At 42.9% G+C, this 59,163-nt stretch overlaps 2 protein-coding genes across 3 annotated transcripts; both read left to right on the forward strand.

Annotated features, from left to right (window-relative positions):
- Nucleotides 1–2,139: 2,139 nt before the first annotated feature.
- On the forward strand, nt 2,140–29,106 carry parp14rs1 (poly(ADP-ribose) polymerase family member 14-related sequence 1). 2 transcript variants are annotated; one of them, XM_042336433.1, is made up of 18 exons: nt 2,140–2,352; nt 6,846–6,967; nt 7,090–7,126; nt 9,430–9,633; nt 11,765–12,022; nt 13,114–13,347; nt 13,450–15,740; nt 16,561–16,797; nt 17,288–17,497; nt 18,225–18,318; nt 18,562–18,705; nt 19,540–19,602; nt 20,034–20,210; nt 22,246–22,452; nt 23,398–24,018; nt 24,746–24,879; nt 27,458–27,635; nt 28,267–29,106. In XM_042336433.1, exons 1-18 carry the CDS (start codon nt 2,160–2,162, stop codon nt 28,551–28,553), a joined length of 5,691 nt encoding a protein of 1,896 aa, XP_042192367.1. In that variant the 5' UTR covers nt 2,140–2,159; the 3' UTR covers nt 28,554–29,106. The 2 variants fall into 2 exon arrangements, with proteins under 2 accessions (XP_042192367.1, XP_007901242.1); XM_007903051.2 differs by having other exon boundaries at nt 9,451–9,633.
- Nucleotides 29,107–40,115: 11,009 nt separating this feature from the next.
- LOC103188935 (protein mono-ADP-ribosyltransferase PARP14) lies at nt 40,116–56,338 on the forward strand. Its single transcript, XM_007909129.2, has 14 exons — nt 40,116–40,412; nt 43,119–43,261; nt 43,354–43,396; nt 44,050–44,256; nt 46,339–46,566; nt 46,681–48,932; nt 49,553–49,786; nt 50,241–50,462; nt 50,962–51,037; nt 51,257–51,406; nt 54,798–54,968; nt 55,048–55,254; nt 55,341–55,964; nt 56,103–56,338. Exons 1-14 carry the CDS (start codon nt 40,223–40,225, stop codon nt 56,336–56,338), a joined length of 4,983 nt encoding a protein of 1,660 aa, XP_007907320.1. The 5' UTR covers nt 40,116–40,222.
- Nucleotides 56,339–59,163: the final 2,825 nt, after the last annotated feature.

Genomic DNA, 59,163 nt, shown 5'->3' on the forward strand with positions numbered 1-59,163 from the left:
AGTTGAACGTCAACAAGACCGAGTCTCTCCTGATTGGCTCCCGTCAGCACCTCCTCACCTCAGGTGCTGACAGTATCATTATCCAAGGATGCACACTCCACCTTGCTAAGCCAGTCCAGAACCTTGGCGTAATGTTTGACACTCAACTGTTTTTCTACCCCACATCCCTGCCATGACCCTCTCTGCCTTCCCCCACTTTCGCAACATCGCCCGGCTCCGCCACCGCCTCACTCCTCCGGCCTCCGAAATCCTCATCCACGCATTCATCACATCTAGGCTCGACTATACTAATTCCCTGCTTGTTGGCCTTCCCAACTCTTCCCTCCACAAGCTGCAGATCAGACCCCCTCCTGATCCCAATCACCAGCTCAGGTGTAGATCCATGATTGTCCAGTGCCTTGGGACATCCTACTGACGTGAAAGGCGCAATACAAATGTAATTTTGTTGTTGTTGCTCAGTCACTCGAGCTGTTGCCAAATTACATGGTCGCCTTCAAACAACCACTGTGTCATATCGCCTGTGTGCAGCCTTCCTAATTGTAGACAGCCAGCAATCACCAGTGCCTGTCCCTGTGGCTGCAGGACTTTGAAGGAAAACAATGCTGAGAAACACCTGTGTGTGATATTTCTGTAATGGGGAGGCAGGTGCTCAAACCACAATCCCAGTTCCTGACAAATCAAGCTTTTGGCCCAGTGGCAAGCAAAATCCCAGGCGACTGTAGAAGTCAGTCAGCTGCAGTGTCAGCCCCACTTTTACTATATGTTCACCGTGCAGTGGTATGCCATTGGAGCCTTTGGGACCTTATTAGCATCCTCACCCCCTTACCCACCAGATACCATCTCGGTATTTCCTGAAAAGATCAAGCAAGTCGGCCATAACCTGTACTTACTAACTGAATAACTAAAATTTGAAAAATATAGGCAGACAAGCAGCTCACCAATTCTGATGTCAGCACCAGGAGATATGAAAGTTGCGATACTTTTCAAAGATTTTTTTCTGAAAAATAAACTGTTTTCAGGTTTCAGGAGTGTGGCCAGTGAATGTATTGAGGGTTGAATTGTAGTCACTTGTTTAGTTTAAAAGTTTTCATTTTGAGTCTCAATTGGGGAAATTCAAATTGGGTCCAGCTGTTAAGCAGCAGCATTGATGGTATCAATCGTTAGTCAATCACACAATCACTCAACTTAAATGTATTACAGTGCAGCTGCAGATGTGTGTGAAAGACAGGACAGGCAAACTGTCCACTGAATGTGGAAGAGTACTTTCTGACTGTCTTGTTCAGCTCAGGCTGCGGTATGGACGATGTTATCACTGCAAGAGTTCTTGTCTAATTCAGAAACTGTTGTAATTACGGGAAATGGCTCAGTCGATGTTTGTTTTACTGAATTTTATTGAACAGAGCCCACAGATCTCACAGAGATAACAGATATTACAGTGCTTCTTTGACACAAGTGCTGATTTGAGAAAGAGGGTGACTGTTGCAATTGGAGATGTTACTTCCGTTTATAGTTTACAGCTACAGTTTGAAAGGTCTCGAGGCTCTCCCAGTTTCCAGAGTTGACTACATAAGCAGTCCTTTCCTCTCTCCACCCTCGCTCCCCTGTTTACAGATCTCTCCTCTCTCACTCCTTCCCGACATTAACCCGAAGTGTGAAGGACACCTCTGACGTAACACTGAGAATAGGTATCGATTGCTGACGTGTAGCCTGGAACCCGGTGCCGGACCCCCACACCCTGTGCTGACACACCTCATGGGTCATCAGCTCAGCGGGAAATACTCAATAACCCGGGGTTTGGTTCCTATTTATCAATGTATATTTCTTACACTCACTCACTCACTCACCAGCATCATGAGGCAGGAACAACAAGACGACACTGGTCCTGTTTACCCATTAAAAGAGGTGACTTGCAAATCGAAAAAGGGCTAATGTTATCAAATCTATGATCCTTCAAAACGATCCTTTAAAAGTCGTGCACTTTCATAAAAGTTAGCTTTGAGATGTGGAAAATAATAATAAAGCACAATAAAGAAATTAATTTAGACCAATAATTCCGCACAAACAGCTCCCGGTGCAGTTTTGATTTGTATGAATCGAAAATGAAACCACCAGCGAAGTGTATATAGTGAGTGCGGCTTTCGCTCCGCAGAGGGAGGAAGATGGCGGAGGAGCGGGTCTATGCCTATCCTCTGTGTGTTGAGGGGGATTGGGATGCAGGTGATGCAAAACTTTTAAAAAACAAATTGCAGCTTTATTTCCAAAGCCCCAAGAGATCCAATGGCGGGGACTGCATCGTGGAATACGAAAACCCGAGTAAAACCGAAGCGGTGGTGCGGTTTGTGAACGATGACGGTATGTGTGAATATCTCTCCATTTTATCAAAACCTGATTTTTTTTGCTTATAAATTGAAATAGTTACTAAAAGTAACATATTTATACACCCCTTCATATGAGAGAGTTCACTGGGTAGAACTCCTAAGGGCCACATGGGATTGTGATGGGAAATGATGATATAAACCAATTCAATATGAATTTGAATGTGGACCCGATGGGGAAAGGCGCCGCGGACGGGACCTGCAGGTCAGGTGGTGGATTAGTGGATTTGATCAGTAATTAGACGCTTCGACTGCGAATATAATCTTTTGAGTTCATTCCCAGTCGATCTAACACTCTGCTCTCGCATATTTTTTTCTTTTGCTTTTGGTCTGAAATGCTGTTCTCTGTTCAGCCCTTTGGGTCGTCCTCTCGACGTGAAAGGCGCTGTACAAATGTAATCTTGTGGTTGTTGTTTTGCGCCTAAACAATCCGTCCGAGAGTTTCCTTTCCCCAATGCCCAGTTTTGCCATCTTCCAGAGTCCAAACATCAGGATGGGGAAATTCAGCACTTCCTGGTTTACAATCGCTTCCTTTTTTTTAACAATCAATTTTGAATAAAATGCTGAAACCCTAAGATAAAAAGAAAGGGTTGTTTTTCTATTGGAGTTGATAATAGCGCCCCAGACCTCACCAGTCAATCTGCATAGAACCACGGGGAGTTCCAAAGGTCTTGCCTCTCTTTCAAAATATTCTTTTGCCACTATGTCACACCTATATATATATATATATATATATAAGAGTCAGAAACTCTTTGGAAAACCCCATAACCACATTAAATGAACCCAATCTGATTGTGGATATGAAAACGGTACCCATATGAGTTAATGTGTAAAATATGATGTGCAGTAGGAGCCATCCTTCTAAGTAAAATTTCCTGACAATGAAATCATTCGAACCCAGACTTTGGTTGTACAGAATAGCTGGGGACAGGTTCCGTGAATCTAAGGGAGAGATCGGGGAGAGTGAGGAGGTCAGAACCACAGGAGAGAAGACGTTGATGAGAGCCAAAGTGTATGACTCAGACACTCAGGCGGAAGCTTTTTCCATGGGTGGAAAACGATGGTGGTGAGTTTGGAGGAGGGGGATATGGGAGGAGAGGGAGATGAAGACGTGGTTTGAGATGGCCTTGTCTGTGATGGAAGACCAGAGATGTCTAAGCCATGGGTGATGACGAGGGCAAGGTGGTGGCCATGAAGTCAGGGGAGATGGAGGAGGAGCTGATTAGGGATTTGGGGTCATAGGGGGACAGCTAGGTTTCTGTGAGTCCTAGGATGTCAATATGCTCGTCAGGATGAGGTCATGGATGGTGAGGGCTTTGTTTGAAAGCAAGCGGATATTTTGATGCCGATGTGGGTGGTGGTGGGGGGAGCTGAGGGGTGAGGGGATTGGGGGATTGCAGGTTGTGGGGGATAGTTGAGAATTATGTGGATGAGGGAAGGGGTTTTGCCTTCTGGAGGCAGGTGAGGGTCTTGCAGAGAAAGTGGGCAATGGGGCAGTCTGGGACAACCATCGACATGTGCCGTGATAAGCATGGCTGAGGATGCCCAAGCTGGAGCAGAGGAAGGCAGTAGTAATTTGAGGTTGATACAAAGATTACCTGTGGAACTTGGGATCGGGAGTGCCTGTCTGAAAGGAGAAGGCCCATAATGCGCCAAAGTCAGGAGTAGGCAGAGGACTATGCATGTTCATAGAATCTTACAGCACAGAAGTAGGCCATTCGGCCCATTTTGCTTGCTCTTTGAAAGAGCTATCCAGATAGTCCCATTCTCCTGCTGTTACCCATTAGCCCTGCAAATTTTTCCTTTTCAATTACTGTATTATGTCATTCATAGGGATTCCGGAAGTATGTATCGGGTATTCTCGTGTTCGCTAACTTATTGTCGAGCGAATGGGTTGATGTCTGTGGTATGTTGCTCACAATCCCAAATTGTTGCTCTAAAAACATTGTGCAGTAATTATTTGTTGAAATTTTAAAATGTCTGTTATATTCCCATGAAGCAGAAACCTCTAGGCTTCACTTCATAATATTTGTGTCATTATGTTGTTGGTCCTGGAGGCCTTGTACTTTTTGCCAGTCCAGGATAAGAAGCCAACAAAATTCCCCTCCACTTTAACTTGTCATTCAAACATTTTAAAAGCATCCTGTTAAAAAAAACAGTTTGTAACATTTTAAAAATAAGTTGTTTTTATTTTCATTTTAAGAACACAAAAGTAGGTTGGGCTATGGAGGGATTTAAGTGTGAGGATGAGGATCTTGAATTTGATCCACTTGGGAGTGGGTGGAGCTGAGCAAGGCTGGGGTGATGGGCCAGGTGGCTGAGAGTACACTGGTCATAGAATTCTGGATGGTCTGCATGTGGTGTTAGGAGGAACAAGGGAGTCTGGCGAGCAAACCCTTGGAATACAACAATAACAAGATTACAACAACAAGATTCCATTTATAGAACGCCTTTCACGTCGGGAGGATGTCCCAAAGCACTGGATAGTTGGGTCAGGACCCGAGCAGGGGGGAAATGGTCACGGGGAGGGAAGGGAGGGAGCGAGGAGGGGGTAGAGAGTCGAGGTGGGAGCTGAAGGCACGGTCAAAGAGAAAGGTGTTGAGACCAGCCTTGAAGGAAGAAAGGGAGGAAGCAAGGCAAAGGCACTGGGGGATGGAGTTCCAGAGCCTAGGGGCTGAGAGGCTGAAGGCCCGGCCACCGATGGTAGGGCGGTTGGGGCAGGGGATGTGGAGCAGACCGGAGCCAGAGGAATGGAGGGTACGAGCAGGTAAGTAGGGGGATAGTAGGTCGGAGTGGTAGGAGGGAGCAAGGCCGTGAATGGCCTTGTAGGTGAGGATGAGGATCTTGAATTCGATTTGTACAACGCCTTTCACATCGGGAGGACGTCCCAAGGTGCTGGACAGTGTACAGTATTTCAGACCCGAGCTGGGGGGGGAGAGGGGAAGGGGCGTGGCCTATGGCATGCTTGAAGAGGAGGGTCTTGAGGCAGAACTTGAAGGAGGCTAAGGAGGGGGTGAGGCGGAGTGACTGGGGATGGAATTCCAGAGGTTGGGGGCAGAGAGGCTGAAGGCTCTCAAACCAATGTTGGGTTGGATGGGTCGGGCGACGTGGAGCAGGCCAGAGCTGGCTGAACGGAGGGAACGGGAGGGTTGATAGGGGGTTAGGAGGTCACAGAGGTAGGGTGGGGCGAAGCCATGGAGGGCTTTGTATGTGAGGACCAGGATCTTGAACTGGATCCTCAGAAGGATAGGGAGCCAATGGAGTCGGGCGAGAGTGGGGGAGATGGGGTCACGGAGTTCAGTGTGGGAGAGGACACGGGCTGCAGAGTTCTGGATTATCTGCACCCTGCGGAGGGAGGAGTTGGGAAGACTGACAAGCAGAGCCTGGAGCTGATGAAGGCATGAACAAGAGTTTCAGTGGCCTGAGGGGTGAGGTGGTGGCGGAGTCAGGCGATGTTACGGAGGTGAGGGAAGGCAGAGCGGGTCATGGCTTGAATGTGGGAGAGAAAAGACAGTTGAGGGTCGAACAAGACACCCAGGTTCCTGACTGGCGGTGAGTTATAGTGTGCAACCATGGAGGTTGATGCTGCCAGAGCCTGAGGTGCTGAGGCGCTGGCGTGAGCCAATCAGGAGGGCCTCAGCCTTGTTCACATTCAACTGTAGGAAATTTGCCCTCATCCAGGACTTGATGTCTGACAGGCAGTCTGTCAGGACAGCAGTGGTCCTGGAGTTGAGGGTGGAGGCAGAAAGATAGAGTTGGGTGTCATCCGCATACACGTGGAAGTTGACCCCATGTATGCAGATGATGTCATCAAAGGGGAGCATGTAGATATTAAAGAGGAGAGGGCCAAGGACAGAGCCCTGGGGGATGTCAGATGTGACATGTGGGGGCTGGAGGAGAAACCGTTAGAGGCACCAAAGTTGAGACGGTGAGAGAGATAGGAATCGAACCAGGCAACCAGTAAAGCGGAGAGGCGGTGTATGAGGACGGAGTGGTCAATAGTGTTGAAGAGGTCAAGAAGGACAAGGAGGCAGAGGGATCCCTGATCACAGATGTTCAAAATGTCATTAGAATAATCAGACCTGGAGGTGGCAAGGTGGGGATGAGGAAGTGAGAGGGAGGCTTGGGGAGTAAGAGGCTGTCATAGTCCTTTACCTCTCATCAGGTGAATACAGGCCCAGTCAGTCATCTGTGGTTGAAGAGAGTGGGCGTCCTACGTTTTCACCTCTGTGACTTTGCTGTTAAGTGTCCAAGCATTGCATATAGGGACGCATCCAAACTGCAGTTTCTCTTTGAGAATATGGAAGAATATCCGAATCGGAAATCAAGACCATAAATGTGTTCCACGGGAACCCCTGAGGAAATAACAATGCTGATCACAACTTTTCCAATCAATATAGAACTCGTTTTTTAGCTGTAATTTTAAAGGTAAACCAGCACTTACGACTTTTCGTTCTGACTTTTTTTTAGTAAGAAGCCATGTTTTGGAGAAAAAGGTTCATAAACTCGACTTACAAAAGAAAGGCACAATTCAGCTCACTGTCAAACTTCCACAAGATGTGGTACCTCAGGAATATACTGGAGGGGAACAGGTAAGAAGGAGCAAGACAACTGAGTCCAAACAAATCTGCAAGTTTAATGTTGATTTATTAAATCAGAATGTTTTGCTTTGTTTAATATCTTTATTGAAAATTATATTTATGTGCTTTAACAGGATATGGAATCTGTAAGGAAAAGATTCAAAATAAAAGGTACTTTCACTTTTCAGAAATAATAGCACCTCTTCTAGTGTAAACATTTAATTATTAAGCTTCTATCTAAAGCATTCCTACTTCCATTTGCACAATGTTAGGGTTCACAGAAACAAATCTTCCTCTAAGCAGAATATTCGTATATGATTTAAAATCTCTGTAATATCCTAGCCACTACCGCCCTATTTCAAACCTGCCCTTCCTCGCCAAAGACCTAGAACGCGTTGTTGCAAATCAGCTCCGCGCACACCTCTCCTCCCACTTCCTCTTCGAACCCCTCCAGTCCGGCTTCCGCCCTGTCCACAGTATAGAGACTGCGCTTGTGAAAGTCACAAACAACATCCTCTCTATCTGTGACCAGGGCTCTCTCTGCCTCCTTGTCCTCCTGGATCTCTCCACCGAACTCGACACAGTCGATCACGCCATCCTCCTCCACCACCTTTCTTCTGTCATCCACCTCAGTGGGACCGCCCTCGCCTGGTTTGAGTCCTACCTCACAAACTGTGGGGTACCCCAAGGCTCCATCATGGTCCCCTCCTCTTTCTGATCTATATTCTCCCTATTGGGGATGTCATCTGCAGACATGGGGTACATTCCACATGTATGCGGACGACACCCAACTCTATTTTTCCACCTCTCTTTGCGACCCCCAGTCCTCTGATGTTCTGTCAGTCTGCCTGTCAGATCTCAGGAGCTGGATGAGCGTGAATTTCCTTCAGCTGAATGTTGACAAGACGGAAGCCATACTCTTTGGCTCTCGTCAATGTCTAAAATCACATGGTTCTCACCTCCTCCATCTACCCGACCTCCCCCTAAACCTCTCTGAACCCGTACGCAAACTAAGCGTCAGGTTCAATCCCCAATTATCCTTCCTCCCCCACATCCGGTCCCTCACCAGCACCGCCTTCTTCCACCTCCGACGCATCGCCTGTCTCCGCCAATACCTCACTCCAAAAGCCACTGAAACCCTGGTCCATGCCTTTCTCACCTCTCGGCTGGACTATTCAAATGCCCTCCTCTCCGGTCTCCCCTCCACTACCATCCATAAAATCCAGGTCATCCAAAACTCTGCTGCCCGCATTCTTACCCGCACCAAGCTCCGCTTCCCCGTTTACCCAACAGTGCCGTTGCCTTCGCTCCTCCGGGTCTGGCCTCTTCCTTGTCCCGCGAATCCTCCACTCCATCATTGGTGGCCGTGCCTTAAGCCACTATGCCCCGAGGCTCTGGAACTCCCTTCCTCATTCCCTTCACCTCGCTCCCTCTCTTCCTATTTTTAGGTCTTGGCTGAAGACCTTTCTTTTCGACCGCGCCTTTGGTCACCTTCCTCCCCCTCCCCCTGGCTCGGCCCCGGGATCCGTTACTGTGAAGCGCTCTGAGACGCCGTCCGGCATGGAGGATGCTATATAAATCCAAGTTGTTGTTGTTAAAAGGCTGACATTACTGCCACAGAATTTGTTCGATGAGTAGCTGAAGTAAAAAAGAAAAAAGGATTGCTGTATCCTCAACCTTGGAACTTAAAAGTACCATAGGGAAACCCTGTTATAACATGTTATAATCCTCGTTAAGTGGGTTTGCTTACAATGCAATTGTGGACCCTGCCATTTGGGCGAGCATGGAAGTTATCAAGAATTAAAAATTCATCTGAGGCAATTTTGATACCACAACAACAGATTGCATTTATATAGCACCTTTCACGTCAGGGGCATTCCATAAAAAATATTCTAAAGGTTCATCGAGATAAAGGAAACAAAGCAAGCAGTGGATTAATTTAGGGAGTGAAGTCCTAGTCCAGGAAGGTCAGTTGGTGATTAAGGGAGAAGATTAGCAGTAGGATGTCAGAACAAACCAAAATACCTTTTAAGGTACCAAACTATTTAAGCGAAACCATTTGGTTTGGAATACAAAGGGCAAATGAGGAAGAGCAGAGGTGAAACTTTGGGTTTCCCACAGACTGAGATAAATGTGGGTTTCCTATAGACTGGGTTGAGATGGTTGTGCATGCAGCAGAAATTAAAGGCAATGTCATGAATGTTATCAAAACTGCAGGATAACTGGAACAATTTTCAGTTGATTTTGAGAAAAATTGTTTTATTTCCCCAAAAGAGCACTTCTTTTTATTGATTAAATTTCAGACAAGGAGTAGGACTGTCTCCCCACCATATTCTCTGGTTGAGAATGTTTTTTGGGGGGAGAAATTCAACGTGACAATAATTATTTATTGTGATGGATTAGATTCAGACTTATATAATTTGAATGCCTCTTGGCAATTGTGCTGTATAGTTATTGTCTTTGGGTAAATGCAGAATATTTATGGTGTCATTTAGAAGAACCAGCTGAGTCAAGCCTGCCTAAAGAACAAAAAACCATTTCAATAATTTTACCAAGTGATGAAATTGAGGATGACCATCTCCAATTGTATTTTGAAAATAAGCGGTCCCGTGGGGGGCCTATTGCATCTTTCACCAGAGAAAGGAGAGAAATAAAGATTACTTTTGAAAATGCTCAAGGTAAGTAAAGTCACAGTAAGTGATTAATAACTTTTCTGGCAACATTAGATTGAAGATACTGTTGAGAAACTTAGGTGTTGAATTTCACATCCTAAAATTATCAAAATTCACTTGAGTAAAGATATTCCTTATAATCTTCCCCTTCATTTTTCTAACTCACGATTCCATGCGGTCTCATTACCAATTTCCCTACAGAAGGAAATGTTTTTCCCCCGCATTGCTTTTTTGTGATCTTTTGTTATTTTAAACATCTGGATTATGTCCCTTTCAAACTCTCCTATGTTCCAGTGGGAAAAGCTCTTATTTAGCCAACCCCTCTCGATATTGATATTCGCATCCTGATATACTAATGAAAATAACATCTACATCTAATTAGCTATTGTCAAAAAAAAGTTTTCCACCATTGGAATTAATAAAAGATGAGTGTACCTTTGTGAGATTTGCAGCTGAATTCAGCAGTGTTGATATTGTCTGTACTGTAAGGAGGAACAACAGTAATCATTTATTAGCCAATGTAATATATTGTGGCCTGGTAATGTGCATGGTTTAGCTCAGGGTAGTCCAAACTTTTGGCTGCTAAGAGCTGGATGCCCTATTTGAGAAATGTCTGCGGGCCGCATAAGCAACATTTTTGTGTTTCCTTTCCAAAAACATAGCAACACAGCACCTTTTTCACATCGGAAGGATATCTCAAAGTGTTCAACACTCCGGCTGGGCACCTGAGCCGAGGGAGGTGGAGTGGGAGGGGAAAAGATGACTGAAAGCGTGGTCAAAGAGTTGGGTCTTGATGTGCCTTGAAGGAGGGAGTGAATTGGAGGGACTTCAGTAATGGAGCTTCAGAGAGCAGGGGCAAAATGGCAATGGTGGGGCACATAGAGGTGGAACGTGAAGCAACAACAGCAAAATTACATTTGTATAGCATCTTTCATGTCGGGAGGACATCCCAAGGTGCTGGACAATCAGTGTTTCGGAGCTGAGCTGAGGGTCGGTATCATGGAGGGTGGAGGGCAGGGGGAAGCAGGGTGATCGAAGGCATGGTTGAAAAGGAGGGTCATGAGACGGGTCTTGAAGGAGGCAAGAAAGGGGGTGAGGCAGAGGGACTGCGGGATGGAGTTCCAGAGAGTGGGGATAGAGTGGAAGAAGGCCCGCCCACCAATGGTGGGGCGAGCGAGACGGGGGACATGAAGCAGGTTGGAGTCCACTGAGGGGAGGGAGCGAGCAGGTTGGAGTCCACTGAGCGGAGGGAGCGAGCAGGTAGGAGGTTAGAAGGTAGCAGAGGTAAGGGGGAGCAAGCCAAGAAGGGCTTTGAAGGTGAAGTACATAGGGGAGTTTCTCACTGGGGAAAGCGTTTTCCGTGAGAAAACTGCGTGACATGTCTGTCCACTCGCTCATGCTCTGTCTCCTCTCTATCTGTTCCTTTCTCTCGCCCTCTCCCTCATTCTCTTTTTCTCTCTCTCTCTGTCTCCCAATGAATCTCTCTCTGTCAATCACTCTCTCTCAATCATTCTCTCTCACTTGCGCAATCACTCTCTTTCCGCCTCCCCCCTCTCTCCATCTTTCACCCTCTCTCTCTCTCTCTTACCCTTTCTCACCTCTTGTGCACACACATACTCTCTCCCTCTGTCTCTCGCCCTCTTTCTTTCAATCATGTCTCACTACCTGCAGCGGTGGAAAAGGAGACCCACTTGCTTTCTCCTCATCTCGGGAGTGATTTTCTGATAGACTGTAGTAACGGTCAGTGTTATTTCCATCCCCTGCACTGTGACATGAGAGGACAGTTCGCCAGAGAGGGAGCGGGTGTCCCAAAGTTGGAAACAGTCTTGGCTGGATGAAACAGGCCACCTGTTGGGCCGCCATGGTTTAGCTGAATGAGCTTTGAGATGTCCTCCTGATATAAAAGGAATGATTTAAATGTAAATTGCATTGTTTTGTTGTATAACACTGATCTGTCATATATCAGAATCAAATAATATACTTGTGTAGTGTTAAACCAGATATATTGTGGTGATCGTGAAGCAGAACTTTTTTTTAAATGGCAAAACCTGTCAGATCTGTGCCATAAACAAGCAGCAGGAAATGTTTCCTGCTTTTAGCACATTGCAATACTTGATATTCCGTTCCTTGTTGTTAGATGCTGAAGCAGTGCTGAGCCAAGCAGTCCATTCAGTGGAGAACATTCCATTAACAGTTAGAAAATTTCAAGCTGCAAATAATGAAACTTATCTACTATCTTCCTCTGTTGTTTTGGAAAATCTGTCTGAAAACGTCACATGCCAGATGTTGACTCTGCTGGTAGAAAATTTCACTGAATTAACTGAAGAAAGTGACGGCTTCAGCTTGGAAAAGTTCAGTGAAAATGCAGCTGTTGTGACTTTCAAAACCAACATCGGTCAGAACCTTTATATACTCACTGTTTGATCAGAGAAAGATTTTGGTATTGCACTTTTCATGTATAACAAAATATTACGTTATATTGTTTTAATTTTAAGAGATAACTACCTTTTATTAATAGGTTGTGTTTTAATAACAAACCACAGCATAATACTGATGGTATTCTAGTGATTGAGGGGGAAAAGAACTACAGCGTTCACTTGCAATGTCAAACATCACTAAGTTTTATTACTGAGCTGCTAAGAGTCCTGAAGGAACTCAGTGAGTCAAAGAATAGCACGCAGGTATGATTGGGAATGCTATATAGTTCATATATGTTATGGACACTGTTAATTGGCTGGGTTTATTTAAGAGGATATACGACTAGGTATTACTTGTATTGTCGTTCTAAACATTTATAACCATGTTTATTGGAGACAAATTGTATCTTTTGGAATGGGTTGTATTTTTAGTTTCTTTATTTTGCTGCTCTTCTACTTGAGTGTTCTTCTACTTGAGACTTTGTAACTGTAGCATCCAACCACCACCGCTATAACTGATGCTCTGTGATCCTGTTTTAAAACACACAAATGCAGAATCCTGTGCCTATAGCTTGCTTTATGTGCACCTAGTGTTCATAATTTTAAAATTAGAGCTAGTGAAGTGAAATCAGGAAGCATTTTTTCATGCAAAGGGGAACTCTCTCGCCCCAAACCTGTGAAAGCTCGATCCGTTCAAATTTTCAAGACTGAGGTGGATAGATTTTTGTTAGGTACAGGTATCAAGAGATATGGGGCAAAGATGTGTATTTGGAGTTGAGGTACAGATCAGCCATGATCTAATAGAATGGCAGAACAGGCTTTGAGGGCTGAATGGCCTACTCCTATGTTTACTGATGCACTAATTTTCACTTAGTTTCTATGACTGTTCATTGAACTATCCATTGAACTACTATAGTCTTCACTCAAATACTGTATTTGTGACATGCATTATTTGAAGAAAAAAATCTTTTTGTTCAAAAATGTATTTGTGGTTCTTGATTCCTTTACACCCCACTAATTGCTAACATTTACATCATGGTATTTTTTTCTACTTTTGTTTGGTTTCCAGACATCACTGAATTTATCAAAAGATGCTCTACGAAAAAATTGTATGGCCAATTTATTACTCCAAGGCAACTGGAATTGACAAAACATGTTAGGGTGGAGAACCTACCTTCAATTGTCAATGAAGAATTTCTACAACTATATTTTGAACGCCCCCAGAATGGATGTGCAATAGTGACTGCAATTGAGTTGATTTCTGAAGATAGTGCAGCCATAATTTCTTTTCAAAATTATGAAGGTAAGTTTTACATACTATGAGACTAAAATAATAAACTTTACTCGTGATTTATACTGAATGTTTGAAAGATGTACCTTTAATCTTGCTATCTTTTATTTTCAGTTCTGGAGACTATTTTTGCTGGGAAGCACATCATGAATAAAGTGCCAGTCTATATTTATCCTTACTACAAGTCCTTGGGTTCTGCATTGTACGGAAACAAAAGACCAATGGTGAAAATGCCAGATCCTTTCATTGTGGATATTGATATCTATGTCTTGCAATTTCTTAGAAATGATCAACATCGTATTGCAGAGATCAACGAGAAAATGTCCAAACTCTTCTGTCAAATTGCGTGGCCAGAATTGGATCAACAGACCTCGATAAAGATATCTCCAACATTTTCAGGTCAGAAAAGCTTGCTAGAAAAACATGTAAAGAAGTGGCAAATAACAGCATCAGAGACATTTTGTCACATTTTATTAAAGTACCAAACTATTGAAAATGATGTAAATTTGCAAATCTGGGAGGAAATTAAGGAAAAACTTAATCAATCTTTGAATTCAACTGTGTCTGTTATTACCAACCCTTCAAAAGGGAAGATGATATTAGTTGGTGAATTTGACAGTGTGACTAGTCTACAAGAAATCGTCACATCCATGATGAATACTGCCATTGAAAAATTAGAAAGAGAAAAACAAAGCCTGACTGAGATGCTGTCCATTAGTTCTGCAGTATATTGTATATTGAAGAATGATGATCTGGAACAGAATTTGTCTATGATATATCCAAGCTTGAGCATGAACTACAACATGGCTACTGGTGAAATAAAATTGTATGGATTGGCTTCAGAAGTTTATGGTGCCAAAAGTAACATATTAGAAGGAATTCTTCACCTGAAACGTAGAAGACCAGTGGTAAACCTGCAACTCCTTTCTTTTTTACAAAGAATAAATCACGATGAAGCTTCTTGTTGCTTATTCACATCAAGTGGAATAAATGCTACATATGAGATTGAAGATGGTGCTGTTGTGCTGATAGGAACCACAGAAGCTTCTTTAGCTGCAGCAGAAGAACAAATCAAAAGTCATCTTAATTTCAAGTCCATTGAGGTGCAAGATATCAGTGTTATGAAAAAGAATGAATGGAAATGCTTAATAGATGAATTGGTCACAAAATTGAATGCTTCACAGGAAAATGTTTCAATTGAAGAAATACCTCTGGATAAAAGTGGGGAGGTCATTGTCTCTGGCTATTCTCTTGCTGTCATGGAAGTCTTTGAAGTGCTTAGTGATTTTGTCCAACAAAATACAATAATTGAAAAGTCCATTCCATTTAAATCCAGTACAATACTGACATTTTTGAAGGAGGTCAAGAAAATGGACCTTTTTTATGATGAAGCAAAGATGGGTGTGAAAATTGAAGTTCATAATGCGGCAAATGTCATTTCAGTATCTGGTCCAGTGGAGAATGTTGGTAAAGTGGAGACTTTACTCTCAGCTGCTATTTCTAGATTAACATATTCTGTCTTGAAAATCACCAAACCAGGAGCAAAGAAATTCTTTGAAGATAAAGAGTCATATGTTGATACTGTAATGAGTAAATTTAGTTGCGTGCTAAGATTATCAGAACATCATGTATTTGCAGAAAGTAATGGATCACATCAAGCTTGCTGTCAAGTACAGTTGCCCAATGGACCTTTAGTTGCTCTTTATCAGGCAGACCTGTGCAATCATTCTGTTGATGTGATTGTCAATGCAGCAAACGAAGATTTACAACACATTGGAGGTCTTGCAGGTGCACTGCTGAAAGCAGCAGGACCAGTGTTACAAAAGGTCTGTGACTCTATCATTAAAGATAAAGGAAAACTTGAAGCTGGTGATGCAGTCATTACAGAAGCTGGTAAACTACCATGTTCATATGTAATTCATGCAGTTGGTCCAAGATGGATTGATTTTGATCCAGAAACTGCTAAGAAACGTTTAAAAATAGCTGTTATGCGGAGCCTTAATTTAGCTGAAACCTACAACCTTCAGTCAATAGCAATCCCTGCCATTAGCTCAGGAATTTTTGGATTTCCATTACCTTTGTGTGCAGAAATCATTGTCAGCACGATCCGAGAGTACTGGGAGAATTCTGGTGGAGGCAGTGTGCTCAAACAGATCCACTTAGTAAACCATGATGAAAAACAAGTTTGTGCTGTTTCCAACGCTGTTCAGAAACTATTAGGTGAATATTTAACTCGTTCCACTCCACAACCAAAAAAGCTCAGGATTCCCAATGTGAGAAGAAAAAATGTTGAAGTTGAAAGCCCAAGAAGTGGAAACGTAAGAAGTTTAAACAAACTGCACGTGACTCAAACGATTGAAGGTTTAAACATCATTGTTGTTCAAGGAAATATTCAAGAGGCAAATGTAAGTCTTCTCTCTATTTATTTACTTATAATAATAATCCTTGTATTTGAAATAGAGCCTTATCATGCTTTCGAGACATCTCAAAGTGCTTCACTGAATATGATGTGTGGTGAATTGATGTAATATTTTGTGGGCGAAACGCAGCATTTACACACAGCAGTGTCCCACAAACAGTCGTGGATTGAGTGACCAATTTTTTTAAAAAAAAAATTTTGAAGGAATTATTACCCCCGGAAAAGTGATCGGTCAATCGACTAACAACTGGGTTCCTACTTACTGCTGGGTAAACAGGTGTGCAGAATAAGGTAACTTGCCCAGTGGTTCGCCCTGCCAGGAATCTAACGCAGGTCTCTCGCTTGCGAGGCGAGTGTTCTAACCACTGAGCACTTTACATTTAAAAGTCATTTTGTTCTCTTTTTAAAAAAATGTTACAACTGCCATATGGTCTATGGTAGAGTCATCTCAGTAGGACCAAAGGCCTCCTGCTAATTCCTATTTAAGAACATAAGAATTAGGAGCAGGAGTAGGCCATTTGGCCCGTCGAGCCTGCCCTGCCATTCAATAAGATCATGGCTTATCTTCTGACCTAACTCTAATTACCTGCCCTATCCCCATATCCCCTAATCCCTCTGTTTTTTAAAAATCTATCAGTCTCAGCCTTGAAGATGTTGAAGGACTGAGCATCTACAGCTTTCTGGGGTAGTGAATTCCTTAAATTCACTACCCTCTGAGTGAAGAAATGTTTCCTCAACTCTGTTCTAATTTCCTCAACTCTGTTCTAAACATTTCTTGTTTTGAATTCCTATATTCATATTTTCAGACTGACATCATTGTAAATACCATTGGGCCTGATCTGGATCTGAACAGTGGTGCAGTATCTCGAGCAATATTAGGAAAAGCTGGCCCAAAGCTTCAACAATTATTGTTTGCTGAAGGACAAGGTGGAAAAGGTTTTGCAGGTTGTATTTACCAAACAAAGGGATGTAATCTTGGCTGTATTGAAGTACTTCATGTTGTTGCTCCACAATGGGATCAAGGAAATGGACCGTCAAAAAAGGTAATTGGTAACCACTGAGCACTTTACATTTAAAAGTCATTTTGTTCTCTTTTTTAAAAAAAATGTTACAACTGCCATGTGGTCTACGGTGGAGTCATCTCAGTAGGACTAAAGGCCTCCTGCTGATTCCTATTTAAAAACATAAGAATTAGGAGCAGGAGTAGGCCATTCGGCCCCTCGAGCCTGCCCTGCCATTCGATAAGATCATGGCTGATCTTCAGACCTAACTCTAATTACCTGCCCTATCCCCATATCCCCTTATCCATCTGTTTTTTAAAAATCTATCAGTCTCAACCTTGAAGATGTTCAAGGACTGAGCATCTACAGCTTTCTGGGGTCGTGAATTCCATAAATTCACTACCCTCTGAGTGAAGAAATGTTTCCTCAACTCTGTTCTAATTTCCTCAACTCTTGTCAGTAACAATTATAGCTATTCTACATTAATCAGGAAGGAAATTGCCTCTTACAAAGTATTGTTGCACAATTATAGGTGTTAATAAATATAATCAAAGGATGTCTGAACATTGCTGAAACATCACAACTAGAGTCCATCTCGTTCCCAGCTATTGGCACAGGCAACCTATGTTTTCCGAGGGATGTTGTTGCAAAATTAATGTTTGAACAAGTTTTAACATTCAACCGAAAGTATCTAAAAGAAGTTCACTTTGTGGTTCATCCTGATGATGCTTCAACTGTTCAGGTATGAATGACTGTTGGCAATTAGATTAAGGTTTAAATTGAATTAAATTCATCCTTTCATGTCCTCCTGACGTGAAAGGTGCTTTACAAATGTAATGTTGCTGTTTGTTGTTAATATGTATGTGCACTCCTCTACTCAGCTAATCTGGGCTTGCTGCATGTCCTTCACTCTCTCCATGCCTCCATCAGTGTGAATGACCGAGCTTTTAGATTCTTTACCCCTCTGGAACTCCTGTGTGTCCCCCTCTCTTATCTGTGTTTAAGTTTTGCATTAAAAGCTAGCTCTTCAATCGCAAAAAGTTTTTCATGAGTAGGAAGACTTGAAATGACAATTGAGTGATGTATTGATAACAAATTGTACAACTGAGGCAAACTGAAGAATGAAGGTCCAGAATCATTATAAATTGATGCACACGTAAGTAATTGAAAGCAAAATGAGACCAGTCTGTACCTACTATAGTAATAAAGTAGCAGTTGAGTTTTGGTATAAATCTTGCTTCTGGAATGCCATTGTAAAGCAATTTGTACTGGAATTCACTTATTGAAAAATACCTGTTTAAATTGTTCTTTTTTTTGGTCAGCCGGGTGTCTGACACATTCAGAAGCACAACACCATAACCAAACTGGATACTCTTAAGAATGGTGATGGGTTTCTCCCTATGTCAAACACCCGGCTGACCCCCCAAAAATAGTTCCATTGAATTGAATTTTTTTATATTTTGCTTCAGGCAATGTCTGATGAATTCAGAAGAAGATTTGACCAACATCTCAAAAGCACATTCACAGTACTCAACACAACCTCTGTCTCTGAACTAAAGCAAGGTAGGTAGCTGCATGTTGCACTATGCAGTTTGTACATCATAGTGGTATTAGGCGCAATTGATTCAATTGAGCCCAATTGGTGTGATTTATGCCATCATCATTCTAACATGCTAATTTGATGAATTGTACATTGTTTACTGAGCCGGATAGATAGATATTCTCTACAAATAACTGTTGCCTTAAAAGAAAAATACCTTCCAGTGTTAGAAGAAGCGTTTTAACTTTTAAGAACCTCTTTTGCAGAACATTTGCTTGGATCAACCAGTTTAGCTTCTGGTGAAATGAAAATAGGGCAGGTTTTGTTGCAAGTGGTACATGGGGACATTACGAAGGAGACCACTGATGTCATTGTCAATTCAACAAACAATCATTTTACACTCAAAGCAGGTAATGTACCATTTGTACCAGTTTGATATAATTGCTAATATTCGGATCTTCCCTCACAAACTTTGTGTCAACAAAATTGATCTCTGCAAGCTCCTGGTGTGTCTGTTATGCAAAGAGGATCAGCAGATTTTAGTCAGTCTCCAATTATTTACATGTGTGCGATAACTTGTCGCACTGAAATGCAAATAATTAATCATGAGACAAGCTCAAGTGAATGACATTCTGCTCTAAAACCAGTGGCTGTTATTTCTCAAGAAGAAAATTTGTAACCAGTTTAGTGTTTAAAGTACTGAATTTACCTCTTTTTCTGGTTAAAAAATGAAAGCATTATATTACTGCTCATAATTTCATACAATGATAAGTTAGACAAAATCATGTGGACACATTGTTTCCCTGTATAGGTTGGAGATTAAAAATTGATGGAAAGAAAAGTTGCGATGGTGTTTGTGTCTGTGCATGTTTGATCTGCAGTAACTTTGCTGTTTCTGGAATAGTTAGGGTGGAAATAGTCCTAGCATCAGCAGTCACATTTGAGTGCGTTTGATAAAGATGTAGAATGAGTGAATACTCAATCTCATTGCCTCTGAATGAGATTTGAGAATAATGAGCTTTTCATCAGAACCTATTGATTTGGTGTACAAAATGGACTTTGAATTGCTAGGTGATATTTTGCTACACTTAATGGATTAAAGATCTGTTGATGATTGGTATTTTTACCAACAACCCAAATTCCCATTTGCAGGAAGAAGGCATTTCAACTCTTTTATGGTGAATCCCTAAGAGGACTTAATTTTTCATTAATTATAACGTTGTAATTTTTAATTTTAATTTTAGGCGTGTCCAAGGCAATTTTAGATGCTGCGGGTCAAACTGTGGAAGATGAATGTGCACTACAAGGTATGTTCTATTGGTGGGGAGAAGGTGAGCCTGGTTGTAACAATTGCTTTAATTTGCACAAATAAACATAGCCTTGTAAAGTATGGTTTTAACTATCGCAGGTGGGTGGTCTGTAGTTTAAATGGTCACCAATCCAAATAGAACCTGTTAAGAGGACAGACTGCAAAACACCAAAAACAACTATGGTCCATGTGCAAAAACTTCCATTTAATTTCCAGATTGAAAATTGTACCTTTCTGGCTAAGGACCTTTCCTGCCACGAGAACACCCGGTATTTTAACCTGCAAAAAAAAAAGGCTGTGTGGATAACACTTGAATATTGTATTTTCAAGTTTGTTATATGATATTGGGGAGGGTGAGATTGAAATGCATTAAAATGCCAGTGAACTAATGCTTGCTTAAACTTGCTTAAATTGTGCTTCTTTTGAAAGGATTGCAAGGAAAACAAAGATTAATAATGACCAAGGCAGGGAACCTTCAATGCAAAAATATAATTCATATAGTTGGAGGAAAGGATCCAAATCAAATACAGGATGCTGTCCAGATAGTTCTTCAGGAGTGTGAAAGAAACCAATTCTCATCAGTTGCTTTTCCTGCATTTGGAACAGGTTTGACTTTTATAATATTACCTTGAACAAGTAAAGGCTGTTCAGGATCAAATGAGTTACTTCCTTAGCCAGCGGCCTCACCTACAAAGCCCTCCATGGCCTCGCCCCACCCTACCTCTGCGACCTCCTAAACCCCTACTATCCTGCTTGCTTCCTCCACTCAGCGGGCTCCAGCTTGCTTCAAGTACCCCACCTCACTTGCCCCACTATTGGCGAGCGGGTCTTCAGCCATTGCCCCCACCCTCTGGAATTCCATCTTGCAGTCCCTCCTCCTCGGCCCCTCCCTCCCCACCTTCAAGACTCATTTCAAGAAGCCTCCTCTTCGACCATGCTTTCGATCTCCCTGCTTTCCCCCCCTGCCCTCCACCCTCCCCGACCCTGACTCCCAGCTCGGGTCTGTAACTCTCTGTCCAGCACCTTGGGATGTCCTCCCGACTTGAAAGGCGCTATACAAATGTAATTTTGTTGTTGTTGAGAGGAGGGCGGAGAGGGGAGGGGAGACAAAGAGGGGGCGGAGGGGGAGGACGGAGAGGAGGGGGGGGGGAGGGAGAGGGGGAAGGGGCCAGAGAGCGGGGAGGACACTCCCTCTTCTCCCTTCGCTCATGCACTCTCTCCTCTCATACACTCTCTGTCTCTCTGTCTCTCTCTCTCTCTCTCATTACTCTCTGTCACTCCCCTTCTCACAACCTTTCACACTCTCTCTTCCCTCTAACACTCCACCTCTCCCCTCTCAATCATTCTCTCCCACCTCTCCTCTCTTCCCCTCTCTCCTCTATCTCAGACACTCTCCCTAGCCCCTCTTAAACTCTCTCAATCACTCTCTGAATCATCCCCTTGTTTCTTTCTCTCCCTATCACGTTCATTCCCTCCCACCTCACATGCTCTCACTCTCTCTCCACCTCTTCCCCTTCACGCTCTCCCCACTCTCCCTTTCACGCTCTCTCCACTCTCGCCCTTTCACACTCTGCTCTCTCCCTCTCTCAATCACTCTTCACGCATTCTCTCACTCCCCTTTTCTTATCCCTCACACATGTAAACTCTTCTTTCTCTCCCCCTACTCTCTCCATCTCTCTCTTCTCCCTCCCTCCTTCCTCTCTCTGTACCTCCATCCCTCCTCTCTCCCCCTCCTTTCTCTCCCCCTCCTCTCTCTCCCCCTCCTCTCTCTCCCCTCCTCCTCTCTCCCCACCCCATCCTCTCTCTCCCCTCACCCTCCGCTCTCGCCCGGCTGCCCTCCTCTTTCACCCCCCTCTCTCTCCCCCCCCTCGCCCCTCTCTCTTTCTCTCTCTTCCAACAACAACAACAAGGTTACATTTATACAGCGCCTTTCACGTCGAAGTTGGGGTCAGTGGAGGAGAAGGCAGGGGAGGCGAAGAGGGGTGACCAATGGCATGGTCGAAGAGTAGGGTTTTGAGGTGGGACTTGAAGGAGGCAAAGGAGGGGGCGAGGTGGTGTGACTGGGGGACAGAATTCCAGAGTTTGGGGGTTCCCTTCCTCTTCCCGCTCCCTTCCCCCCCTCATCCCCCTCGTCCTTCCCCCAATCCCTTCACCCCCCTTCCCTTCCTCCCTCCTCCCTTCCCCCCACCTCTCTCTTCCCCCCACCCCATCCTCCCTGCCTCCTGACCCACACTGGATGCGGCCTGTGCACCTTTCTCAAATAGGGAATCGGGCCACGGCAGCCACAGATTGGACCTCCCTGCCTTAGACCCAGCATATTATAATGGCACTCTATCTCAGTTGCCACTAGTTCAGTCATTTTGTCAGGTCCAAACTATAGAGAACTAGCAAGACATTCAGTTGCAGAAACATGTCTAAATGAGACATCTTTGTAATGTCTTATAATTTCATCATAAGCAATGTACTGTAATTGGTTTTCACTTTGAACATTCCTGAGTCAGATAAATGTTGCACTGTTTCCAATGTATTCTTTCTAAGACTCCTATCATACCTAGACTAGAAGGTTATTTTCCCACTGATTCAGAATGACTAAATATATATTCACCAAAATACAGATGTCATTTATTTTCCTTTTTTCCAGGACAAGGAGGAATGAACCCTTCACAAGTTGCTGATGCAATGGTTAAATCAGTTGCTGAGTTTGCAAGTAAAATATCCCCAGCTGCTTTACACCGCATTAGATTTGTTATTTTTCAGCCTCAACTATTAACCGAGTTCCACAGCAGCATGCGGAAGCAACAAGATTCAAACCTTGGAAAACCAAAAACTTTCTGGGAAAAGGGAAAAAGTAAGCAACAACAACAACAAGATTTCATTTATAGAGCGCCTTTCACATCGGGAGGATGTCCCAAGGCGCTGGACAGTTGGGTCGGGACCCGAGCAGGGGGGAAATGGTCAGGGTGAGGGGAGGGAAGGGAGGGAGCGAGGAGGGGGTAGAGAGTCGAGAGGGGAGCTGAAGGCACGGTCGAAGAGAAAGGTCTTGAAGGAGGAAAGGGAGGAAGCGGCAAAGGCACTGGGGGATGGAGTTCCAGAGCCTAGGGGCTGAGAGGCTGAAGGCCCGGCCATCGATGGTAGGGCGGTTGGGGCGGGGGATGTGGAACAGACCGGAGCCAGAGGAACGGAGGGTACGGGTAGGTATGTAGGAGTATAGTAGGTCGGAGCGGGAGCAAGGCTGTGAATGGCCTTGTAGGTGAGGATGAGGATCTTGAATTCGATCCTCTGGGGGATGGGGAGCCAGTGGAGGCGAGCGAGGGTGGGAGTGATGTGGTCCCGAAGCCTGGTGCGGGACAGTACACGAGCTGCAGAGTTCTGAATGACCTGCAGTGTGGAGGGAGGTGCCGGGAAGGCCGGCGAGGAGAGAGTTCCCATAGTCCAGCCTTGAGGTGATAAAGGCGTGGACCAGAGTTTCAGCAGCGTGAGGGGTGAGGTAGTGCCGTAGTCTGGCGATATTACGGAGGTGGTGGAAGGCAGTGCCAGTTGTGGCGTGGATATGAGGGAGAAAGTACATCTCAGGGTCGAACAGAACCCCGAGGTTCCTGACTGGCTTTGAGAGGTGGAGAGTGCAGCCTTGGATGCTGATGCTGTCAGCGCCTGAGGTGCGGAGGCGCTGACGCGAGCCAATCAGGAGGGCCTCAGTTTTGCGCACATTATAATATGCGCATCAAAATATTCAAGTTTTCATGATCTGTGTTTTTGTTCTTCCTTCCTAATGATTAATTTTTGACAATCCTAGATGCAATAGCAGCAGTAATTTGGGGGAACAAGAATAAAGAGAATAAAGAATTTGGCCCTGAAGACTTTGTTTTAGAAAATACGATAGAGCCGGTTGTAATGGAAATCTGTGGAGAAGATGCGCAAAATGTAGAAAAGAGTATATCCTGGATTGAAAAGGTATTTGAAAAGGAGCACTCTATCAAAACCATCAACAGTGAATTCATCTTTCACTTTACTGAGAGAGAACGTGCAAAATTAAAAAACCTCATGGAAAATCACCAGATCACCATCGAAATGGAACAATCTGGACCTCAGATCAGAGTCTGTGGTCTCCACCTGGATGTGCTGACTGTCTATTCTGAAATTCAAGAAATGGTTAATGAAGTCCGAGATAAACTAGCCAGGCAAAGAGATGAAGCACTTGTTAATAATTTGGTTGAATGGCAGTTTAGAAAAGGTGGTCAGTTTCAGCCAGTGGATAGAGCTGCAAATTTCAACCTGGAATCTGCATTCATTGGAAAGGCTTCCCATATTGAGCTTGAAATTGAACACAGGAAATATACTGTAGAGCTGAAAACGTGTACGGCCACAGATAATCATGGAAACTCAATACAGCTGAACAGGGCTTCTAAGTCTAAAGGTAAATACACTTTGGGTTCAATATCACAAACAATGCATCTTAAGGATTGCCCAAGGTTTCGCCCTCTGCCTGGAATTGAACTCAGGTCTCTCACTTGCATGCGTGAAGAACTTCATTTCCTGTTATTCAATGCAATTCCAATGCTTGTTGGTAAGTGCACATGCGGCAATGGGTCAAGACGCATTGAATCATGGGAAACATAGTTTGACTCATCATCATATGCGCACTTGCCAGCTGTATTGAATTATATATGTGCAGTGTCAATTATCGATTAAATCACATTTTATACAATTTATACAGTTTGTCTGCAACTCGCACACAAGTCATCAAGTCACAAGTCCACATTATTGTGGAGTCCTGTAGCTCAGTGGTTAGAGCACTCGCTTTGCAAGTGAGAGACCTGAGTTCAATTCCAAGCAGAGGGCGAAACCTTGGGCAAGTTTCCTTACTCCACACAGAGCCTAATAATAATCCCTCCAAAACCAAAAACAATAATAAATTGGTCATTTTCAATCTACAACTGTTTGTGGGACATTGCTGTGCGCAATTAGCTGCCGCGTTCGCCCACAAATATACAGTCAATTCACTTTACAGTGTGTTCTGTGAAGCGCTTTGGGACGTCCTCCCGACGTGAAAAGCGCTATATCAAATGCAAGGATTATTATTATTAAATGTTAAGGCCCTGATTGCTGTGACTTAAGTGAGTTTTATTGTAATTAATTTTCAGATGAGCTGCCACCTCACTGGGATGATATGGCTGGGCAGCAGTTCAAATCTGTGGCTCTACAGCAATCCACACTAGAATATCAGAGAGTGGAAACATTATTCAAAAATACATGCTCTCAGTTCCAGATAATACAGGTAATATTTTATCATTCATGAGAAATTAATACCTACACTTCAGTGAATAAGGCTATTTGTACTAAAATGTTATTTAACCACCTAGCAAATTTTATACAACTGCCTGGAAGCTACAACATTGAATTTATTGTTACATTCTTAGAATTACTAGGGTTAACAATCTGTATTGTCACACGGGTTTAATTTATACAGTCTGTTTCTGCTAAAACTTTACTAGAGATCAGAAAACACTTATTCACATGGATGGTTGTTCCAGAAGATCGTAGAGTTAGAATCAATTGGGATGATTAACAGGGAAGATAAGAAAGTAAGAAAATAAGGGATAGGAGAAAAGCCTAATAAACAAGCAGAATGGAATGGATGACCTTATCTATTATGTTCCTAGGTGTTCATAAATGTTATCTCGCTTCTCATCTACCATCCATTCTCCAAACTTCCCTTTCTTTCCAAGGGCCTGGAATGAGTCGTTGTCTCCCAGCTTCACTCTTTTCTCTCCCGACAGTCCCTGTTTGAATTTTTCCAATCTGGTTTCCGCCCTGTCCATAGTACAGAAATAGCCTTAGTTAGAAATGACTTTTTATCTATTTGTGACGAGGGCTCTCTCTTGGTCCCCTCTTCTTTCTTGATCTCTCTGCTGCATTTGACACTCTATTGCTTCTCCATCACTTCTCCTCTCAGCTCCATCGGGTTCATTTTTCCGCGGGTGATAATTCCTTCAAAAAAAGAAATTCGTCCCTCAGTCCACGACTGTTTTTGGGACACTGCTGTGCGCAGTTGGCTGCCGCATTTCGCCCACAAAATATACAGTCAATTCACTTTACAGTATATTCTGTGAAGCATTTGTGAGACGTCTAGAAGATACGACAAGGTGCTAAATCAAATGCAACGATTATTATTATTATGGCTGTGTCCTTCAGAGAGCTGAAATTCTCTTCCACGCTTTCATTACATCCAGGCTTGACTATGCTAACTATATAAATAATGTATTATATATAACTATGCTCCCTGGATTTCCCAACTCTTCCCTCCACAAACTGCAGATTATTCTGACCTCTGCTCATGTCCTCCCTTGCATTAAGCTTTGTGAGCTAATCACCCCCACCCTTGCCTGGCTTCACTGGCTCCCCATTCCCCAGAGGATCGAGTTCAAAATCCTTGACCTCACCTTTAAAGTCTTCCATGGACTTGCTCCTACCTATCTCTGTGACCTATTAAACAACAACAAATCACATTTGTATAGTACCTTCACATCAAAAGGATGTCCCAAAACTTCACCAACCTGTCCACTCTGCAAGCACTGACCTCCTCCACTTCTCCCACCCTGCCTGTTCCACTAGCAGTCAGGCCTTCAGCCTTTCTACCCCCACCCTAAGGAACTCTATCTCAGAACTCTTCCGCCTCACCTCCTTTCTAGCCTTCTTCAAGGTCTGTCTCAAGACCTTCCTTTTCGATCTTGCCTTGGCCATCTTACCTCCTCCAACCCTTGTCCTCCACCCCTCTCTGATCCCAACCGAAGCTCGGGTGCAAATCCCTCATTGTCCAGCAACTTGAGACGCCTATCGGATGCAACAAGCACTGTATACATGCAGTTTGTTGTTGCTGTTGTCATTATCTGAACTAATAGAAGGAATCTAACCAGATGGAATTTGCCTCCATGTTTAGTAGCCTGACAACACTTGCATGGAAGTGTTGTCTAGTGTAAGGAAGTGTAAACCATGGAGTCCTGTAGCTCAGTGGTTAGACCACTCGCCTCGCAAGCGAGAGACCTGAGTTTGCTTCCCAGCAAGTCAAAACCTTGAGCAAGTTTCCTTACTTGATAAATTACACAAGTCACAGATAATAATCCCTCAAGAAGAAGAAAAAAAATTAATAATAATTTGGTCACTCAACCCATGACTGGTTGTGGACACTGTTGTGCGCAATCGATTGCTGTGTTTCGCCCACAAATATACAGTCAATTCACTTTACAGTATATTCTGTGAAGCGCTTTTGAGACATCTGGAAGACATGAAAAGCGTTACATCAAATGCAAGGATTATTACATTGCAACAACAAAAACTTACATTTATATAGCGCCCTCCACCCTGAGCAGTGCCCCAGAGCACTTTTGCCAAGGCAGCAGCTTCAGGATAGTCAGTCAGGCAACTTTTGCTTCCTTATTTTTGGTCAGCCGCGGGTGCCTGACCCATACGAAAACCCATCACTGTGCTTAAGAGTATCCAAACCAAACTGGGAGATTCCCTGAACCTTGAGTTTCACGTTGCCACAGAGATAGTGTCCAAATAAAAACAACATTGCATCTTCCTCTTAACTCTGTGTAACCTGTTAGAGTTGTTGCTTTCCCTCGCAGGCATTTTGTGGGAAACTTAAGCTAATTTTTTGGAATTTTTTTATTGATTCAGTCAATTTTCAACGATAGATGTTAAATGGGAACAAATTCCAGTGTAGCAACTTTGAGGATGTAGAAATCTCATTAAATAGTAAGTTGTCAGTCACTTGCACTTGTTGACCAGAGTTTCACCACTAAAGATATGAGAGTGTCCGCAAAATTAATTTGTAGTTTTCAATTTAAAAACAGATTGAAAGATTGCAAAACCCTTTTCTCTGGAAGAATTACATAATTAAAAAACAATATTTTCATGAGAAAAATCCAAATGGAACAAAGAATGAACACGTCTTATTTCATGGAACAGCACCAGAAGCCAAAGATTCAATCAGCAATCTTGGATTCAACCGCAGCTATGCAGGGAAAAATGGTAACATTATATTTTCTCAAATGCTTCAGTGATAAAACTGAAATGGGAATTTAAATTAAAGCACCTACTTTTCAGGGCACCCCTATATAAAAGTCATATTACAAAGGGGTGCTTTGAATTTTTCCTGTGACTTGTGTAAATACTGGGTTTTTTTCCCCCTTCTTCCCCTCAGAACCTGTATTCCTGTAGCTTGCACATGTTGATGGGCCATTGATCCACCTCTGGTTAAATGATCATCTGATTAGTATTGCCACATTCCTCCTCTCTATCTCCCATCCCCTGCATTTTCATATCATTAATACTATTTTTTCACTGGCCAATAATGAAAATATAACTCTTTAAATTTTGTTATCTAAAAATTCAACTGGCCTCACACTTGCATGTTTTAATACATATTCTTAAACATTTCTATCTATAATCTTTGTGAACCTACTTAAACAAAAAAATCATCTCAAGTCATCTAATTAAGTTAACATGGTCAATTTTAAATTCAATATGGCAGCTTTCCTCTCTACCCTTTAATGGACTTTATAACCAGCATTCTTTTCTGAAAGTAATTATATTTAAAAAAAAATATTTTTCATATTATGTACAAAGTAAAGTTAATTAAACTTTTTTTTGTCTTTATTAGCTACAACCTATGGAACTGGCACCTATTTTGCTGTTAATGCAAGTTATTCTGCTAGCAACACATACTCCAAACCTGATAGCAATGGAGTGAAGTATATATATCAAGCTTGCGTGCTCACTGGAGTCTATTGTCAAGGAAAAAACGGAATGCTCATTCCACCTCCAAAAAACCCAAACAACTTGACAGATTTATATGACAGTGTGGTCGACCGACCAAATGCTCCATCGATGTTCATTATCTTCAATGATATCCAAGCTTATCCAGAGTATCTAATCAGTTTTAAGTGAATCTAAATGTTTACAGAAAATGTTTCCAACAGTCTTGTTTACTATAATGACTTGTTTTAGTTATCTTTAACTTGTTACTCAACTGGAATTCTATCAAGTTTGATCTGATTGTTGTGGGATTTCCCATAGTGACTTTAATGCACCTTTCAATCTAATCAAAGAAAAATTTCTGATGGAGTAAAAATTCTGGGAATTCAGAAATAAATATTTGTTGTTTTTCATAATTGTCAATTCCGAAGTACGAACTAATAGAGATGTTATTTTGTAATTTGTGATAGTTGGATTCATTTAGGGAACAAACATATTGAACTCAAGACAAATGGTCTAGAAATAAAGTAGGTTAACCATTAATGTTGGGAAAAAAATTAATGCAGAAGTTGCCTGCTGATCTACTTCCATTGTAAGTAACAGATAAAGTTAGCTAGTGACTAATTTTTTTTAATTGATATAGAATTTATTGTATGTGTATTCTTCTGTATTCGAATATTTTGTCAACTTCTTGCAAGCATTTTGTGTACTTAAGAAATAAAAAAATTATCTATTTTAAACCTTTTAAACTGAGTTTGTTTTTGTGACCTACAACTGTTATAGATTGTAGATGCCCCAACACTTTGCCCGGCCGTAATGTTCACCCTTTCACGATGCAGTAATCAATCGGAACTAATCCAAATTGTAGGTGTTGTTTCTCATTCCATTAGAGCTCCAGTGCATTTGAACATTCGGAAATTTATATCATAAAATCAGCATCTCACATTTCAAAATTCTCCCTATAGAAATCTTCCTCCCATCAGACAAACTGTCCTCAACTACAGCCTGTTATGTCCAGGACAATAAAGGTTGTTATGGTTGCTTACCACAACATTTTTCAGGAAAGAAATTTCAGGGAAGGAAGTGGGCGTGTAATGCAGCTCATTGATTCCAAAGATTTTGAAGTAGGAATTTTACTGAGACCATAACTACTATAAATATCAATGGGCCTTCCACTATATTCTTCTGGACATTAAATTGAGGTGCTGTTTGATGTTAAAGACATCATATTGAGTATCCTAGCCAACAATCCTCAAAATAAATTGATGGTTTTTTTTGTCTGCTTGTGGGACATTGCTATGAGCATGCTGGCTGCAAATCCACCCTCTCTTGCAGACTGATTAGAAACATTTATTTGAGTGTTTTTTTTTATCAGACACAAATTATATTTGGCTTCACCACACCAAGACTGTGCACTTGCCTCCGCCAATTTCTCCTTCTACTCCAAGGTTAGCCTGGAGGCAAAGGACAACCCCCGGCTTCTCTTTTCCACCACTAACTTCCTCGAATCTAAGATCGAGGGGATATGTTCAGTCGCCTCAGCCCTGCCCATAGACACCCCCATATCTCCTCTCCCTCACGACCCACCTCCCACCCATCCCCCCCTATACTCCTTCGATCCTATTCTCTCCCTCCACTACGACTGTCCTCAAACTCAAACCCACCACCTGCTCCCTCAATCCCATCCCCACCTCTCTCCTTACCTCCCAGCTCCACCTTCTGCCCTCGACCCCCCCCCCACCCCGTCCAAAGTCATCAACCTCTCCCTGTCCACCGGTTCAGTTCCCACCCCCCTAAAAACAGCTGTCATCACCCCCATCCTGAAAAAAACTTCCCTGGCCCCATTCCTCCTCTCCAGCTACCGCCCATCTCTAACCTCCCATTCCTTTCCAAGGTCCTGGAATGAGTCTTCGCTTCCCAGCTTTGCTCCTTTCTCTTTTGCCATTCCCTCTTTGAACCCCTCCAAACCAGCTTCCACGCTGCCCACAGCATAGAAACAGTCCTGGTCAAAGTCACTGATGACATTCTGAATATCTGTGATCAGGGCTCCCTCTGCCTCCTTGTCCTCCTCGAGCTCTCTGCCGCTTTTGACACTCACTCGTGGCTCGTGACTCACTCGTCGATCACTCACTCCATCCTCATACACCGCCTCTCCACTTTACTCAATCTTCACAGATCTGCCCTTGCCTGGTTCGATTCCTATCTCTCTCACAGTCTCCAGTATGTTGCCTCTAACGGTTTCTCCTCCAGCCCCCGCACTGTCACATCTGGCGTCCCCCAGGGCTCTGTCCTTGGCCCTCTCCTCTTTAATATCTACATGCTCCCTCTTGGTGACATCATCCGCAGACATTGGGTCAACTTCCACGTGTATGCGGATGACACCCAACTCTATCTTTCTGCCTCCACCCTCAACTCCAGGACCACTGCTGTCCTGACAGACTGCCTGTCAGACATCAAGTCCTGGATGAGGGCAAATTTCCTACAGTTGAATGTGAACAAGGCTGAGGCCCTCCTGATTGGCTCGCACCAGCGCCTCAGCACCTCAGGCTCTGGCAGTATCAACCTCCATGGTTGTACACTACAACTCACCAAGCCAGTCAGGAACCTAGGTGTCTTGTTTGACCCTCAACTGTCTTTTCTCTCCCACATCCAAGCCACGACCCGCTCTGCCTTCCCTCACCTCCGTAACATTGCCCGACTCCGCCACTACCTCACCCCTCAGGCCGCTAAAACTCTTGTTCATGCTTTCATCACCTCCAGGCTCGACTATGCAAACACCCTGCTTGTCGGCCTTCCCAACTCCTCCCTCCACAGGCTGCAGCCCGTGTCCTCTCCCGCACCAAAATCTGTGACCCCCATCTCCCCCACTCTCGCCCGACTCCATTGGCTCCCTATCCTTCTGAGGATCCAGTTCAAGATCCTGGTCCTCAAATACAAACCCTCCATGGCCTCGACCCACCCTACGTCTGCAACCTCCTAACCCTCTACCAACCCACCCGTTCCTTCTGCTCAGCCGGCTCCGGTCTGCTCCACGTCCCCCGATCCACCTGCCCCACCATTGGCAGGAGAGCCTTCAGCCACTCTGCTCCCAACCTCTGGAATTCCATCCCCCAGTCACTCCACCTCACCCCATCCTTAGCCTCCTTCAAATCCCACCTCAAGACCCTCCTCTTCGATCATGCCATCAGCCACACCCCTTCCCCTCCCTTCTCTCCCCTGACCCCAGCTCGGGTCTGAAATGTTGTACACTGTCCAGCGCCTTGGGACGTCCTCCCGACATGAAAGGCGCTATACAAATGTAATCTTGTTGTTTTATGCCCAATTTCGGAGATATGGGTCAGGCAGCATGAGTACATGTGAATCTATGCAATAATTGTTAATAATTATGTTTGTGGAGTCCTGTAGCTCAGTGGTTAGAGCACTCGCTTTGCAAGTGAGAGACCTGAGTTCAATTCCAGGCAGGGCGAAACCTTGGGCAAGTTTCCTTACTCCACACACCTAATAATAATCCCTCCAAAAAACCAAAAACAATAATTAAATTGGTCATTTTCAATCTACGACTGTTTGTGGGACATTGCTGTGCGCAATTGGCTGCCGCGTTTGCCCACAAATATATAGTCAATTCACTTTACAGTGTGTTCTGTGAAGCGCTTTGGGACGTCCTCCTGACGTGAAAAGCGCTATATCAAATGCAAGGATTATTATTATTATTATTATAATTACTCAAATCCAATTTCAAGCACTTCCCCATATCCTCTCATATTTTTCAGAAAATATTTATCAAATTCCCTTAGATATGCTATTGGGATCTCACCTTAAACAATCAAATTGAAGGTATTGTTTCTCATTCCATTAGAGCTCCAGTGCATTGCACATTCAGAAATTTATATCATAAAATCAGCATCTCGCTTTTCAAAATTCTCCCTATAGAAATCTTCCTCTCATCAGACAAACTTTCCTCAACTAGTCTGGGAAATAGGATCAGGAGGAAAAAAATTCTAATTAGATGAGCAAGGGGAAAACCAACCTGGGTTTGTGTTGCTGAATGATAACCACTATCCCCATGTAGTTAGGTAGACTCACATGAAGGATAGGCAGTAGATGAGACATTGGAGAGCAACCAGTGCATGTGGCACCAAACTCTGGTGAATCACCACTGCTGACTTGTGGTAACTCCACTCCAACCAATAGATTTTCAGAGCACAATTCCCATGGGATAACAGGAATTCTTAACAAAGAAATATCGCAAGTTAGATCTCAATTGATAATAATAATGCTTGCATAACTCTTGATAGTGCCTTATCACATTGTTGAGAGATCGTAAGGCTTCACAGGATAGACTGTAAAGTGAATTGACTATATTTTGTGGCCAAAATATGGCCGCTAGTTGCACACCGCAATCCCCACAAACAGTGAGTGACCAATTACATTTGCGGGAACGTTGGGTAGGGCACTGGGAGAAACTGCCTGAAACTCATCTGAAGAATAACAATGCAACATCCCAGCACTGCACTGGAGTGTCAATCACCCTCTCGGCCCCTCTCTTAATCACTCTCTCCCCCTCTCACATTCTCTTTCTTAATCACTCTCGTGCCTATGCCGGCTCTTTGAAAGAGCTATCCAACTAATCCCACTGCCGCCACTTTATTTCCACTCCCCGGGCTGCGTCCCTCCCAACAGCTGGCTCCTTCCTTTGCCATGAGGGGACGGTTCGCCAAGGGAGGGAGCAAATGGCTCAAAATTGGAAATGGTTGGATGAAATCATCCACCAGGCTGGATGTGGCCGCCTGTTGGACCACCCTGGCTTAGACTGTGTGATTCCAAGTTCTGATGTGGGGCTTGAAACCACAACCTCTGACTCAGAGACGGGAATGCTACCACTGAGCCAAGCTCACATACAAAAAAAAATCATATGAATACCTGGAATTCCTAAGAGCCAACTGTGAGAAATGCAATTTGGGTATTATTAATGCCAGTAGACTTTCAAAAATGAGCATTTTTACATTTCTGAAACAGCTAACAAATCACTTGATTCTGTTATAAGATTTGAGAAATCCCAAAATACAGTTCGAGAGTGTGGAGTTCATAGTTCAAATATAAAAATTAATGATCCTTGAATTTAATTTAGTGCCTTTCATGTCAGGAGGACATCTTAAAGTGCCTTACAGGATTTTCTATACTGTATTTTGTAGGCAAACACCAAAACCAATTTGCAATCAGCAATTTCCCACAAACAGCTGTGAACTGAAAGACCAGTTCAATTAGGGGGATTGTTTGCAAGAACACCAGGTCAAATTCCCATTTTGAATAACGCCAAGGAATAGGATCTTGATTTTATCCGAGGGACAGTAGCTCGAACAATAAAGCACTCTCCAGCACTGTATTGGAGTGTCATCCCAGATTGTAATCAGAGACCCAACATGGAGCTCAACTTCACAGCTCCAAATACAACTTCGGAGTCAGCAGCTTGAAACCACCAACTTGTGGATGAGAGCAAGAGTGTTACTAATTGAACCAGGCTGACAATTACGCAATAGAATTGCCAACGTCACTGTTATTTTATTCACAAATTCTTTACATTATGAGCCTGCAGTTTATTATAACTGTATTTTCTGGAACCGTATGTAAAGATATCTCTGCAGATATGTTACAAAACAAGTAACTATTAACTTTGATAATAAATACCAGCATTTTATGGCACTGGGGATGGGAAGGGCCACTTCGCCATATGATCTGGTATTTTCGAATTCCTGCACTTCAACAATCGGGGAGTTTGGATTTTCCGCTGAGCTGAGCTGATCTGTGTTGAGCTGAGCTGTGTTGAGCTGCGCTGTGTTGAGCGGAGCTAAGCTGAGCTGTGTTGAGCTGAGCTGAGCTGTGTTGAGCTGAGCTGTGTTGAGCTGAGCTGAGTTGTGTTGAGCTGAGCTGAGCTGTGTTGAGCTGTGCTGAGCTGTGTTGAGCTGAGCTGAGCTGTGTTGAGTTGATCTGAGCTGTGTTGAGCTGAGCTGTGTTGAGCTGAGTTGAGCTGTGTTGAGCGGAGCTGAGCTGTGTTGAGCTGAGCTGTGTTGAGCTCAGCTGAGCTGTGTTGAGCTGAGCTGTGTTGAGCTGTGCTGAGCTGTGTTGAGCTGAGCTGTGCTGAGCTGAGCTGTGTTGAGCTGAGCTGTGCTAAGCTGAGCTATGCTGAGCTGAGCTGTGTTGAGCTGAGCTGAGCTGTGTTGAGCTGAGCTGAGCTTCGTTGAGCTGTGCTGTGTTGAGCTGAGCTGTGCTGAGCTGAGCTGAGCTGTGTTGAGCTGAGCTGAGCTTTGTTGAGCTGAGCTGTGTTTAGCTGAGCTGTGTTGAGCTGAACTGTGTTGAGCTGAGCTGTGTTGAGCTGAGCTATGTTGAGCTGAGCTGTGTTGAGCTGAGCTGAGCTGTGTTGAGCTGAGCTGTGTTGAGCTGAGCTGAGCTGTGTTGAGCGGAGCTGAGCTGTGTTGAGCTAAGCTAAGCTGCGTTGAGCTGAGCTGTGTTGAGCTGAGCTGTGTTGAGCTGAGCTGTGGTCAGCTGAGCTGTGCTGAGCAGTGTTGAGCTGAGCTATGTTGAGCTGAGCTGCGCTGTGTTGAGTTAAGCTGAGCTGTGTTGAGCTGAGCTGTGTTGAGCTGAGCTGTGTTGAGCGGAGCTGAGCTGTGTTGAGCTGGGCTGAGCTGTGCTGACCTGAGCTGTGTTGAGCTGAACTGAGCTGTGTTGAGCTGAGCTTTGTTGAGCTGAGCTGTGTTGAACTGAGCTGAGCTGAGCTGTGTTGAGCTGAGCTGTGTTGAGCTGAGCTGTGTTGAGCTGTGTTGGGCTGAGCAGTGTTGGGCTGAGCTGTGTTGAGCTGAGCTTTGTTGAGATGAGCTGTGTTGAGCTGAGCTGTGTTGAGCTGAGCTGTGTTGAGCTGAGTTGTGTTGAGCTGAGCTGTGTTGAGCTGAGCTGTGTTGAGCTGAGCTGTGTTGAGCTGTGCTGAGCTGTGTTGAGCTGAGCTGTGTTGAGATGAGCTGTGTTGAGCTGAGCTGTGTTGAGCTGTGCTGAGCTGTGTTGAGCTGTGCTGAGCTGTGCTGAGCTGTGTTGAGCTGAGCTGTGCTGAGCTGAGCTGTGTTGAGCTGAGCTGTGTTGAGCTGAGCTGTGCTGAGCTGTATTGAGCTGTGCTGTGTTGAGCTGAGCTGTGTTGAGCTGAGCTGAGCTGTGTTGAGCTGTGCTGAGCTGTGTTCAGCTGTGCTGAGCTGTGCTGAGCTGTGTTCAGCTGTGCTGAGCTGTGTTGAGCTGAGCTATGTTGAGCTGAGCTGTGTTGAGTTGAGCTGTGTTGAGCTGTGTTGAGCTGAGCTGAGCTGTGTTGAGCTTAGCTGAGCTGAGCTGTGTTGAGCTGAGCTGAGCTGTGTTGAGCTGAGCTGTGTTGTGCTGAGCTGAGCTGTCTTGAGCTGAGCTGTGTTGAGCTGAGCTGTGTTAAGCTGTGCTGTGTTGAGCTGTGCTGAGCTGTGTTGAGCTGAGCTGTGTTGAGCTGAGCTGCGTTGAGCTGTGCTGAGCTGTGTTGAGCTGAGCTGTGTTGAACTGAGCTGTGTTGAGCTGAGCTGTGTTGAGCTGAGCTGTGTTGAGCTGAGCTGAGCTGTGTTGAGCTGAGCTGAGCTGTGTTGAGCTGAGCTGTGTTGAGCTGAGCTGAGCTGTGTTAAGCTTTGCTGAGCTGTGTTTAGCTGTGCTGAGCTGTGTTGAGCTGAGCTGTGTTGAGCTGAGCTGTGTTGAGCTGTGCTGAGCTGTGTTGAGCTGTGCTGAGCTGTGCTGAGCTGTGTTGAGCTGAGCTGTGTTGAGCTGAGCTGTGTTGAGCGGAGCTGAGCTGTGTTGAGCTGGGCTGAGCTGTGCTGAGCTGAGCTGTGTTGAGCTGAACTGAGCTGTGTTGAGCTGAGCTGTGTTGAGCTGAGCTGTGTTAAGCTGAGCTGAGCTGTGTTGAGCTGAGCTGTGTTGAGCTGAGCTGTGTTGAGCTGTGTTGGGCTGAGCAGTGTTGGGTTGAGCTGTGTTGAGCTGAGCTGTGTTGAGATGAGCTGTGTTGAGCTGAGCTGTGTTGAGCTGACCTGTGTTGAGCTGAGTTGTGTTGAGCTGAGCTGTGTTGAGCTGAGCTGTGTTGAGCTGAGCTGTGTTGAGCTGAGCTGTGTTGAGCTGAGCTGTGTTGAGCTGAGCTGTGTTGAGCTGAGCTATGTTGAGCTGAGCTGAGCTGTGTTGAGCGGAGCTGAGCTGTGTTGAGCTGGGCTGAGCTGTGCTGAGCTGATCTGTGTTGAGCTGAACTGAGCTGTGTTGAGCTGAGCTGTGTTGAGCTGAGCTGTGTTGAGCTGAGCTGTGTTGAGCTGAGCTGAGCTGTGTTGAGCTGTGCTGAGCTGTGCTGAGCTGTGTTGAGCTGAGCTGTGCTGAGCTGAGCTGTGTTGAGCTGAGCTGTGTTGAGCTGAGCTGTGCTGAGCTGTGTTGAGCTGTGCTGTGTTGAGCTGAGCTGTGTTGAGCTGAGCTGAGCTGTGTTGAGCTGTGCTGAGCTGTGTTCAGCTGTGCTGAGCTGTGCTGAGCTGTGTTCAGCTGTGCTGAGCTGTGTTGAGCTGAGCTGTGTTGAGCTGAGCTGTGTTGAGCTGAGCTGTGTTGAGCTGAGCTGTGTTGAGCTGAGCTGAGCTGTGTTGAGCTTAGCTGAGCTGAGCTGTGTTGAGCTGAGCTGAGCTGTGTTGAGCTGAGCTGTGTTGTGCTGAGCTGAGCTGTCTTGAGCTGTGTTGAGCTGAGCTGTGTTGAGCTGAGCTGTGTTGAGCTGAGCTGAGCTGTGTTGAGCTGTGCTGAGCTGTGTTCAGCTGTGCTGAGCTGTGCTGAGCTGTGTTGAGCTGAGCTATGTTGAGCTGAGCTGTGTTGAGCTGAGCTGTGTTGAGCTGTGTTGAGCTGAGCTGAGCTGTGTTGAGCTTAGCTGAGCTGAGCTGTGTTGAGCTGAGCTGAGCTGTGTTGAGCTGAGCTGTGTTGTGCTGAGCTGAGCTGTCTTAAGCTGAGCTGTGTTGAGCTGAGCTGAGCTGTGTTGAGCTGTGCTCTGTTGAGCTGTGCTGAGCTGTGTTGAGCTGAGCTGTGTTGAGCTGAGCTGTGTTGAGCTGTGCTGAGCTGTGTTGAGCTGAGCTGTGTTGAGCTGAGCTGTGTTGAGCTGAGCTGTGTTGAGCTGAGCTGTGTTGAGCTGAGCTGAGCTGTGTTGAGCTGAGCTGAGCTGTGTTGAGCTGAGCTGTGTTGAGCTGAGCTGTGCTGTGTTGAGCTGTGCTGAGCTGTGTTTAGCTGTGCTGTGTTGAGCTGAGCTATGTTGAGCTGAGCTGTGTTGAGCTGAGCTGAGCTGAGCTGTGTTGAGCTGAGCTGTGTTGAGCTGAGCTGTGTTGAGCGGAGCTGAGCTGTGTTGAGCTAAGCTGAGCTGCGTTGAGCTGAGCTGTGTTGAGCTGAGCTGTGTTGAGCTGAGCTGTGGTCGGCTGAGCTGTGCAGAGCAGTGTTGAGCTGAGCTATCTTGAGCTGAGCTGAGCTGTGTTGAGCTGAGCTGTGTTGAGCTGTGCTGTGTTGAGCTGTGCTGAGCTGTGTTGAGCTGAGCTGTGTTGAGCTGAGCTGTGTTGAGCTGAGCTGTGTTGAGCTGAGCTATGTTGAGCTGAGCTGTGTTTAGCTGAGCTGAGCTGAGCTGTGTTGAGCTGAGCTGTGTTGAGCTGAGCTGTGTTGAGCGGAGCTGAGCTGTGTTGAGCTAAGCTGAGCTGTGTTGAGCTGAGCTGTGTTGAGCTGAGCTGTGTTGAGCTGAGCTGTGGTCAGCTGAGCTGTGCAGAGCAGTGTTGAGCTGAGCTATCTTGAGCTGAGCTGAGCTGTGTTGAGCTGAGCTGTGTTGAGCTGTGCTGTGTTGAGCTGAGCTGAGCTGTGCTGAGCTGAGCTGTGTTGAGCTGAGCTGTGTTGAGCTGAGCTGTGTTGAGCTGAGCTGTGTTGAGCTGAGCTGTGCTGAGCTGAGCTGAGCTGTGTTGAGCGGAGCTGAGCTGTGTTGAGCTGGGCTGAGCTGTGCTGAGCTGATCTGTGTTGAGCTGAGCTGAGCTGTGTTGAGCTGAGCTGTGTTGAGCTGAGCTGTGTTGAGCTGAGCTGTGTTGAGCTGAGCTGTGTTGAGCTGTGCTGTGCTGAGCTGAGCTGTGTTGAGCTGAGCTGTGCTAAGCTGAGCTGTGCTGAGCTGAGCTGTGTTGAGCTGAGCTGAGCTGTGTTGAGCTGAGCTGTGTTGAGCTGACCTGAGCTGTGTTGAGCTGAGCTGTGTTGAGCTGAGCTGTGCTGAGCTGAACTGTGTTGAGCTGAGCTGTGCTGAGCTGTGTTGAGCTGAGCTGTGCTGAGCTGTGTTGAGCTGAGCTGTGTTGAGCTGAGCTGTGTTGAGCTGTGCTGAGCTGTGTTGAGCTGAGTTGTGCTGAGCTGAGCTGTGTTGAGCTGAGCTGTGCTAAGCTGAGCTGTGCTGAGCTGAGCTGTGTTGAGCTGAGCTGTGCTAAGCTGAGCTGTGCTGAGCTGAGCTGTGTTGAGCTGAGCTGAGCTGTGTTGAGCTGAGCTGAGCTTCGTTGAGCTGAGCTGAGCTTCGTTGAGCTGTGCTGAGCTGAGCTGTGTTGAGCTGAGCTGTGTTGAGCTGAGCTGTGTTGAGCTGTGCTGCGCTGTGTTGAGCTGAGCTGTGTTGAGCTGAGCTGAGCTGTGTTGAGCTGAGCTGTGTTGAGCTGAGCTGTGTTGAGCTGAGCTGAGCTGAGATGTGTTGAGCTGAGCTGTGTTGAGCTGAGCTGTGTTGAGCTGAGCTGTGTTGAGCGGAGCTGAGCTGTGTTGAGCTGAGCTGCGTTGAGCTGAGCTGTGTTGAGCTGAGCTGTGTTGAGCTGAGCTGTGGTCGGCTGAGCTGTGCATGAGCAGTGTTGAGCTGAGCTATCTTGGCAGCTGAGCTGAGTTGAGCGGAGCTGGCTGTGTTGAGCTGAGCTGTGTTGAGCTGCTGTGCTGTGTTGGAGCTGTGCTGAGCTGTGTTGAGCTGAGCTGGTTGTTGAGCTGAGCTGTGTTGAGCTGAGCTGAGCTGTGTTGAGCTGAGCTATGTTGAGATGAGCTGTGTTTAGCTGAGCTGAGCTGTGTTGAGCTGAGCTGTGTTGAGCTGAGCTGTGTTGAGCAGAGCTGAGCTGTGTTGAGCTAAGCTGAGCTGCGTTGAGCTGAGCTGTGTTGAGCTGAGCTGTGTTGAGTTGAGCTGTGGTCAGCTGAGCTGTGCAGAGCAGTGTTGAGCTGAGCTATCTTGAGCTGAGCTGAGCTGTGTTGAGCCAAGCTGAGCTGTGTTGAGCTAGCTGTGCTGTGTTGAGCTGGGCTGAGCTGTGTTGAGCTGAGCCTGTGTTGAGCTGAGCTGTGCTGAGCTGAGCTGTGTTGAGCTGAGCTGTGTTGAGCTGAGCTGTGTTGAGCTGAGCTGTGTTGAGCTGAGCTGAGCTGTGTTGAGCTGAGCTGAGCTGTGTTGAGCTGAGCTGTGTTGAGCTGAGCTGAGCTGTGTTGAGCTGAGCTGTGTTGAGCTGAGCTGTGTTGAGCTGAGCTGAGCTGAGCTGTGTTGAGCTGAGCTGAGCTGTGTTGAGCTGAGCTGTGCTGAGCTGTGTTGAGCTGAGCTGAGCTGTGTTGAGCTGAGCTGTGCTGAGCCTGACTGGTGGTTTGAGCTGAGCTGTGCTGAGCTGAGCTTGTGTGAGCTGAGCTGTGTTGAGCTGAGCTGTGTTGAGCTGAGCTGTGCTGAGCTGAGCTGAGCTGTGTTGAGCTGAGCTGAGGGGAACTGTGTTGAGTTGTCGGAAATCAAAACTGAAAGTGAATTCAATAAACCTTATTGACTTGGGCTGTTGTTTGAGAGAGGAGACGAGATGGCGGAAGGTCGGTGTGAGTTCCCTGTCCTGGTGAAAGGCGACTGTAAAGCAGAAACGTTTAAGACTTTAAAAAACAAACTACAACTTTACTTTCAAAGCCTAAAGCTGTCCGGCGGCGGGGAATGCATTGTGGAATACGGAGAACCGTCCAAAGCACAAGCCGTGGTGTGTTTTGCAAGTGAGGAAGGTAAATGCATTGTTGTTCTTTTATTTAATCTTCATATGTTTGAGATGCAAATTACGATGTAGTAAAATTTGATGTTAAGAGTACAGTAACAATTCTCCTTTAACTCACTGGGTGACTCCTGATTAATCCAAAAGTGAAGTTTTAAAAGCAATCTCTGTAATGATCACAGATCTCAGGGGCGGACACTATATCTGCACTGGGTTTTGTGGGCGTTTTCTGCAGAGAAAATGATACCAGACCTGAGGAAACAGATTACTATTTGGGGGTTTTGCTCGTCTACAGTTTGGCGTTAGAGGGAGAGTTAGTGCAGATCTTTTCCCCAACGGGGCAGCGTGTCAAAGGGGAAGATCATGACAGACTGTTTTTTGTATGGTCTGTGTGTACTTTGGTCCGATCTAATTTATTATTGTCTTATGTTCCTGTCGCCATTTATGATCAGTGCTTCGATTGGGTAATCTTCACTGCTCTTGACTGAGCTCCTGGGATGGTCTGACCTGTTGGCAGCTGAGGGCCTGATCCCAGATTTGAGAAGCGTTCACTGGCGCAAAACAATATTTTATCCTGATGCCACACCCGGAGCCCCCGGTGACTGGCACCTGTATTTGCTCATCACCCAATAATGTTAGAAATGGTTCGGGGCTGGAACATCGCCCCCTGGGCCAGACCGGGCCTGCAGGCCGGTTGGATCACTCTGATGTAGGCGGACATCTCAATTCAGTGCTGGGGGGTACTGCATTGATGGTGATGGCAGCATTCAGATGAGATGTTGAAATTCAATTTGCGTCTGCCTGCTCGGGTGGGCATCACACATCCCCCCGCATTGAGGGAATGGAGTTTCTCCCAGTTGGGGACAGGGGAAACTGACTATTCGGGAGATTTCCCAAGTGCCTCCGTGAATGGTGCTTTTATGCTGTTTGTGGAACAGCCATGTGGTGAGCTGTGGAATGGAGTTCCAATGGATGGGGGCAGAAAGGCTGAGCCAGGCCGGCTAGGGGACATGGGCCGACCGGAGACCGCTGAGTGGAGGAAGCCAATAGGTCTAAATGGAATTAACAGGTCACAGAGGTAGGGAGGAGCAAGGCCATGGGGGGCTTTTTAAGGTGAGGACAAGAATTTTGAACTCTATCCTCTGGGGTTGAGGTGCCAGTGGAACTGAGCAAGAATGGGGGTGAATGATCTGCAGCCGGTGGAGGGAAGAGTTGGGCAGGGTGACAAACAAGGAGTCAGTGTAATTGAGCCTAGATGTGATGATTGTATGGATGAGGGTTTCGGTGGCATGAGGGGAGAATAATTGGTGGAGCCAGGCAATGTTGCAGAGATGGGGGACGGCAGAACAGGTCATGGGACGATGTGGGGTAGAAATGACAGTTGAGGGTCAAACAAGTTGCCAAGTTTGCGTCCTGGCTTAGTGAGATGTAGAGTGTATCAATGAGTGTGATGCTGTCAACGCCTGAGGTGCTGATTGGACCAAGCAGGGGGTGTCTTGGTCTTGTTGACATTTAACTGCAGAAAGTTAGCTCTCATCCAGGTCTTGATATGTGACAGGACAACAATTGTCCTGGTGTCAAGGGTGGAGGCAAAGAGGCAGAGTTGGGTGTCATCCGCATACATGAAGACTGTGAAGATGAACTGAGAGAAGAGGCAGCAGAGGAGGATAGAATGACAGTGTTGAAGGCGGCAGAGAGGATAAGGAGGGCGAGGAGACAGAGGGAGCCCTGTCACAGATGGACAGAATATCATTTGTCACTTTGAACAAGGCTGTTTCTGTGCTGTGGGAAGCGCGGAAACCTGGTTGGAGGGGTTTGTAGAGGGAGTGGCAGGAGAGGAAGGAGAAAAGCTGGGAACTCATTTCAGGACCTTGGAAACGAAAGGGAGGTTGGAGATGAGGCAGTAGTTGGAGAATAGGGATGGGTCCAGGGAAGGTTTTTTGAGGATGAAAGTGATGACGGCTGTTTTTAAGGGGTGGGAATGGTGCCAGTGGATAAGGAGAGGTTGATGATGTCTGTTAATAGAGGGGCAAGAAGATGGAACTGGGAAGTAAGGATGGGATCGAGGGAGCAGATGGTGGGCTTCATTTTAGAGGTGAGAGAAGAGGGAGAGTCAGGGTCGAAGGTGGAGGAAGGGATGGGGTGTGAGGGGGAGGTGGGGAGGGGCTGGCAGTAGAAAGAGCAGAGCCAGCTGAGTGGATACCCTCGATTTTGGACTTGAGGAAGTCCAGCATCTCCTTGCATCTGGAGTTGAAGTAGAGGATGGGCAAGGCCCGAGAGGGTGGATGGTGGAGTCGGTTTGTGGTGGAGAAGAGAAGCCTGGGATTGTCCTTGGCTTCCAAGCTTACCTATAAATATGCAGCCACTACACTGTACAGAAAACTCTTTGAAGGATTTTGAAACATTCTGATGTAATGAGACACTGTGCGAAATGCTAGGCTGCTGAATACTTTGACGGTAACTAAACAGAAAAAGAATACTAAGGGTTAAATTAATCTCAGACATGCTTAGCATCCTGGGGACTTTCCATGACATTTAACCCAGTGGCAGCTACGTATTAGTTTCATATTAGTGATTGTTTTCCATTAACTCTTACCATGCCAAACAAGGCTTTTAAATACAAATGTTTCATTGTTGCTTTGAAGTAATACTTTCTCCCGGTGAGCAACCTATGAGTTTGTGACGTAGTAAATGATATGAACCTTCCTTTATTTTTCAGTAAGAAATCGTGTACTGAACAAACCAAGTCACGAACTGGATTTGAAAAAAACAGACAAAGTGCAACTTGTCGTTACACCCCTGGACAAAAATGCAGCTGAAGATAAAAATAGAGCTGTCGCTCAACAGGCTGAGCAGGAATCTGTAAGCCTAAAAAATACCTTACATAATTATTCACTTCTGTTAGGTGTCTTGTTGCTTGTTTAAATTGCCTTTATATTTAAACTGTTTTAAAGGCAGTGGAGACTGCAAGCAAAACACAACAGAGAAAAGAAAAAGGTACTATACATTAAAGGGAAGTACAATCATAATAACATATGAATATGATAATGATTCAGAAATGAATTGCCACTTTAAGGAAACTGTTGAGTCAAATAATTAGCATAATAACGAGTCTAATAATTAGTACATACTTTGTCCAATTGTGTAACTACTTTGATACAAAGGTAACATTCCATCCTTGTAATCAAAATAATTTATCATTATTTTATGATAGATTGTAATACAATCAAGAGAACTCAATTGTGAATAATTATTCTCCCTTCTCTATGATGAATAACTCTTGTTAAATAACTTAAATTTATATTTAAAAATCTACAATATAGTGTATTGCAAATGACATTTTCCATTAAGGAAAATAGCTCAAGCCTGTTGAACTTTTATATTCTGATGTAAGTCCCATCAGGGTTCATAAAGAGTAAATTTGTTCTTATTATCTTCTTGTCCTAGCGCCTTGAGACATTCTCCTGACATAAAAGGCGCTATTCAAATATAATCTTGTATTGCATTGTATTGTATTATTATAACAGTATGTGCTTGTGGGAAACTAACTCTTTTTTAAAAAATTCTGTTCCTCTTGTGTCTTTCTATATGTCTGGATGTTGAATCTATTTTATGTGAGAAAGTTCATTCAGTCAGTTGTGTTTCATCAGGTGCAACAGCATTTGAAGATATAAAGAGTGATGATCCTTATCATCCCTCTGCTGTTGTGCTAAACAATCTTTCTGAAAATGTCACAACTGACCTGCTGATTCTCTTTGTGGAGAACAACAGTAGATTATCAGAGGGAGAAGGTGACTTTACCTTAGAAATGTTGAGCGATATTGATGCTGCTGTTGTGATCTTCAAAAAAACTATTGGTAAGATACAGTACTTTACTGGTAAAATACAATCCTGAATTACGCATTGATTGTTTTTTGGATTAAAATTGGTGGTAGTGTGTGTGTCCTACACTTAAAGTTTACTACTAAGCATTTGTTCTTCAAACAATAAATGGAGCAATGTATTTTGGACAATAGTTTGGACCAGCAGTTAGGACCATTTTGCTACCAGTTGCTCAGGGAACTGCAAGAATTATTTAACAACAACAACAACAACAACAAGATTCCATTTATAAAGCGCCTTTCACGTCAGGAGGACGTCCCAAGGCGCTGCACAGTTGGGTCATGACCCGAGCAGGGGGGAAATGGTCAGGGTGAGGGGAGGGAAGGGAGGGAGCGAGGAGGGGGAAGAGAGTCGAGAGGGGAGCTGAAGGCACGGTCAAAGAGAAAGGTCTTGAGACCGGCCTTGAAGGAGGAAAGGGAGGAGGCGGCGAAGGCACTGGGGGATGGAGTTCCAGAGCCTGGGGGCTGAGAGGCTGAAGGCCCGACCACCGATGGTAGGGCGGTTGGGGCGGGGGATGTGGAGCAGACCGGAGCCGGAGGAACGGAGGGTACGGGCAGGTAGGTAGGGGGATAGTAGGTTGGAGAGGTAGGAGGGAGCAAGGCCGTGAATGGCCTTGTAGGTGAGGATGAGGATCTTGAATTCGATCCTCTGGGGATGGGAAGCCAGTGGAGGCGAGCGAGGGTGGGAGTGATGTGGTCCCGAAGCCTGGTGCGGGACAGTACACGAGCTGCAGAGTTCTGAATGACCTGCAGCTTGTGGAGGGAGGTGGCGGGAAGGCCGGCGAGGAGAGAGTTCCCGTAGTCCAGCCTTGAGGTGACAAATGATGGAAACATTTCTGAATTAATGATAAAATTAACAGACTGGAGTTCCCAAAGGTCAACATGACAAGGTAGTTTTTCCTATAGTTGCAGGCAGTATATGGAGGATAACATATCAAAAGTATTTATGAAAGTACTTAGATAACACCCTATCTCTGACAACAAATGTTGTTTATTCTGTAAGTCCAGAGAAGGCCCAAGAGCTCCCACGAAGACAACTGTGAGTCAAGAGTTAAATATGAAAAGAAGGTTCAAAGAAACAAATGATAATTTAATTTAAGTATTGAACATCAATATGGGATTATTTTGTTGGAATATAGAAGACAAAATTACAATTTAAATTAAGATAGTAAGACGTCTTTATCAGAGGTCTTTGTGTTGGCCTTTGGGTTAATATTATTTTCTACCCTATGCTTATAAAATAAATAATAATAATCCTTGCATTTACTTGTCTTATCAAGTAATTGAGATCTCTCAAAGCGCTTCACAGAATATACTGTAAAGTTGTGTGACTATACAGAGTCCCTTAAGCATAGTGTGTGTGCATTTGCCTCTGGTTCGATTCCCGGGCAGGGTAAAATCTTAGGCAAGTTTCCTGACTACACACACCTCTTTTTACCCAGCAGTAAGTAGGAACCTGGTTGTTAGTCGATTGGTGGATCGCTTTCCGGAGGGTAATAATCTCCAAAAGTGTATTTGTTTACTCAATCCATGACTTTTTGTGGGACACTGCTGTGCGCAATTGGCTTTCGCATTTTATCCACAAAATACACAGTCTACAATATACACTTTACAATATATTCTGTGAAGCGCTTTGAGACATCTCAATGACACGGTAAGGTGCTATATCAAATGCAAGGATTATTATTATGTGGATTTTATGGACAAAATCTTATTAGCAAAAGGGGGATTATATTAGTTCTTTTGATGTTTGTTTTCTTTCACATGAAGGTGGACACTAAGACCCTGCTGCTAGTAAAATTGTAATGCCAAATATCTTCTGACAGAATTGTCAATGCATGTAAAATAGTAGTAAAACTATGAGTAGTAAAACAGAAAAACAATTTAATTACCTAACAATTCACCAATATTTGCAGATATCATTTTATTCACAATCATGTATACCACTATCATTTGTAGAAAGTCTCTATAAAACTATTGAATATTTACTGTTGAATATTTTAACAATTTAAACTTTTAAAAATGTATAATTTTGTATATTTATTTGAATCTTTTTAGATATTTTTGAATTCATTGCAAAATGTTCTGGTAAAGTTATCGAAAGGAAAAAAATTGTTGCAAAGCATTTGGAAATCACAAGGAGTATCCTTGTTGAAAACCTGTCTCCTGCTGTGAGTGATGAACTGCTAAAGCTGTATTTTGAAAAACCGATCTATGGAGGCGCAGTTGTGAATGATATTGTTCTTGAAGACAGTTCAGCTATTATTTCCTTTCAAAATGCTAAAGGTAACAACTCCTTTAAAACTGATTAGGTATTGATTCACATGAAGTGTACAGTACTATTTCTATATGTTTCTGTAATTTTTTCCCAATGATAATTATTTGTGTTTAATTTTCCAGATTTGGATTCAATTCTGGATAAGGATCATGTGGTTGATAAGAAGCCAATCCTTGTCTATCCCTATTATAAGTCCTTGGCTTCAGCTCTATATGGAAACAAAGGACCAGTGGTGAAAATGCCAGATGCATTTCCTGTGACTGTCAATCCGTATATCTTGAATTTTCTCAGGGATAAAAGATATATTGGAGAAATCAATGACAAAATGTCCAAATGCTATTGTGATGTTGTGTGGCCAGACCTGGGCAAACCAAACATCATCAAGTTATTACCTTCTTTCTCAAAAGTAGTGAAAGGATTGACAAAACTGACAAAGGTTTGGAAGAAGGAAGCTTTAGATACTATAACATCCATCTTGTTAAAATACACCTTTGCTGAAAATAATATTAGTTTGCCAGTCTGGAAAGCAGTACAGCCAGAGATTGACCAACTGTCGAATCAGAACGTGTCTGTTGTATTAGACATGCCACTAGGGAAAGTGATATTAGTCGGGGAGTACAATCCAGTCAATGAATTGAAACAGCAAATGAGAAACATCATTGAAATCGCTTTTCGAAAACAAGAAAGGGAAAATCAAAGTATTTCACAAACAATAGATCTTAGTCCAGCTATGTATACTTTCCTGCAACACAATGATCTTCAAGAAAATCTTTCTATTCGATTTGCTGATCTTTGGATGAACTATGATGCCACCACTGGATCCTTAATTCTTTGTGGTTTACAACATGAAGTGCATGGAGGCAAAAGCTATGTTTTACAAGAACTTATTAATTTAAAACAGAAACAAATAGAAATGGATAATTTACTTATCTGTTTTCTACAGATGGTGAAAAATAATGAAAGTTGTCACCGAATATTTACCTCCCTTGGAATCAATGCAGTGTATGAAATAAAAGATAATGGCTTGGTCTTGTACGGGAAGGAAAACAACATTCTCTTTGAGGCAGAAAGAAGCCTGGAGACCATTTTTAATATCAAGCAGATTGTTGTAGAGAATAGAGATCTCATTGCAAAGAGAGAATGGAAACAACTACTCAAGGAATTAGACAAAAAGTTAAACTATTCCCAGAAAATATTTGAAATTGAGGAAATGCCATTTGGTACAGGGGTAAGGATAGCTATTTTTGGTTTTTCCGATGCTGTCAACCAAGTATTTGAACATCTTGATGATTTTGTCAACAAAAATGCATTCATAAAGAAATTCATTGAAGTGGAATCCAGTGCTATGTTGGGGTTTTTGGTTCACTTTCAGAAGATTACCTCATTGCCTCACACTGAGAAGAAAGATGTGAAAATTGAGGTTAATGAAAACCAGATGAATATTAAACTCTCTGGACCACGGGAGCACGTGTGTGATGTAGAGGATTTCATTAGGAAAGAAATATCCTTGTTATCCTTCAGTGTTTTAAATCTCACTGAACCAGGAATAAAAATATATTTCAAAGAAGAGAAAGATATACTTGCTGCCTCAGTAATGCAAAAATTCCACTGTGTGATCAAATCACAAGAAAAACATTTCTTGAAAAGTGACAATAAAGAATCCTCTCAGCTTTGTTACCAAGTACAGTTACCTGATGGGCCTTTGGTTGCTGTTTTGAGGGGAGATTTATGTGGTCATCATGTTGATGTGATTGTAAATGCAGCAAATGAAAATTTACAGCATATTGGGGGCCTTGCAGGAGCAGTATTAAAAGCAGCAGGGCCAATGTTGCAGACAACTTGTGACTATATCATCAAAACACAAGGAATTCTCAAACCTGGTGATGCAGTCATTACAGATGCAGGTAACTTGCCATGCTCCAGTGTTATTCATACAGTTGGCCCAAGATGGGGAAGTAATAACAAAGAAACGTCTGTGAAGTCTTTGAAACGTGCAGTGAAGGAGAGCCTACGACTGGCAGAAATGTATAATCTTAGATCAATAGCAATTCCTGCAATTAGCTCAGGAATTTTCGGCTTTCCCTTAAAATTGTGTGCAGAAATAATTGTCCAATCGATTAAGGAATTTTGGAAAGATTCTAAAGGAAGACTTAGCCTTCAAAAGATTGATCTTCTGAACAATGATAGGAAAACTGTTGAAGCTGTTTTAGATGCAGTTCAAAGGGAATTTGACGTTTACATAAAAACTCCTTCCATGGGGCAAAGTAAAACGGAGCTCAGAGTTCAAGAAACTGGAAATGTCAACCAAGAGAAAGCCCTCACAAAGAAAGATCCAAATGTCCAAATTGTAACATCATGTATTCAAAATATGAAAGTAAGTTATCTTTGTCATATTGATATAGTGCAAATGGAATGAAGTAGCTCTATGTTAGATAATTCAACTCATAAATCACAAGACTGCCCAGTCTTTTGTGATGATTTCTCCTTTGAACTTTCCTCTCTAAGCTTTAAGTGATGGCACCTCTCTGTTTCTCACAACCTGGCTTGTTTTTTATTGTATTAGTTTTACAGTAATGTTGCTAAATTAAATTACTGCTCGTCTACATGTTGCTATTAAACTCTAAATGACCTTCCCTCACAACTCTCTTTGCTAAATTCTTACATTGTTGAAATCAAAGCACATCATACTATTTCCTTTCTCCAACATATTTTTTCAAGCACCTCAAGAGTGCAAAATTCCTTTTAATGTTTTGCCCACAAAATATACAGTCAATTCACTTTACAGTATATCCTGTGAAGCGCTTTGAGAAGTCTCGAAGACTTGAAAAGGCGCTATATCAAATGCAAGGATTATTATTATTATTTTATCCTTATTTTTCTACCTTTTCTTCCTGCAGAAAATAATTACCCTAATTAGGCTAGTTATTATTTTATTTTGTATTATTTATTATTAGTTATTAATGTAACTAACAAAAATCAATGTTGATATTTCAGACAGATGTTATTGTTACTTCAGTTGGCCCGGATTTGTGCCTTAAAAAAGGAGCTATTTCATTTGCAATATACAATAAAGCTGGTCCAATGCTTCAACAATTGTTAATGAAAGAAGCTAATGGAAACGTTCCTGAAGGAGATATCATTATAACAAAGGGATGCAATCTTAACTGTGATGTTGTCTTTCATGTCATTGTTCCTAAGTGGGATAAAGGAACTGGAAATGCATCAGAGGTATGTATATTCTAACCAACTAGTGACTATCCTCCTTGGGGGAGAGGTAAGCGGGGTATCCTTGGCGCTGAATTGGCTCCAAAGTGACATGCCTCTGTGGCGGTCTCAGTAGTCCGATTCCTCAGCCAGGCAGGTCCACAGTATTCCAGGGTACTGCTGATGACAGTACTGGCTCATCAGCAGGACCTGGAAGGGCAGACCAGTGACTGAAGGCAGTCATCCCCCTGTTAACCCTGCAAGCGAAAGCCATAGTGGGTAGGGTGGTCCTAGCAGCCATTTCCATGTGTAGGTGGGATGCATGGAAATCTCAGTTTGGTTTGGATACTCTTAAGCATAGTGATGGGTTTCTGCTTGTGTCAGACACCCACCCCCCAAAAAAATTATATATATTCTGACGTCAATATCTTAAGAGTAATAGACACACTTAGGGGAATAACTGTTATTTATTTTACAGATCCTGAAACACATCATATCAAGTTGTTTGCAGAATGCAGAAGCATTGCAGCTCAAATCAATCTCATTCCCAGCTATTGGAACTGGCCTTCTTGGTTTTCCAAAAAGTCATGTTGCTAATATAATGTTTGAAGAAGTCTCAAAATTTACCAGTGTTTATCATCCAAAGTTTCTGCAGGATATTTATTTTGTGTTGCATCCCAATGATGAACAAACTATAGCAGTAAGCATTTTTTTTTTAGGAAATATAGTTAAGATCTCTTTGAAGACTCATTTAATCACAAACTTCAGTACTGTCATAAAAAATGTATCTAGTTGTTGAAATACAATATTCATTATATACAATATACAATCTTGTGTAAGGATTGTTATGGTTTTCCAGATATGCTGTTAAATATAATACAGGATAATTGTGTAATTAAAACAGTTTCTTGCTAACTTTAATAAACATTGGTGTTGCATGTAAGCATCCATATCTACAGTGCACTTTAAGTACCATCTTAAAGTTATATTTAACAAACGACCTGCTAAGAATAGAAGTATTGTAATTTAAAGAAAAATTTACAATTGGTATAAAATTTTATTTGTTTTTTTGGACTTAACTGTCCTGGAAGATTACACATAATTATAATCATATAACTGTTAAGAATATAAGTGTGGGGAATGGTGATCCTGGCTCGTTTAATTTAACTATTATTAATAAAAATTTTGGATTATTTTAGGCATTTTGTACGGTATTCAATTACCCGGCTCCCAAACAAATGTTAGCATCTGCTAGGGTTGAAAAAAGATTCACAGGTACGTATCATTTCATAAAAGAATTAAATGATTATAACTGGAACATATTTTAATAATTGGAATATAACCTAGTACATGTACAAACATGCAAGTTCATAGCCCTTAGTCTTTTACAGTTTAAAAATGAATTCACCAAACACATTTGTTATCTGTAAGTTTCAAGCATCTTTTGTTAATGAATGGCAATAAGTAATGTTGCAATGATCACTTCTCTTCCAGAGCAAGTCTTTGGAAGAACTTCCTTACCCAAAGAATATTTAGCTGAAATGAAAGTGGGAGAGATTTTGCTGCAAGTTGTACTTGGAGACATAACAAAGGAGACCACTGACATCATTGTGAATTCAACAGCTTCCTTTGAAATGAAAACAGGTAGAATAGAATTTTTCGATGAGGTAATGGAGAGGGTGGATAAAGGTAGTGCAGTTGATGTCGTTTATATGGACTTTCAAAAGGCATTTGACAAAGTGCCACATGAAAGACTTGTAAGAAAGATATAAATCCATGGTATAAAAGGGACAGCGGCAGCATGGATCCAGAACTGGCTGGGAGACAGAGAGCAGAGAGTTGTGGTGAACGGCTGCTTTTCTGACTGGAGGGAAGTGTACAGTGGTGTCCCCCAAGGATCGGTATTAGGACCATTGCTCTTCTTAATATACATAAATAATCCAGACTTGGGTATAGCAAGCACCATTTCCAAGTTTGCGGACAACACAAAGTTAGGCAAGGTAGTAAACAGTGAGAAGGATAGCTGCCAAATACAGGAAGACATAGACAGAATGGTAAAATGGGCAGACACATGGCAGATGAGTTTCAATGTGGAGAAATGCGAGATAATGCATTTTGGAAGAAAGAATGAGGGGAGGCAATATAGGCTGGTAATACAATCTTAAGGGGGGTGAAAGAACAGAGAGACCTGGGGGTTCAGGTAAATGAATCCTTGAAGGTGGCAGGACAGGAAGATAATGCTGTAAAAAGGGCATATGGGATACTAGGCTTTATAAATAGGGGCATAGAGTACAAGAGTCAGGAGGTTATGATTAACCTGTATAAAACACTTGGTTAGGCCTCAGTTAGAATACTGCGCCCAGTTCTGGGCGCTACACTATAGGAAGGATGTTAAGAAATTGGAAAGGGTGCAGAGGAGATTTACGAGGATGGTACCAGGAATGAGGGACCTTGATTATGAGGAAAGGCTAGTGAGGCTGGGATTATTCTCATTGGAGCAGAGAAGGTTACGAGGAGACCTAATAGAGGTTTTCAAAATCATGAGGGGATTTGATAGGTTAGAAAGGGAAAAACTTCAAATCCAGCAAGGATTTTCATTCAGCCAGTGTAACATATTAACTTTTTATTGGGAGCTATTAACCAAAGATACAACTTAAAGCCCACTCTCAGAAATACTCCAGTACACCTCACCCTGAAGTGTTGGGATGTGGGTCTGTATCTCCGCAGAGAGTTCCTGAATTCAATTGTGCACCTGTTACCAATTTCCACCTTTGACAAGAGGAAAGGAAACATGGGACCTTTTATATTTATATTTTGCCCACAAAATATACACTCAATTCACTTTACAATATATTCTGTAAAGCGCTCTGAGACTTCTCAAATGCGGGATAAGATGCTATATCAAATGCAAGGATCATTATTTATTATTATTTATTAATGCTGGTTAAATTTTAATAGAGTCCCATCACTTGACCACAAATTGAAAATTCATATTTGTTTCTCTTGCTATATTGAGAGGCCAGAATTCATAGTGACAAACATAATGGATAGTTATAAATAATCCCATCCTTCAGATGCTGTGCACAAAATGGCTGCCATGTTCACCCACAAAATAGATTGTAGCATCCTGTAGCTCAGTGTGGTCCAACAGATGGCACACGGGCCACCAGCGGCCCAGGGGGTGATTTTATGCGGCGATGGGGTAGGAGAGAGAGAGCGGGAGAGAGAAGTGGGGAGAGAGAGAGAGGGGGGGAGGGGAGAGAGAGGGAGGAGAGAGACGGGGAGAGAGAAGTGGGGAGAGAGAGGAGAGGCGAGTGTACGTGTGTGAGAGGTAAGAAAGGGGGAGCAAGAGAGAGACTGAGAGAGTGATTGAGAGGGGGAGAGTAGCGAGAGATTGAGAGGGTGTGTGAGAGGGGGAGAGTGTATGGGAGAGAGTGCGTGTGAGAGAGAGGAGAGGGCGGAAGAGAGAAGGAAAGAGGAGAGGTGGAGTGTGAGAGGGTGTGAAAAGGAGAGTGAGAGAGTAATTGAGAGATAGAGAGAGTTTGAGAGAAGGAGAGAGTGCCCTCCTCCCTCCCCCTTCTTTCTCTCCCGCTCTCCCCCCCTCGCCCCCCTCTCCTAAGCTCTCCCCACTCTCCTGAGCTCTACCCCTCCCTCTCTCTACCCTCTCTTCCCACAAGGCGATTATGGAGCCTTGACAGAGGAAAAGATAAGAAATCAAATTGTGATCAGAATTAAAGCCAACAGAATAAGGAGCAAGCTTTTGAAACAGGAAGACTTGAGTTTACAGAAAGTGGTACAAATAAATAAATGTCAGAAATGTCAGAAGAAAACTTGAAAGAGTTTAAACTAAATGTAGAACAAGAGATGGGCATTGATGAACTGGCTAAGAGGAGTTGGAATAATACAGATGAAGAATATGGAGCACAGCTAACATATAGACCTAGAAGAAAAACACATAACAAGGAGACATGAGAGCAATTTGGACTATAACACACTTTCAGACGATGTCCAGTGGAAGGGAGAGTATGTTATATTTGCAACTAAAATGGGCATTATGCCAGAAAGTGCAGAAATGGTAATACACAAAACACAGGAGAATTTTGCAAGGTACAGAATACTAGAAATAGTGATAAGTGACAATGGACCACAGTTTGTAAATGAAGAATGTAGGGAATATAGGGAGAAAGAACAGTGCAAACAATCAAGAAAATGTTGAAGAAAGCAGAAAATGCAAAAGAAAACGAGCATCTAGCAATTTTAACTGAGAAATGAAAGGTCACCGGCACATATGTTAATGTCAAGGCGACTAAGGGACAGAGTAATATGTGGAGAAAACAGATTAACATCGCAACTGTAAAGAAAGAATAGAAACGCAAAACAAAAGGGAGAATGAAAAGAGAAAAGCTTCAAAATAAAGGAGACGGTGTGAAAGAAGAAAATCAAAACAGAGGGGTGGACAAAAGGGAAAATAGATAAAACCAGATAAACAACCAAGATCATATTGGATAGAAGATAATAATGGAAACAGATACATAAAAATGTTGTGAGAGATGAGAAAAAGAGCTACGGATGACAAGAAGAATGAACAATAATAGATGACCAAAGATAGATCAGAGGAAAGAGAGACAAAGCGACAACATCAGGAAGAGAGATTAGACTGCAAGCAAGATTAATAGCAGGTTAAAGAAAAACTGAAGAAAGGAAGGTGTTCGATACTCCTTTAAGAGAAAATGGACAATTAACAAAGAGCTAATGAGAAGAAGGGCAGGAAGTATAAAAAGGACTCTGGGAGTGGAACAAAATGTGTGTGATTGAGAATAGTGTGTGCTTGGAAAGCCAAATAAAGAAGCTACAAAACGCACCTTTGATTTGGATCAAGTAATATTACACTGTGGGACTACTGCTGTGGAGTAGCTACTACTCAACTTCACAGAAACCGCTGTTTCCATTAAAGCTGTTGATAATTCAAATAATTTTAATGGTTGCATATCAAATGTTAAAAGCATTGTTTTGAAGTATTTATTTACTTTCAAAGGAACCAACAGACAGGAAATAATCACAAAAGGAGGATCTTTGCTTTGCAAAAATACAATTCATCTAATTGCACAAGAGGAACCTGAAAAAACCAAGAGTGGTGTTGTCAAAGCTCTTCACATTTGTGAAACAAACAGAATCCCTTCCATTACATTTTCCACAATTGGAACAGGTTTGATTTCATATCTTTTTTTAAAAAATTGTGAAATAATGTAGTTATTTATGCTGAATATCTGTATAATCTATAACAGGACAGATTGGAATTAACCCTTCATTGTTTGCTGATGCGATGATACAAGGAGTGGCAGAGTTTGCAAACCAGGAACAAGTCATTTTCTTGAGCGTTGTTCGAATAGTCATTTCTAATCCCCAAACGTTTGATGATTTTCGTAAGAGTATGCAGAAAAGAGAGGGCACCAGGCTGACTGAATCAGAATCCATATTCACAAAGACAAAAAGTAAGTGTCAAAAAATATATATTTACCTAAAAGTTAATTTTATGTCTTTGTTTTTTACTTAACAGTATTTCTGATCCTCCTGTTAGATCGATTGACATCATTCATTTTTGGAAACAAAATCAAGGAAAATAAAAGGAAGCGAGAATTGATCATTTTGGCAGATCTAATCGAGCCAGCGATTATTCATATTTGTGGAGAAAGCGAACAAGAAGTAAAAAATGCAGAATCTTGGCTGAAAGAGCTTGCTTTAAATCAGCTTGATGGTCAGGTCATTACTAATGATCTCTTATATGGATTTGGTAAAAGAGAACATGAAGAATTGAGATGTCTACAAAAACAGCTACAAGTCAAAATAGAGTTTGAATACAAACAATCTGTGGTCGAGATCAGAGTTTGCGGTCTGAAAAGAAATGTGTCCTCTGCCGGTTTTAAAATTCATCAGATGATGGAGGATGTTAGAAAAGAACAGGAAAGAATCAATGATGAGGAACTGATCAGCCACATGGTGCAATGGCAATTTAAAGACGGCAATCAATTTATGCCATTTGACAATGCCACAAACTTCAAACTGGAAAATGCATTTATAATGAAGGAAAATTCTGTTGTGATAGAAATCCATTCCAAGACAGTTACTGTGGATTTTAACAATAATACTGCAGAAGACATCAATCACAAGAAGTTTGCTGTAAAGCGTGTCTTGCTGGCAGAAGGTAAACTAATTTAGGAAAGTATTCCCAAGCGGAAACCTTTTTCCAATTGTAACACAATTTCAGCTTGGTGAAACAGTGCACTGTGTCTGTATGGAATAATTATGAGAAAAACAATATTATGTTTTTTAATCTATCAAGGAGAGGATAAAAACATTCCAAATCACTGGGAAGATATGAACGGGTTGCAATTTAAAGAAGTTGAGCTATCAAGAAGTTCACAGGAATATGTTGATGTAACGACTTCATTTCTGAAGACCTCTGCTCATTATACCATAGTCAAGGTACAGCTACATAACCTTTTAAAAATGCATTTTTTAAAGGGTGTTTTATTTAATAGTTGTTTGATAATAGAAATAAAACACAAAACTTTTTAAAACTTATTTTTAGATGCCCTGCTTTGCTGCCAGTTCTAGCAGGGTAGGAGATAACCAGAATAAATTTAAAATATTTTATTCTTTCTGATTTCATTTAAATCAGTAAAAAAACTGGGAGAAGATAGTTATTATAATTGGTGCTATAACTATGATTACATTTGTTCTGAATTCATATTCTCTGCACAGATCAAACGAATACAAAACCTATCTCTTTGGAAAAAATACCTGCTTGAAAAGAAAACAATAAGTGAAAAAAATGCTCTTGGAAACAAAAATGAAAGGATTTTGTTCCATAAACCGACTCGGCAGTCAGTGGAGATGATTAGCACTCGAGGTTTTGATCGTAACTTCACAGAACTGCCAGGTATGGATTCAAGCCAACCTTTTTTATAGCAGCTGTAGCGTAATTTTCATAAATCCTAGAAAAATCAATCTTAGGTTACAAGAAAATATATGCCAGATTATTTGATGGTTATTTTCTAATTTCTGATTTCATTTTCATAGAATCATAGAATTATGCAACACAGAAGGAGGCCATTCGGCCCATCGTGTCTGTGCTGGCTCTTTTAAAAGAACTGTCCAGATCAATCCCACTCCCCGCTCCCACCCCATAGCCCTGCAAACTTCTCTCTTAAAAGTTGTTATCAAATCAGCTTCCACCACCCTTTCAGGCAATACATTCCAGATCCAAACAACTCACTGTGTGAAAACATTTCTTCTCACCTCCCCACTGTTTCTTTTAACAACTATTTTAAATCAGTGTCCTCGGATTACTGACCCACCCACCAGTGGAAATAGTTTCTCCTTTTTCACCCTATCGAATCGCCTCATAATTTTGAAAACTTCTACTAAGTCTCCTCTTAACCTTCTCTGCTCCAAGGAGAATAATCCTAGCTTCTCTCGCCTCTCCTCACAGCTGAAGTCCCTCATTCCTAGTACCATCCTGGTAAATCTCCTTTGCACGCTCTCCAATGCCTTAACATCCTTCCTAAAGTGTGGAAGCTAGAACTGAACACAGTACTCTAGCCGAGGCCTTACCCATGTTTTCTCCTTGTTTTTGACCTCACTGAACTTCATGGAATCTGTGAACTATCCACTCTAACAATCCAGAGTGGCTTGCACTCTGATATACACAGCACTCTCACTCCAATGGCAATGAAAACCCATTTTGATATGCAATATCTGAGTGAAAATAATTATCAGCAATTAGATAAGTCTCTAGTCTTATATTGAAAATAAATCATTGTATAGTTAACACAGCTTAGTACTGTCTGGTCTGTAGAATTCTAACCAGTCAGCAAAGGGTCGACATTTACCTTACTTTCTCATATCTACAGTGACTGAATCTGCAGCACAGGCAGATTTTAGACAGATTTTGGGGAGGGAGTTGAGAAAAGGTGATTTGGAAGGTATTTTTAATTTGCGTAAATATGGCGGTCTTGATTCTTAGCTAATTTACAAAATGAAAATAATCATTCTACTTATTTATGGTACATTTATGTTGCAGAATACTTGCTCAAATAAACCAGCTCTAACATGGGCCAAACAACCAGAATACTCATTTACTTTCTTTCCTTTTCGTTCCTTTCCCCTCACGCATGCGTATTTTTAAACATGGTATTTATTCATTGTGTCAGCTTGAAAGAGTGAGAGACTAAGTAGACCTACCAGGATTCAAACCAGGGCAATTTGAAAAGAAATCCTAGTTAAATATGAAACATCAAGAATAGAAAACTGTTTTTCTTGAAACACTATGAACTATTAAAGACTAGTGTTTCATAACTTTAACCTTATCTTTTTCTATGTGGCACAAGATCAAATTGTTTGATTTTCAATTAAAGAATGAAATATACTCAAGCATTGAACAAATTAAGTACACTCAAACTTTTTTTGTTGTTGTCTTTCCACCTTGAATTCACAGTATATGGCAAAGGCTCTTATTTTTGTACGGAAGGAGCATCTTCAATTCATGATACCTACAGCAGTATTAAAGCAAATCGAGCAATACACAGATTGAAGTACATGTTTCGTGCCAGAGTTATCACAGGAGAATTCTGTCAAGGAGTGAACAACATGATAGTTCCACCTGTAAAAAACACCTCGTATCCAACAGATTTGTATGACAGTGTGGTTGACAACCCATTGGTTCCTTCACTGTTTGTAATTTTCAAGGATATTCAAGCATATCCTGAGTATTTCATTGAATATTACTGATAACTAATTTACAGCATTAAACTGTAATGCAATACATGTTCATTTCAGAATACAAAAAAGATAGTGTGTATATTTTGGGAGAGATCCTACAAGCTTATGGTTGGGAGAGCTGAGACAATTTCAGTGCTTATATTGACTTGTAATCTTTTTTTTCTCCCTTCTACATTCCCTCAAGATCATATAATATTCCCCAGCCAAGAGGGGAGTAGGGACCTGCTCCCACTTCTCTGCCAATGTAACTGTTTGTGCGCATTTATTGTAATAGATTTGTAGGCAAATATCATTTGTGGGCAAGTAACAGGCTTAGAGAACAAAATTCATGGAGCAATATAATGATGATAATTAAGAAATGATCTGACTTGCAGTTTGATTCCAGTCAACTCAGAGGAGATTATGTTTTATTTGTTTGTTTGTTATCTTTCTTCTCCCTGTCATAAAATCTGCTGAAAATACTTTAAATATTATAAAGTAACATAAAAGAAAGGTTGTAGTTGAATTTACTGTTGGAAATGTAGCCACACTTTTCAATTAAATGACTATTTTATGCAGTTAAATATTTTGTAGCGGTGTTAATAAAACATTATGTCTTAGAATGTCAAGGTCAGCCTTTG

The sequence above is a fragment of the Callorhinchus milii genome, unplaced genomic scaffold (assembly GCF_018977255.1).
Source record: "Callorhinchus milii isolate IMCB2004 unplaced genomic scaffold, IMCB_Cmil_1.0 Scaffold6, whole genome shotgun sequence".
NCBI lineage: Eukaryota > Metazoa > Chordata > Chondrichthyes > Chimaeriformes > Callorhinchidae > Callorhinchus > Callorhinchus milii.

Excerpts from the sequence above, each read along its gene's own strand:
- LOC103188935 (XM_007909129.2), top strand. The coding sequence starts at position 40,223 with ATGGCGGAAGGTCGGTGTGAGTTCCCTGTCCTGGTGAAAGGCGACTGT. Across the intron at positions 48,933-49,552 it reads CATGTATTCAAAATATGAAA|ACAGATGTTATTGTTACTTC; the intron begins GTAAGTTATCTT and ends TTGATATTTCAG. Across the intron at positions 55,255-55,340 it reads CATATTCACAAAGACAAAAA|ATCGATTGACATCATTCATT; the intron begins GTAAGTGTCAAA and ends TCCTCCTGTTAG.
- parp14rs1 (XM_042336433.1), top strand. The coding sequence starts at position 2,160 with ATGGCGGAGGAGCGGGTCTATGCCTATCCTCTGTGTGTTGAGGGGGAT. Across the intron at positions 12,023-13,113 it reads GACTTTCAAAACCAACATCG|ACATCACTGAATTTATCAAA; the intron begins GTCAGAACCTTT and ends TTTGGTTTCCAG. Across the intron at positions 27,636-28,266 it reads CAGCTATGCAGGGAAAAATG|CTACAACCTATGGAACTGGC; the intron begins GTAACATTATAT and ends TGTCTTTATTAG.